The sequence below is a fragment of the Anas platyrhynchos genome, chromosome 25 (genome assembly GCF_047663525.1).
Source record: "Anas platyrhynchos isolate ZD024472 breed Pekin duck chromosome 25, IASCAAS_PekinDuck_T2T, whole genome shotgun sequence".
Taxonomy (NCBI): domain Eukaryota; kingdom Metazoa; phylum Chordata; class Aves; order Anseriformes; family Anatidae; genus Anas; species Anas platyrhynchos.
Genome location: NC_092611.1, coordinates 9795723 through 9856670, shown reverse-complemented (window position 1 = coordinate 9856670; position 60948 = coordinate 9795723). Strand labels below are relative to the sequence as shown.

At 45.8% G+C, this 60948-nt stretch overlaps 2 long non-coding RNA genes across 2 annotated transcripts; both read left to right on the top strand.

Moving 5' to 3' along the window:
• Positions 1-379: 379 nt before the first annotated feature.
• Positions 380-3742, top strand: LOC106020462 (uncharacterized). Its single transcript, XR_001195972.4, has 3 exons — positions 380-524; positions 1091-1321; positions 1872-3742. It is a non-coding gene; the product is annotated as an uncharacterized lncRNA (long non-coding RNA).
• An 8749-nt stretch (positions 3743-12491) lies between these two features.
• On the top strand, positions 12492-30339 carry LOC110354655 (uncharacterized). Its single transcript, XR_002406851.3, has 3 exons — positions 12492-12928; positions 27765-27841; positions 30011-30339. It is a non-coding gene; the product is annotated as an uncharacterized lncRNA (long non-coding RNA).
• The last annotated feature ends 30609 nt before the right edge of the window (positions 30340-60948 follow it).

Below are 60948 nucleotides of genomic sequence, written 5' to 3'. Positions count from 1 at the left end.
TTTTATGCTGGGCTAGTAAAAAAGAGTCTGTGCTGATAAAATACTTTCTCTGCTTGTAAAATTGGAGAGTGTTTTATCTCCGATGCTGAAATTGCGTTGCCCTGGTAGTTGCTTGTGGGCAGGGGGTGGCAGTGGGTGCTGGAGCAGAGGGGGATGCGATGCCTGTGAATGTTAAGGCTCCCAAAATGTTCCTTGGAGAGGGCTTTTCTGGTGTCTGAACCATCCTTGTCCTCTACAAGGGCTGCTTCTTTGGGGACAAAATGCAGCTGAGCCAGTTAATGGAAGGAGAAGTGATTAAGGTGTAATCATCTTCTGACTGATCAAGTATCCCTTCAGCTGGCCAAGACAAAGGTATCACCTGGGAGGCAGACAATAAAGGAGGTGAGATTCTGCGCTGTCTTATCCTGTCTTTGCCCTTTCCTGAGACCTGTCCTACAGAGGCAGGATGCTCAGCTACATGATATCATCACATCTCTTCCACTTGGCTGCATGAAGCTCTGTGAGGTTTTGGTACCAGCTAAGAGGTAACAATCTTCAAGGGTGGTTCCTTTCCACTTGCTAACAGAAAGAAGAAGTGGTACAAAAGAACCTGGATTTCTAGTCCCCAAAGGGCAGATTCAGTCTCAACTTCTTATGCTAAACTCTCCCCAGCCTGAGTTTACTGCGGGTGTAATGAGCGCAGCTTTATCATGGCAGTGATCGTGGGATAATAACAGCTCTAACAACAGCGATTCCATTGTAATACAATTTCTGCTGCAAAAATATTGTTATTACGGAAATTGCTGTGACTGGTTGTAGCTGGGGAAACGTTGAATAATCCTCCACAAAGCAAGGGAGTGGGACGAGATGCTGGGAGCTGCTCCTTGGCATGTGCCCACCCTGCTGCAGGGAGTACAGCCCCACACCTGGTAGATGCTGCAGACACTCGGGGCAGGGTCTTCCCCTTCTCCTCTGCTGAGAATTCACTTTCCTAGAAAACATTTTGGAAAATTCCCCCTCCGCCCTGACCTGAATTCAGGTCAGGTTTTCCCCAAGGAGCCTAGGAAGGGATGTCCTGCTCACCCACTGCATCTTCTGCTCTTGTTTCCAGCTGGGGAAGCTGCTCTGGAAGAAGTCTCGAAGGCTCAGCACCAGAATGAGTTTAAGGAGATAAGGGAAGTCGCTGTGTTAACAGCAAAAGTATTGAAGAGAATGTGTTACAGGGAAATTTGTAATTTGACATGCTGTTATGTAAGGAGTTTTATGCATGCTGTACCCAGATACGCCACTGAAAACAGATGGATTAATGGAGGAATTTATCATTTATACGGAGAAAAATAAGGTGATCAAATCAGAGCGAATTTTCCCTTCCTTAGAGATAGGAGAGCAATTACAGCACAATGCAGTCTGTGGAGAACAGAGAGGGGCTATTGTATGCACACAATGGAGAGCAGAGAGAAAACTGCAGGAGAGGGAAAAAAAGAGAGAGAGGGAGACGGTGACAGAGAAAGCAACAGAATAAACTATTATCTGTGACAAGGACACGATGTAAACGTGCGACATCAAAGTGACAACAGAGGCATCGTGGCGAGGGAATTTCAGCTGCAGTACCTGGTGCTGAGGGAAGGCGTGGGGTGGGCTGGGGGCTGCCAGCAGCCTGCCCTGCATGGGGGCAGAGCGAGCTGGATTTGGTGCTGGTGTGGGGTCTGAGGGCTGTTAAAGGGCATCTGTGATGGTGCTGGGCAGGGCTGGGGGGCTGCTGCAGGGAGGGTGCCATGGGAAACCCCTGGACCACAGCAGTAGCAGGTTCCTGAGCATCCCCAAATCCCCTCAGGATTCTGCCTTTTCAAGTGTGCAGGAATTTCTAACTTCTCACTATTTCCCCCCTCCAGGCAGCCCGTTTTCTTCTATATCCTGGAGATGGATCCCAGCATAATTAAACAACAGAAACTCTCAGGAAATGCATGCATTTTTCCATGGGGAGTAGAAGCTGAAATATGATGTGCTCCAATGCCGCTTTTTATTCTTTAAGTTGTTTCCTGCCACCCATGCACCCCATCAAAGAATCCAGGAAAGCACAATTAATGTAATGAGCTACAGTTTCAAGCCGTGGAAAGCCATTGAAAACAAAGCAAAACCCAGTGAAGATCTGTGTTACTGCTATTTTGGCCAACACTTGAACCCTTGAGCTCTGCACACAGCAGTCCATGCTTCAGGCTAACAGCTGGATGCAAATGCCCCAATCATTTCACTTTCAGTGCTTCCTAATTGTATTTAGACCTATTTTACAGACTTCAGTGACATTCAGAGAGAACAAAGCAGGGTTTGCTGTATGATGGGGAATCGACTGCTGGGCTGGGTTATCTGCTTGGTGCTGCTCGTGGGGTTAACGCCATTCTGGCATTACTTTTTTCTAACCTGATGCAAATTATTTTTAGTAGCCCCAATACAGACTTGTGTAATAAAAGCCTGAGGGTAGTGCAAACATCCCATTGACTCAAAGAAGGCAAAAAGTGGTCCCCAAAGGGAAGCAGGGTGAGGGTGCTGGTGCTGGTGACTTGTGTTGCCCCACAAGGGCTGGCAGGTGGCTGGGCAGCAGGGACCAGCAGATGCATCACCACGAGGATGTGTCCAGCCTCCATCATGACAGGCAGCTTGCTTTAAAACTGTCCCGAGCTAAAATTCCACGTGTATATTGAGGAATAGCTGATGTGAACAGTGAGGGAAATGAATCTGGAGCTCTCTGCAGTCCCTGGACAACGGCTTCCAGGATGGCAACTTTGCAGACGCTGATAATGAAAAGGGGAAAATACAGCATACAGATAAAGCAGACATCTCCCAGAAGGTATTTAGAGAAGCAGTGACATTTAACAGAGGCAGTGGTGCCAGCAGAGCCATTACAAGTTGTTTATCATGCAAGCTCATCCAGTGCTCAGGAGATTTTGGGTCAGCCATTTCATTTCCATGAGAATTTGATTTCAGGGTGGTGAGTTCACCCTACAATGAGATTTGGCTGTGCTGGTTGTATGTTTTGTAATGGCTCTGGAAAAAAAAAAAAAAAAAAAAAAGTGAAAAAGCAATCACTAAAATATCAGCTTCCCGTTCTGAGCTCAGCGGGAGAGGCTGACTGGCTCTTTTGTTAGTGATGAGAAGGGGAGCCATGCAGAAAAGCCCTCAGGAAGGGTGTGAAGGGCTTAATTTTTGCAGACACACGTGGACCTGCTCTGACTGCAGCACATATGTATTTATTTGGCTCATTTTCAGTGTACTGATCTGAAAATCCCCTTCATAGGCAGAAATAAGGACTCCCAGTATGCCCAATACCCTTGTCCTTGCCCCATGCTGGGTGAATTTCCACCTCTGCTCTGCCTTGTTCCTTGTGACACTAAAACCAACCTCCTGGTCATCCAAAATAGGCAGAAACAGGAGCATTTTAATTATGAACCATGGCCTTAAGCTTAATAGCTATGCTTCTCTGTTGAATACCTGGCTGAAGACTTTAGCATTACATGTACCTATCTCTCTAAATAGACATAACCCAAGTGATTTCCTAGGGAGCAGTGACAATCCAGGAAGGAGATGGCTCATTGGGAATTTATCCCACCTGCTTGCCTTCTCTTGTACTGCTGGAGGAGACGGTGCTGAATTCTCTGGCTCACCTCATCCCCTACTCCCCGCTATTCTCTGCAGGGAACCTCGGGGTACACTGCCTTGGGTAGAGCAGTCCCTTTGCCTGATAGGCAGCTAAGGAGGAGAACCTGCTGATGACCTCTATTTCCAACCAGTTCACCAGTAAGATATGATAGAAAGGAGAGAAAGGATTTCTTTCCCCAAGTCCCGGTCTAACCTCAGGCACTGGCAAAGCTGCAGTGATTCTCTTGCCCTGCTGCTTGGCTATTGTGGGAAAAACAACTAATCATCCTAATCTGATTCTGTTCTGGGGAAAAAAAAAAAATCTATTACGATCCCAAGGCAATGCTCAGAAATGAACAATTTAAATACATTACCGAGCTGTTTGTGCTTTATAATGAGCTTTCTAGAAAATATGATATTGTTTTTCTGATAATCCCTTTATTGAAGTGTTATTGATTTGCAGAAAAGAATTCTAGCGTGTATTCTTCTCGGGCCTCTGGAAGAGGATGGATTGTGTCAGCTAGCTCCTCTTAAGAGGTTTAGCTGTGCATGGGGTTGCTGTTCAGAAAGCTTTAATGTCTCATTCGGGATACGAGTGACCTCCGCATCTGCACATGAATAGCACTCTTCCAGCCTCAACCATTTTGTGATCTGCCATTCTGTTCTCTCTAGCCAAAAAGGCAAGGGATGATTATTTAGGATGAAAGACTTCTCCTTTCCAGTAGTGTCACAGAGCTGCCAAAGCCCTCTCCTTCCCCTTCAGCAGCTGGGCACAGCTGCCCGGGGAGGAGCAGCTCCTAGAGCGTCGCAGCAGACGGGGTGAGGAGGAGCACTGGGGCTCCCTGCTGAGCCCTTGAGTGCTGCACCAGGAGCTCGGCATCACTGAGCACATGGGGACACAGCTTCAGTGCTCCAGCCACAGACAGAGAACAGCCTGGTCCTGCTCCACAGGAGCTCAGCAGGTCTCTTCTCATCCCCGTAGGCAAATCGGCAGTGCTGCAGAGACCCTGTATCCCCTCCATGCCGCTGCTGAAACCTCCTGTAATGAACGGCGTGGCAGCAGGTACTGTGAACTTGGCCACGGTGTTTTAGGTAAACAAGGTGTTCATGGCTCACATTACTCTGTGGTAAACCTCTAGGGCTGTTTTTCCGCATGCCTGGAAGGCGGTTGGCAGAGCACAGCGAGCCTTTCTCCGAGTGACCTCTAATTATAAGTCTTGTTATTAATGGATGTTATTATTCAGCCTCTTCCCATTATACTGCTCCTCAATTACATAGGCTCCCTCTTAGCTTCTGTGTCCTTTTCATTTGCTTACTGCCATTTACCAAGTATTTCAGGTGTGAAAAATACATGGAGCCCCAGATGGTTAGGTATCTTCTTTCCTGATTTCAGCTACATGCAATTCCTTTATTTTTCAGACCAAAATTGCAGGCAGGTCTGGAGAACAATGACTGCAGGGAAGGAGTACCAAGAGTCAATTAAAAAGCCTGGAAGGCCATTTTTATTAATAGCATGCCAAGACTGAAACCCTGCTGCAGACAAGTGGGCAGGAGTTCGCACATGGGTTGCAATGATAGAATTTCAGAGAATTCCCTACTAAATCAGAAAAAAAAAAAAGGAATACAGCTTACCCACCTACACACTTATATTATAAGCCAGGTGCCCTTGAAATCAACACCAATTGCATGTTATTTGTTGTTTTATTGACATATTACAATTATGCTTAGCAGTCTTGAGCTCAGAGAGAGACATCCCAATCCTTTCGGGGCAAAAAGCAGAGACAGTCCCAGCTCTGAAACCTATAACCCATGTAGATGAGATAGAGACAGGAGAACTATCCATGTTTTATCAATGCAGAATTGAGGCACAAAGAGACAAAGACGTGAACTGCTGGAAAATTGTAGTGAAATCTCTCCTTGACTGAAGACTGGTGTTTGAATTTATTGAAACGTTTTGAAAATGTATGTGAATTTCATCTATTTTTGTTCATAATGCAGCATAAAATAAAAGCACTTTATTTCATCAATTACAAAATGAATCACTACTTTTTAAATTTTGAGATGGTGTTTCATTTCAAAGTTAATTTTAGTTGTATTAAAAAAAACAAGCTCTGAAAAATGAAACTTTTATTTCCAGATTGAACACATTTTGAGTTAGTTTTCTGACTTTGCTGCTGATGAACAGAGGAATCTAAAAGATTTGCATTTACTGATAGGGAGGCTGTGGCGAAGCAGGGAATCAGGCTTTGGTGCCCTTCAGCATACATGGGCAGCATCTCTTGTCACTCCATGGGCATAGGATGAAGTCCACCAGGATGCAGAAGTTAATTGAAAAGTTGCAGCCACACCAAGAGCATAAGGATGGCTGAGACCTGGGATTCTGGAAATACCGTGTGCAGTGCTCTTGTTAAACAAGCTGTTTCAAGGCAATAAATGAAAGCTGCCTGGTGTGTAAGCGGCTTCACTTTCATGATGCTGAGCACAAGAGATCCTCTAGCCATCTTCTGCTATTACCTAAGCAAATGGACTGGCATCTCTTTCCTGCCCTGTTCTCTTCCCTGCTGCAGGGTAAATGGCAGTGTGTGGTGGATGGAGACCACAGGTAGACTCCAGCAATTTAGAGAACACAGTGCTTTCTGTAACACAGCTCTGGGGGCTAAATGGTTCTAATGACTGTGTGTGAAAGCACAAGGCAAGCCAGCATGGGTCTCAGACATGCTGTTTGTTATAAAATTCTTTTTTATAACTATTAAAGTAATAACTATAATCAATCTACTCATTGCCAAAGAACAAGGATCCCCATAAAACCAATTCTCAGCAAGTAGGTGCAAAATAACTTTTGTCAATAGGGTAAATATTGCTTTAAATTGCTCATAATGATAATGACTAATGACAGGGTATGCACATATTAGGAGAGTGTTTGTATTTACAGCTCTCATAGGAGTGAAGTGTGCATGCCTCTGACCCTTCCCCAGGCAGAGGAAGGAGCTGCAGGCAGTGCTGCAAGTGCTGTGTGGGGGCTGCGGTGAGGTGCTTGTGGGCAGCTTGGTCATCATGCAGGCACAAAGATGATGGAGCTGGCTCCTGCAACACGGCAGGTTGCTAGTTTTAGCTGAGCAGCTATCAGGAGAAAACCCGTTTTTATCTCCTTTGTGTCCTTAGAGACATTTTCAAAGTGAACTCCTTGGGCAGTGCCTAGAAGTTAATATATGCATTAAAATTGCATTTCTGTCTAGCTGCCCCCAGCTCAGGGCACTGGGGTGCAGGACCAAGAGAGCAGATTTATCTACCGGGCCCAATATGCAGACCACCTGCTAATATTTTGCAGGTTATCATGTTGAGGAGACAGGGATGCACAGGCTGGGTTCCCTCTCTCAGGCCCACGTTCCTGCTGCTGGTGCTGTGGTCCTGATGCTCTCCAGGGGCTTTGCTTCCTCACTGGAGCCCGGGATCCTGTTGATGTCAGAACTGATTCGTTTTTTGGGGAAGTTTGCATCCTTTTTCCAAACAGATGGCTGTTACAAGGCCAAAAAAAAAAAAAAATAATAATTCTGTTGCTGTCACCCATGTTATCTTCAATGAGCATGTAATTGGACACTAAGATGCTAATTGGACTCTGCAACAAGTATTTACCGATTATAGTTCGCCTGATTCTCTCCACTGCTTTGTAGTTGTGAGCACAATGCTCGCAATCTCGTGTGTGTTTTAATTGCTTGGTGTTGTTGCCATCTCTAGCTGTCTTTGATCTGAATCCCCTTGTCAAAGACATTATTTATTGATAAGAATGACTCATCCCCCTTTCTATGCATTTAAACTTTCTGTGAGAAATAGGAAACTTATAAAACCAGTTCAGTATTGACCACGTTATAGCAATGCCAAATGTGGATGCTTAAAACACTATTTAAGTTACAGCCTCTTCGGGGAAGAATTTCCTGCTGTGTTGCTGCTGGCAGCCTGCAGGAGATGCATCAGCTGCTGCTCTCCATCTCCAGCCTTGTACCTCTAGTATCTGCTAACCCCCTAAGCGGTAAGGGCTTGTTAGACTCACATGCTCATCACTCAGCCATCCCATCTCACCACAGTGCGTCTTCTTTAGCACAAATATCGACTCTAGCCCTATGTCTTACTGCTGCTTTATTTTGTGGAATTGGGCAAGCCGTTTGACCTCTCTTTCCCACCTCCTGAATGCTGCCAGTGCAATTCAATTGCCAAATCAGAAGCGATCTCTCTGCCTCCTAAATAATTCATTAGCTAATGTTTGCTAAATGCAGCAGACAAATAAATTCTAACTCCTCTTGCACTAGTTTATCACATCGGCTTTCACCAACATAATTAGTTCATGCATGGTTAACGTCACCTTCCCTGAATGAATTTTTGCATTTTACTGATCCACGATCTTACACCTACAGTAGCCCATGAGCTTTCCCTTAATTAATTTCCTGTGTCCACTCTGCAAAAGGTTTGATTGTTCTGATGGGTTCTCTGTTGATCCCATTAGAGTTTAGTTACCTTCCAGAAAGGGGTTAGGGAGAAAGTGGGAGAGAGTCTGGGAGCTGTTTGTTGTGGCCAAAACAGTCCTGACTTGGGAAATTTTACTTAGTTTATTCTCCTTCTACCATTTCCTTTCTCCCTTTCTCCCTTCTCACTAAAGAAAAAAGGGTACTTTCTCTCTCTCTCTCTTTTTTTTTTTTTTTTTTTTTTTTTTTTCTGATGGGAAGAAAAAGGCAAATCTACAGAAGTTCAACCTTTCCTCTCCAGACTGTTGTGTGCAAATCCTCCAGTTGGTGCTGGTGGCAGCAGCTCCTTGGCATGCCTCGCCACTAGTCTCTTGCAACGCATTGAACTGGCACCAAACCCTGTCTGCAGGCAGTGTTCAGCGCCAGCATGTGATGGGACTGAGGCAAAGAACACCGAGGGCTGTTCTGTCACTACTGCTTTCATAAGATGTGTGTCTTATTATGTCTGCTGGCTTCCCTAGGCCTGGACACACCAACTCAAGCAGGTCCCAGATGAATGGGTCCACTCTGAGCAGGCACAGCAATGCTCCCACGATGGCCATCATCAAAGCCATCAGGAGCGGGGGCAGCCCACCCGCACTGCAGCCCCCCAGGACACTGCCTTGCAGCAGCACAGCAGCTGCCCTGACGCCAGGTGATGTGAGCTGAGGCTCTGTGCCCTGTGACTCCATTCTGAGCCTCAGAACAAGGAGCAAGTGACTCCGAAATGATCTCTCTTTGGCGCAGCTTGTGCCAACTTTGTTTTGATTTCTGGGCTCGTCTGGCTGGGTGACATTTACTGATGGACGTGACATTCATGTCAGGCCTGCTTGTGCCCGCGGAGGTGAAAACCACAAGCCATAGGTGAACAGATGCATCTACCCAGTCCTGACAAACTCCAAGTTTACTTATTCCTGGGAGTGAGCCGGCACTTCATTTTCTTCAGCCAGCTGGAACTCCTGCTAGGGCTGTGATTTTCTGCAGAGGCCCTTTCCGTGTCTGAACTAATAGAAGCAGGAGAGAGACAATCAATACTTTGGAAATAGCCTATTTCTTCATGTGCTGTTTGAGCAGCAGTGAGACTTCTGCCCCCCTCCCAGTCTTGATTCAGCATCTGCAGCACGCGCACGCTCTGCATGTGGATGGCAGATGAAGGTATAGGTTACTGTGTGTTTCTCAAAGCCAAGCACATTTGCACTTGGCTCAGGCGAGGCTCACATGCTTAGTGGCACGATGCATCTTATTGGGAATGAGGTCTGGACTGTATTTCAGAATAAATGCAGTAATTACAATTGGCATTTCTGAGTCTCCTGCTGGCAGCAGCCAGCCGTCTCGCTGACAAAACACTGTTATTTGTGGTGCTGGCCGTGTGGGGGATCCAGGGAAGTGATGCTCAACCAGATGCACCTGTTTACACAACATTAAACCAGCTGTTAGCAAGAATTCATACTCTCATTCCTATGCCCTCTACCATGAGGAGGGAGGGATGAGAGAACCCTGTCCTTGCCCATTTGTCCTCCTTTAAAGTCTGTGGTGTGGACCATGGCCTCAGCAGATGGTGCTGGGGTGCTGCTGAAGCCTGGAGGTGGATTTGATGTGGTAGCCTAGAGTAGGACCCAGATGTACCCTGGGTTTTCTAGGTCTGAGAACTGCTGCAAGCTCTCCTGGGGCTCAACCTCCCTGTGCCTCTGGTGGCTAGGAGCCCCTGGATGCAGAGTGCAGTGATACAATATCCACCCCCAGCTTCATCAGCATGGGGATGCATCTTCTGCTTTGAGTCTCCAGGGACAGGAGACAGAGTATGTAAGTGCTTGTCACTCCCTGTGGCAATCTGTCCCCAAGGGCAGCCCCTTTCCTGCTCCCTTGCACAGCCAGTGGCAGCAGGTGTCCAGAAGGCAAGTGCCCTCTAGCCAAGGCAGGGATCAATGGCTAACCTCCAAGGGAAGGGCAGCAGAGGAAGCTCTCCAGCTGGTGAGTCCACAGAGGATATTTGCAGTCACCCTGCATCTCTCTGCTCCGTCTGGCTGGTATTTATGGCGCACTCACAGGTGGGGATGCAGACAGTTTATCCTTTAGCATCCTTGGCTTTATGTAAGCACCTTTGCTCAGAAACCTGTGCAGGTCATCCCTGCTGCTTGGACAATAATCTTAATGCTGTAGGGCCAGGGTAGCCCAAGTGGCATCTTCAGTGGTGGAGAAAAAGCAGCGAGCCAGGCCCAGCAGCTTTCCTTTGGAGATCTCCAGCAGGATCCAGCCTGGTTGTGCTGCACGGAGGGCTCAGAGCATCCAGCATGGCCCCTGCTCAGGGCAGCAGCTCCCCCGGCAGCAATGCTGGCTGGTGGAGGTGCTGGGATGAGATCAACTCTCTGCTGTGTTTACATCTAAAATTAGAAGCGAAATGAGAGAGCATTATGCTTGCAATTTCCGGATGATTAAATTTAAATATAGCCACTCGCCACGGTGTTGTGCGAGGTGCAGCTCAGCACCACGCTGCTGAGCAAGCAGGGGCGTCCTCGTCCTGTGGCGGGGTGAGGCAGGCATCGTGCAACCGAGAAACTGCCTGGCTCTGGGGATTAATGACCCCATGTAGTCTGAAAGCCGATCCGGGAGAAGAGAGAAAAACCATTGTTTTCTCGCCCTTTCTTTTATTAGATTCTAAATAATTATCAGGCGAATCCTGCTCTGCAGCTTGCCGCTGCTCTGCAGCCCTGGTGGCCCGGAGCACCAAAACCCATGACTTGCCTTTCTCAGTTCCCTAGCAACGAGCCAAAGCAGCAAAATGGGCTTGGCCCTATCACAACAAGATGTTAAAGCAATTAATATTCATCACCAGCGGTTCCCTGTGCTGGAAACGCAGCTCTGCCCAGGGAGAGCAGGCAGGGGTAGCCCTGGTTGCAGAGAGAAAAAATTTGTGACAGAATTGTGTTGGGCTGACAGTGAGGGTGCATGTGCCTGCATGAAGGGGAATGGCCAAAAATGAGAGTGCTCACATGCTTGCCTGTGGGACCATGTGGATGCAAGCACTCCCAAAATAAGGGTGTCCTAACACAAGTGAGTGAGCGGTGCTGTCGCCTTTGAGAAAAGAGACATCTTGGAGGGTTAATTCTTGTGGTTCTGCATGCTTCTGCCAAGGACAGCACCTGCTAGCTTGTCTTCCCAGTTCAAACCAAGCTCAGAGAACAGATTTCTTAAGAAACTGCCACTTTCTTAAAATCCTGCTGGAAGTTGCTGGCCCGGCTGGTGCCTGAGCTGCTCTGTGCTGCAGCTCCGAGGGGAGTGGGCATGGGACAGGAGCAGCGCCGACCTTTGGTGCTGGAAACCACAGCAGTAACTGCTCCCCTCTGCAGGCCAGGGCAGGTGGGATGGGGGTGATGCTGCAGGGAACCATCCTGACGTGTGCCTCGACACATCTGTTTCGGCCGTGGCTGTGTTACAGTGGAGGTGGCTGGGTGACCCTGTGCATTAATTCTGGGCTGCTGCAGTGAAAGCTCATTTCTTCCCGTGCTCTGAGATGGGCAGGCAGCTCCAGGGGGAGATGGATAACCTGACTGAGAAATGCATTTTGCTTTCCTACGAAAGCTCAGAGCAAATAATGGTATCTTTATTTTTTATTTTCTTTTTTCATCAGAATTCCAGGAGAAAACTAGGGCATGAGAATGTTATTAAAGAGGAAAATAAATAAATAAACAACCACAAGCCACCTGCTCCAATTTCTTTCTCTCTCATTGCTCTAGCTCTGGTTTTGGCTATATGTCACCCTCGTGGCTGTAGCAAGAGGTATTTCTAATAGTACAATAAGAGCCCTCAGCAGCAGAGCTGCACAAGCCACAGCCTGTTCATAGCCACATGTTTTGGTGGTTTCCTGTTGGGTGACCACTGAAGACCTGAACAGAAGAGTGGGAGATCAGGGACAGGTCCCTGCCTCCCATATTTTATTTGACAGCGTCATTTTCCAGATCCTTTTTCAACCAAACCCACAGAAGGACCCCGAGGCTCACTAATATCCTGAGCTTTTCCACATCACTGGTGGATAATGGGTTCTGTCATCAAGCTGCAGCCAAGCAGGGTCTTTGTAATGGGGCAGAGTGCTGTAAATCCCCGCTGAGCCCCAGCTGGCTGCTCCCACTTCCAGTCCCAGCCCAGGTGCCTGCAGCAGCTGCACTGGCTTCTGCAACACACCCAGACACCCAGGAGTCTCCCATTGCTCATTGGTTTAATTAATACAAATACAGTGTGCTTGATCCTGTACTCTGCAGGCAGTGCTGGATCAGGGGAAGGAATTGTCAGCTGATACTGGTCAAAAAAATGGGCTGATGGTACTTTGGTTTTGGCTGGCTTTTGCTATAATAAATGTCTTTATCCTCATCATGCCAATAGACCAGGATCCAGGTTAACACACACTTAATTGACCCTGGCTCATTACCTGCTTACATGGGGAAATAGCAACAGATTTAGAATATGTAATTAAATACCGAAATTTGGTAGCAAGTTAATTAACATATAACATTGCCTTCCCTAACAAACACTTCTTAAGACAGGGTAGGCAAGGCAACATTAATTGTAACAATTATTTAGGATTTAAACAGATAATAGGTACAGCTGCTAACATTAAAACCCAATTATGCCAAGCACTTTAATGATGTAAGAAAAAAAATGAAGGGTGGTGGGAAGTACAAGGTGGGAGAGTGGCTTTGGTCTCCCTGAGACCTTTATAAGGAACCAGTCTGTAGGGTGGTTGTGATGCTGCCTCACTTTGCTTGTATGGAGGATGGCTGTTGGGTCTTCATGTGGTCTCTGCAAGAGATGGAGATCTACTCAAGGTAGGATTTAAGTGTTTTTCTTGTGTCTGTATTTGTATTATTTCTTTATTGCTGGCCATGTAATGTTCTTTGGTATCTGTAGTGTTCAGGTATGTCAGGTAGCGTACAGCCCTGCTCCAAAACATGGGGACATCTCTCCTGCATGTTGAACCTGTGGGAACGTTGTGTAACTGCAGAGCTCTTGTGTTGTTGAGTCTCTGTGGGGCTTGGTCAGGTATGTTTAGGGTACTTAGGTTGACTCTTAGGGCTTGTGTGATGGTAGGTTGGGATCCTTCAGAGTTCTCCCTAATGCAGTTTGGTCCTGCTGCTAGGATAGGCCCTGTGTTCTGGCTTTGGTTTTGTTTCCTCAAAGACTTGGAAAATATGTCATCTTTTTGATCCACATTTGGAAGGCTTTCAAGGCCCCAGGTTTTGAAGATGCATCATAGTTTTTTATATGATTTTAATGGGAACAAACATACCTGAGAGGTTTTATTTTATGAAGAAGCTGCCATTTGGAAAAACAATAACTTCATGTTTTGAATTCCTCAAGACCGTGCTTGTTTCTAGGTCCTAAAGTCAATATTTGTACCTCACCCTAAAAAAAGCAGGAATACTTTATGTAAAGACAGTAAAAGATCACGTTGCTGCTAAGACTGACATCTCTGCCCCAGTAGCTGGCCTCTACCTGTCCCCTTCCCTTTGGCTTCCATTATAGTGGTTGGAAATCCATCTGCTTTTGCTCCTCTAGTCATGGTAGAGCAGGGCTCTCCTGGCAATTTTTCCCCAGCAGAGCTCCAGTGCTTTTAACTTTCAGGAGAGTCACTACCCCAGGTCTGGATATACAGGGGATGCTCTAAATCTATGCCTAAATCTACTTATGCTCTTGAAAAGCACAATGGCAAAGAAAATAACACAGCACAAGATTTTAATGTGTTATTAAGGGCTGGTATAAATTACAGAGTATCATTGAGACAAAACATTAAATAATAGATATAATACAGTGGCAGCTTTAGGAAGACAAATTGTCACAGAAGCTATAAATAAAAGGAGTTTGTGGAATGCTGGCACTGTCCCAAGGAGCGGCTCTGCTGCTCAGCCATGGAACAGCAATATTTATGTCCCTCAGTCTGTGGATTGGGAGCACTTCTGCTGGAGGAAGCCTGCTCCCTGCCACACAGGCTGGTGGCATTGAAAGAGAGGAAGGAGCAGGCAGCAGCTCCCAGACTGGTGCTTGGTTGTGCCCTGGTGGTGGCTCTATCCCCTTGGGAGTGGGGTCAAAGGGGACTAGAAGGTAAGGAAACAGCTTGCAGGCTGTCTCTGTCCTGGCTGATAGCAGTTTGCTGTTCCTTGTTGTTTAAAAAAAAATAAATAGCTGGGGTCTGTGTGCAGTCCTCACAGCTTGTACTGAAGGTGTTACATGGCAGCTAACAAAGCAGCACGCCATCGATTCCCAGCCCTACCTAAACCTGTGGCTGCTGCTCCGTTCATCGTGTACCTTGTACAACCAGAGGCGAAAGCAGGGCTGTGCAGGGGTATCTCAAGCAGTTGATTCTTGTCAGTGCATTAGGATGCTTGTGTTTGTGCTACCTGCTTGCTGCCCGTCTTGTTCAGGCATCAGGGAGCTGCGTAAGCTCCACATTCCTTTTCCCTGTATAAATAAATGCTGCTTTCTCCAGGCACCAGTGGTCCTGTGCTAAGGATCACGTTGGACAGGGTGTGCAGGTATTTCTGCACCAGAGTCACAGCTTGGCAAATGCTTTGCCTGTGTGACTTGAAGTGGTTTCTGTGTTGTGCCTTATTTTGAGCTAGTTAAGCAGTCACAGCTGAGGTATTTGGCTGTGAAGTGGGTGTACGAACAGCCCGTGTCTTGCACATATGCACAGGAGCCATGTGGCTGTGGCAGCCCTGAGTTCAGGAGGCTTCTCAGAGGTGCTGCTGTACTCCTGTGCCTTGTTCTCATCATAAATTCCTGGTGGCGCTTGATCTTAAATGTGAACAGACCCTGAACACACAGACTGGCTTGCAGACCCAAACACCGTGTCCCATTTCCGTGTTGATGGGACAGAAGACAACATTGCTGAGTGTTTACCAGAGTTGATGCTGCTTTGGAGCAACATTGCTTCTGTGTAGACGGCTGCTTCTACAGCATTGGCAGCCCTTTGTGTTTTTTTTTTTTTGTTTTTTTTTTTTTTTTTTCTGAAAGTGCTATGAAAGTGGATCTGTTAGATATTAGGAGAACTTTGTGAGACCCTCCTGCTGGTCTGGACAGCCTTTCCCTGCATCACCCTTGACTTGACAAGGGTTTCTCTGTTTCTTGGAAGCATGTAGGGAAGGTAACTGGTCCAATGCAGAAAACTGAACTGCACTGCTGCAGGCTTACCTGTCTCACTGCTCCTTGGTGAGGCAGGTACCAGGAGCAAAAAGTTGAGGCACTCTGCCCCAAAGAACAAGAGCAGACTGGACAAGCAGAAGAGAACATGTTGACTAGCCTGGATCCCAGGCTGACTTCTGAGCGTTGTCCTCTGTGTCCAATAGAGTTCCTCACATTGAGGTTGCACACTGGCTGTTTTCTTGTTTAAAAAAAAAAAAAAAAGAATGGCAGCCCATCAGGAACCTCTGGCTGTTTTTCGTATCATAATGAAGCTTGGACTCTGCCCATGCAAGACAATGAAGTGCAATATTTCAGGCTGTAAAATCCATCTGTTTGAGCACACAGAGTCTTTCCATGGCATGGAATTGCTTGTGCTTTCCATTTATATTTAAATTCATGCCTGTGGAGATCCTTCCTTTGCCAAAGCAGCAGAGCCTCTAGCTGCTGGAATGAGGAAATAGCTGCATGCAAGCACTTTTCAGAGCTGAGATCAGTGGTACAGATGATGGATGCATCAAGCTTCTTCTGCACCTGGAGGAATGCAGGTAGTTTAGTCACTGCTGTCACTTTTAAGGCTTGCACCAAACCTTGCAAAATCCTTCTAAGACTGCAGGAAATTCAGGGGCAAACCACTGGTATAAAGTGGTCATGGCAAGGTGCTCATGGAAGTTGCTGTGAGTTGACCTGGGAATGACATGTGCTTTTTCTGTTCTTGTTGTATTAATGCCTGGGAGGTTACCATGAGGCACTAAAAGCTGATTTATTCACAGCCACTGTATATAGGCAGCCTTGGTTTGACACCTTCAACTTGTTAGCATTGCATACAACAGATACAGGGCATTGAGCCACAGCAGCTGTAGGACTCAGCCAGGAAGGGCCTAGTGATGTATTCAGTAAAAAATAGAGGATAAATGGGATGGACTTGCTGGGAATTGGGTATACAGGGTCTTGGACCACAGCTCATATGAAGGTTCATGCTTTAGCTTATTCATTGGTGATATCCCCCTTCCACGCCACACTGATTTTCCATTGAGCAGTGGTTTGTTGTGTCTGTGTTTACCTCTAAGGCAAACACACCGAAAAATTGTCCTTAATGCTTCTTAATCTGAAGTCTTCTGCATTAAGTATTGCCAACATCTTAGGGAAACTAGTGTCTACAGCTCCCAGTGGTGCAGGCTGGTATTTGACTTGCCATAGGTGGAAGGTTAAATTGAGATCTCATACTTTTGTCAAAAACCACCAAGGCCTTTCAATCATGCAGGAAAGAGATTCATCAACAGGCAGACAAGTAGGAAAAGAAAATGTGTGGATGTTTTCACATGTGCAGAAGCAATCAGCAAGAAAAGATTGTAACAGCTGTAATGTACTTAAAGGAGCAAACTCAGAGGGAACAAACTGAAAATCCCTGTGTGGCCACCAGATTGGCCTGACAGTGTGAAAAACAAAACCACACTTTTCAGCAGCGTTTTATGAGTAGAGGCTGCAAGAGAAAGCAGGAAAGCATTGATGCTGGTTCAAGCTGCTTTCACATTTGCAGAACTCTGCTGTTCAGTGACATTTCTTGTGGGTTCTACATGGGTGCAGGAATGGAGAGAGGCATGAGGGTGGCCTTGAAGTAAAACCTTTCTTTGGCTTGGTGGGAAAGGGAGGCTCAGCCTGCCAGTGTGGGTTGCGTGGCTTTTTTTTTTATCCCTGGTATGGTGCATCTGAACCCTTTGCTCCACTTCTTCAGCCGATGCTGTGGTGGCTCTTCCCTCTCCACTGGTGTTGCCATAGGATGTTAAATCTGCCCTGAGAACCCCACCAGTGACCAGGGGATTGGAGCCTGCAGGGTGGCTGGGTGTGAGTTCAGGAGGGCTGGGGTCTGGAGGGTGAGAAACCAATTCAGCTGCTTTAATGCAGCAGAACACACAACTCTCACTGAACCAGGAAGGTAGCATCACACGGAGACTTCTCTCCTTAGCAATTACTTGGTTCTGATGATCTGTTAGGGCTACAAAGCTAAGGCCTGAATACATCACTTCTCAGTCCTTGCCAGTAATTATCTCTCATAAGCACTGAAGTGGTGGAGGAGCACTTAGTGCAGAACAAGGAGAAGAGCTTTCACTTGCTCTTTTGATCTTCTGGTCAGAGATGGACTGGCTGCCAGGCAGGAGGGGCTGGAGGCAGCTTACAGCGTTGATGCTAGGGGTAGGCCTTAAGAGGAGCAGCTTTTGTGTGCAAATCTATCAAGATTAGAATAATAAAAACATTTTTTTTGTTCTATGTCAGAGTAAAAGGAGTGTGATTTCTCTCCAGTGTTCAAATGGAGGTATAGCTCAAGCTATGATAAGCAGCCAGAGGAGTGAGGAGACCCTTCAGTTACAGCTTGGTTGGGGGTGCTTGAAGCAGGGGATGAGACTGCTTCAAGCAACAAAACTGAAGCCTTGTCTTGTCCCCTTCTGCCCCATATGACACTCACAAGCCCTGTGCAAGAAGCAGCTAATGTGGGTGATCTGGTTTATGCTTCAGTGAAGCTGATAGCTAAGCTCCTTTGGGCACCTGGGGCCACGCTGTCTTGAGGTCTCAGCCTCCTACCCTGCTGCCTGGGTGCAGCATGATGTTGTGCCAGGCTGGGGTGGGACTCTTCAAGCAGAGGTTCCTCAGGCTCTTGCCAAGGCAGGAAATTGTCTCTTCAGCTTCTCTCAAGCTGAAGAAACTGCAGGAAAAATAAAACCAGAAGATGGTATTTCTAAACCTTTTATTTTGCTAGGATAGCACAAGACAGATGTGTCTGGGTGCATTCTGGTTGCTGTTACTGTTTTCCATTCTCAATGGTTTGCAGTGAGGGTGTTTCAGAGAAACCCATCCAGCTCCTGCTCCCAGCACAGCACTTCCTGGGAAGGGGAAAGTCTCTTCTCTGCTGGGGGAAAAGCATAGAGAAATAGGGAATTTCAGTGGCCAGGACTCCTTAAAAATAGTTCGACTTCCCTCTCATACCTCCAACTGTTTACATCCCTGGAGTATGAGGACACTTGTAGTGGGAGGTCTGGTTTCTCCTGTTAGATCTCACAACAGTACCTCATTTTTGACAAGGAACTGCCGCTGCCTGTATGGCACCCAACATAACATAGGCTGTCTTGAAACTACTGCAATATTGAAATGAAATAACATCATTGGTAAAGGAAAGTTTACTCATGTCAATTAAATTTAGTTCTATTTACTTTAATGAGTTTAACCTAATGGTGAATGTCATGTGTTTCCATTTGTGGGTAAAGTATCCTATAGGGAAGAGGAGATTTGCTTGTTGTGAGCCAGAGTGCCAAATGATTCATGGCACCTGATAAGCACAGAAATTATGCAACTGGCTTATGAGACTAATCAGGTGCTTCACAAGAGCTGCTGGCAAACGTTGATGTGGGTTTGGATACTTATTCATAAGTCAGCACTGATAACTGTCATGAAACAGATGCAATCAGTAAAGGAGAAGAAATTTAATTGCTGCTTAATTTAGTGTTTGAGGCTTAAAGTAGCATTTGCGGAAGAGTGTGGAGGAGAATATTGCCCTGTGGATTGCAGCAGCAGCACTGAATTGGTGCCAGTGTTAGCCGTCAGATGTAAAATAGGAATGCACGTACCTCAGATGGCTGGGGCTGCTCTCAATGCATAAATGGCAAAGCAGTCCTTGAGAAATTAGGGGAGAGGTGCCAATGTCAGGGGGTGAGGAACCCAGATGAGAAGCAGGTCTGAGATAGCAATTGCTCTGATTTCTCACTGTAGTATTTCATGGTCAAAAACAAAAATCCTTCTGGCAAAGCTGCTAATGCTCACAAAATGAAGTGACTTCAGTAAGGACCTCCCAGGCTCAATGAGAGATAGCTGGGCACAAACACTGATGTGTAGTTAAAGCTTCGTATCTTCAAAAGGTTCCTTGCAGAAGCTTCTCCATTACTGGCTGTATGGTTGCAGAACTCTGCTACAGAGTCACCCGAGTGTGAAATAAACAGCGAAGTGTTGGCAAAACAGCACAACACACGAGCTTTGGGGATGTCATATTCACCCTGATGCACGTGCTGACAGCCTCCTGTCACTGCCTGCTGACAAGTTCTCTCTTACGGCTCCATGTACTGAAGCTCCTTGGATCAGACCAAATGGGATCTACAAAGAGCTTTCTCAAGAGAAAATCCTTGTTACAAGCCCCACGTTCTCCTCTCATGTTGCCTCTTTCAGTCATCGGTGGCAAGTCAGCTTTGTGCAGGAGCTGAGAGCTGTGATCAAAGGGGTCTGGTGAGCTGGGGGAGGCACCTCATGCTTGGGTGGCAGATCAGAGGGCTGTGCCACCTGGCACCCAGCTCCCTTTGCATCTTCTGTTTACTTCAGGGAAAATAGATGAGGAATGTGAAGGCTCAGAAGGCAAAATAAGTGGAACAAAACCTCAGATGAAGTTAAAGTTTGTGATCATGGAGAGGAGTCAGGTGTTTTCCCCTCTATCTGCAAGCGGTTCAGGCAGGAATCGTCCTGACTCATCCTGCTCACAGGGCAGCAGCAATAGTTCATGACTGGCTGGGTGGAGGAAGGATGTATTTGAATGTTTGGTTAAGGAAGGCATTGAGGAAGGGATATTTTGATTTATTGCTGATTGAGCAAGAGATGAAAATCAGGCCTTTCCTGTAACAGATGCTTCCAAACCTCTGGCCGTGAGGCTACTAATTCATGTTTCTTGATGATTCTTCTGCAAATATTCTGCATTTATCTTTACTGTTAGTATTTCTCTTGTCTAAAGACAGATGATCTGTCTGCATAGAGAACCTCTCTAAATTTTTCCTATTAAATATATACAATATATTGCTACTGAAATACTTGCAGACAAATTTCATGCGTTTTTGGTCAGTGGTTTTGTTTCTAAAGAAGTTACTTTCAATATTCAATTACCGAAATGCTTAACTTTCCATCTTTAAATGACTCTCAAAATTGTGCAACTTTTTTTAAGAAGTAACTAAAAGAGCTTAAAATCACTTGGATGTGTCCTTTAGAAAGGTATGTTCCTTTTGATCATTAACTTCTGATTCTTTGAGTAACTTTAAAATTGATCCTTTCTTTCCAGATCAAGATAGATTTTATTTCAAAATTCTTAAAGCCTGGAATGATTGCTTTTGGCCAGTTCTCACATAGAGCACAGATGACTTGCAAATGCCTGCAGAGGCCATGGAGGAAGGCAGACAGAGGAGACAGGCAGGAGGAAAATGGGGGTGAATCATGGGGAGGCACAGGGCTGTATCCAGCCTTTTGATTTCCTTCTCAGAACTGACTGCTGAATCATTTCAGGCCTGATCTGACGTTCTGTAGCAGCCGAGCATTGCGGTTTTATGTAAGCAGCATCTTGAAAAAAATGCAGTGCTTGTGTTCCTAGGATGTGGGAGCACTAGGACGTGATGTACCTGGGCTGTAAGACCCTCTATGGGTTCAGTGCTGCTGGGAGCTGGCTGGGGGTTGCAGGTCTGCCTGTCCTAGGGGTGCAGAAGTAGGGGACAGTGTCTTCAGTGGCTTTTTTTGCAGTGATGCCCACTTTTACTTAGCAGGAAGCAAGCTCTGTTGTCCAGAGGATTGCTCCCCCTTGGTGCTTGGTCTGGGCCCCCCTTGCTGCCTTTAACTGTGTCCTTGTAGGGCTGCTCAAAATGAAGCCACTTGCTGGGATGGATTCAGAGCTTGTGCTGATGCACATGGGTTTATTTTTAAAGCCATGGATGTTTGTAATTATCTTGAGTGTGAACACATGCTTTCTCCTTGTGAAAGGAAAGCACTAGCCCTTAATGAGATTTATTCTTTCAAGCCTGAAATAAATTAAACATGGCAGCATGAGGTTTTTCTGCAGCAATGCAGTGAAGCTGTAAATATTTCTAAAATGATCTAATTCTCTTATACTTTTCTCCAGGCAGTAGCGCTTAAAAGCATTTCCCTTTAAAGGCTCCTTCTCCACCCAAATTCCTTTTCCGTGTTGTTACCTGTGTATTCTGGTCATCTCTTGGTAAAAATCTGAGTTGTTTGCCCTGCCCCAGAAATTTAATGAAGCAAGATAAAGGGGAAACCTGAGGCCAGAGCCAAGAGAGGAGCTGCATGATGGCTTTGGGGGTGACAGTTGATTCCAGCCTGAAACTGCTCTTGTGCACATGGTCTCAGGCAGCATGTTCTGGAGACTGAACAGTGTTGTTTTTTTTTTTTTTTTTTTGCCTGCATTTTCAGGATTTCAGGCTGTGGAGGACCTCGTGCTGCTGCTCCAGCTCTCATCAAGCTCGAGCTGGCATGACTCTGCTCAGGGGGGTGGTGGAAGGGCTTGGGCAGGGGGCTGAGGGTTGGCCATGGCTAGTGTCCCACCTCCAGGGACTCCTGTGCCAGCCTGGGTGAATCAGGCATCAAACTGGTCTGGTTTCTGGTCAGTAAACTGGTTAAATGCTCTCCTGCCCCTGCTTCAGACTGCTCTGGCTGTAAGCTCCTTGGGGAAGGGCCTGGTACCACAAACCAGTGACATGCTGGGAAGGTGACAGGGAAGATAAATGCAGGCCTGTGAGGCATTGAGAGCTGGGCTCGGATTTTCCCTCCAAGTCAGGAAGGCACCCAGCTGTTTGCACATCTGGGGGCCGTGTATGTGGTTAGATGGGATGTTCCTTCTTGTACATGAAATAGCTGGGAGATAATTGGATCTGCTCTAGTGCGCTCTGCCTTCCTGCTAAAAAAAAAAAAAATAAAAATCTTGTGCTGTAGTGTCCTCAGGCCTAGGCTCTAGTTAATAAAAGCTTGAGTTTTCTGAGAAGTAGCCATAACTCAGGGCTTGAGTGCTCACCATGGCTCTGAGGGGCAGAGATGCTCCCTGTGAGCAGCAGAAACAGCTGAGGTCCAAAGCAGTGTCAGAAAACTTCTTGTTGTGAGAGGAAAAAAAAAAAAAAAGATACCACACTTTGAGGAACCTCACCGGCCTTTTTTAAAAACAAGTAACTAATTACAGGATGTTGGAACCATTTGCATAGTAGTGTTGGTTTTGATTTTTTCCTTGTTCTACTACTTACTTTGAGGTCAAAGGAAAAAATAATCACACCCTTTTTTCTTGATATTTTGTACCAAAGTAACACTGTTAAGTGGGGTCATGGTTTCTCTCACTTTCGAACCAATTTGCTTCAACAAATTTCAAGAGACATTTAGGGTCAATATTTCCTTCATGGTGTTTGCTGTGTAGCAAAGCAAGACCAAATAGTGGTGGCAGGCTGGGGTCAGACTTCTGTGGCTGCATCTGTGCCTGGACAGTTGTGGGCTCTGCCCTTCCTTGGCCAGCCAGAGCCCACCTGTCCTGCTGCATTGGGTGGATGGCTCCAGCATCTTTTTTTTTTTTTTTTTTTTGCATTTTATCTGCCTTTTGCTGGAAGACCTTTTTTTTTTTTTTTTTTTTTTTTTAATTTAAGACTTGCTTTCTTCCTTCTAGGCACCCCAAACTCCCTGTGAGCCTTTTCAATTAGGCTTGTCCCTGCTTGCTCACAGCCCCTTTCTCCTGGCTGACCCCTTGTCTGCCCAGCTCAGGGCTCACCTCATATCCAAATTTGCTTCTTCCTCTAGGCCAGGTGAAATCCTCTGAGGCTGTCACTCAAAGGGATTTGTGGCTTTTTGGAGACAGCCCTGCTGACTGGAGGCCAGGTCTACCTGGGTCCCTCCAAATCGGGGTTGAGCTGTGGTAAGGGTAAGGCTTGCTGGAAACTGCACTGTGCTGACAAAGAATCTTTACGATTTGTTGGGGGCTTTTTTTGCAAACAGTTGTTAATAATCTGGCAGTCAATTTCCATTTAAATGGAGGCATTAACCTCGGGAGCCCCACAGAGGCTGGCTGGAGTGGGAAGTTAAATACCAGCCTTACCGTGCACTGTTTTAACCTGCTGTGTAGCTGGAGGTAAATAAATTCTGATACCTCTTAATGAGTCATTTTCCTCTGTGATGCTGTTGTCCTGCTCCCCTCTCAAGCACGAGAGAAGGGCTTAGTGTGCCCTCGGTGCCCTTATTTCCTTGTACTTTCTTCACCCTGGGCCTCAAAATTTCAGCCAGAAGTGCTGCAGGCTGCAATGCTGCAGTGGTGGCATGCCGGGGTAGGAGAGTTGCTGTGCCAAAAACTTGCAAAACACAGCAAGCACCCCAGGATACTCAGTGCTCAAGCCCAACCAAGTGAGGCAAGCACAGATACGGAGCAAAAGGTATCAAAGGAAGGGAATTGCAGGAGCTGCCTCATTTTTGTCGTCTTTCCTTTTCCACTCGAGATTCTCTTGCTCTGTAGGCTGGGGACATGCTGGTGGTCTGGCTGACCCCAGTAATCCCTCCCAGCCATATATCGTGGGGCTCTGAGATCCTGCCAGCCCAGCACCCCTCTGCCATGAGGAGCTTGTCCCACAGAGGCATCAGATGTGGCTCTGTGGGGCTGCAGCATCTGCAAGGGGCAGGCTGTGCTCGGTGTGTGCTGACAGCTCCCTAATGGCAAATCCCACAACACCAAGTAACGCAGACCAGTGTCTCCACTTGGGCTCATCTGTGCTCAAGGGAGCTTGCCAGTCTCCTTTGAATCCTTTGACAGATGTTTTCTAAAAATAAGGCTGTAACTGGAGCCAGCTGCTTGCCCTTTCCATTGGTTTTCTCATTCCAATCAAATTTGTTTTCCTTTGGCACAAGTTTTCATCCCAAAACCACTGGCTTCCCTGCCATGGAGGCCATGTAAGGAATTAGCAGACCACTGAGAAGATGACTCCAATCTACGTGGTTGCTTCCAACTGCAGAATTAGCTAGGGGGTGTTCGGGGTTTCAGTGAGGGAAGGGCAAGTTTTTTCCTTTTGTCTTGCAGTAGTTGTTGCCTGCTTTGGCCATAGGGGAGCAGTGTCTTCAGGGGGAAACAGCCTTCAGGCTGCCAAGGTAGCAGTGTAAAGCCCTCTTCTCATCCCTGCAGCCCTATGCAAGCTGCCTGGGGGGAACGAAGCTGCTCCAGCTGCTTGTGAATTCTTGGCATGGCTGTGTTGTCTGCAGAGGTTTGAGACAGCCCTTTCCAAAATCTGTGCTCTTAACCCAAAATCTTGTAGCCAGGGTCCTGAGGCGGTGCCAGACCCTTGGTGCCTGTAATGGATGGCATCTCAACATGGGCTTGAGGGCTGGCAGGCAGGACAATGCATGCTCTGCTGGGACAGCCCAGGGAGGAGCATGCCCCAGGGTTTGCAGAGAAGTTCCTGTTCTGAGATGTCAGTGATGTATTTGGGAACTCTCAGGACGTTCTTGCTGCAGGGAGCTGAGCTGCCCATTGTTTTCTTTTGATGTGAAGAGAAGTGACTAGGTTAAATATAGTCAGGGGAGCCATTGCTGTAATTACGACATTACTTGAGTCAGTAAGACGCAATGATCTGCTTACCTGGGAAGTTATGATGGCTGTTATTTTTACTGCAGGAGCACTCAGAGGCCCTGATGCATGAGGAGTTATGCAAAGCCAAAAGACAGCCAGCCTCCAGGAACCAATGGTCTCTCCTCAGAAATGCTGTTGGTACCTCTGCCTGCTGCAGGGTGGCTCTTGCATGATCCTGCTCCAGGCTGGAGAGCAGGAATGGGGGACTGGTGAAGCTCTAAGTGTTGGGTGTTACACCCTGGCCTCCTCAGCTTGCACCTTGTGTCCTGAGCTGTGGAGTGCAAGCATGTGTGTAGGACCCCAAATGCTGTGAAACATCAGGTCCCAGGTTATTTCCATGTGGTCTTCAGGGGGCTGCTAAAGTTGGATCCTCTTGTTCTGAACTGTCTCGCGCTTCTGTCTGCACCTGGCAATGCTTTGCTGCTCCATTAGCGCAAATGATCAGCTAGGTATTGGCACTTTGCCCCTGTGGACTGTAATTCCGATTTTTATTGGGTTTATAGATTGCTAATTAGTCACTCATTGTTACAGAGATTAAAATTTTTCTTTCAGCACCTGTCCTTGTTGACTCAGCTTATTTGAAGTCAGTGTGCATCAGCTTAGCAGATGGGCTGCCTTTTGATATCAGCAGCACTCCCTTGTCACCCATCCTGCAAATCTTCAGCCAGGGATGGTCGGGGCAGCCTGCAGGGTGTGTGGGCACCCTTGTGGGGTGCTCTTTGCCATGGCACTGTCACACAGGTGTCACAAAGCATAGGGAAGTAAGGAGGACGGGAACTGGGATTTCAGTCTCTTCTGGGAAGAATTCATTTTAGAAACAAGTTTGTGAGCCTTCAAGAGCAAGTCTGTTTTCAGCATATGGGAAATGGTCTGAGACTAGGTTGTGTTTAAAGAGCAGGTTGCAAAGAGGGGAAGGTACAGAAGCTTTCTTACCCTTGGGTGATGCTGGTAAAAGGCATTTCACAAAGACGTTCTGGGGTTGAAAGCTGACTTACGGACAAAACCAAAACTTCAGTAGAATTTTTTTTCTGGAACACTTAAAACTGTTATCTGAGAATCTCAATCTTGGAGAGTGCCATTACAGCTAAATGTCAGCTTTTCCCTTCCTAGGCTTTGAAAGTGCTTTTCTGCCTGTGCTTGCCATGTAGGCTGTGCAAGCCTCCTAATCTCCATCTTGTCAGCAGTCCTTCCCTGCCCAGGAGGGTGAGAAGGACTTGCTTTATGGTCCTCGTGAGTCAGAAACAACTTCATCCTGTCACCTCTGGTCACTTCTGTTCATCCCTGCAAACTAGTGGATGAGTGGATGCCTAATAGAAACCTTCCCTTGCATCAGGAAAGTTCTCTCATCTAAATAGGAAAGGGTCTTCTGGGCTACAATTAAGTGTGAAGGAAGGTAGGCAGAGGGAAATCTCCAGGCGAGTAGAGGCAGCGTTGTGTGCTGACATCTACTGTATTGATCTTTTTAAGTGGGGCACTGTCAATTCTTAATTTTCAAACAAATATTCAGAGGTTCAGTTTAAGCTTTGGGAACTCAGCATGCAGCATTGTCTGTGGCATTGTAAACTCTGTCAGGTAGAAAGATTTTGGCAGGAAACCTTTTAAAACACCAAAACTCCTGAACTGAAATTCTCAGAGGTAGGATTTTTTTAAACTTTCCCAGAACAAAAAGAAGCTTTGAGGTTGGAGCTGAGGACAAAACAAGCAGGAATGTGTGAAGAGTTAATGGTCTTGACAGTGCTCCAGTCTCTCCCAGCTGCAAGTCTCAGTGCTCTTCTGCCTTTTAAGCCTTTACAGCCACTGTGGGTGGGGACAAATTAAAGCCACTTGGATATGAGGCCAGCAGCATTAGGAGCTGTTGTACCACATGCTTACCTCAGGAGATTCCTTGCTGGCTCTCATGCTGTTGTCCTGCCCATTTCAGAGAAAATCAAGGCAATGCAAACTCAAGTGGGACATGATGAGACCTTTCTTAAAACTCTGGGGGGTCTCAGGGACATAGCTGGGGGCTTCTTCCATGGGATTGAGCTCTACTGATGGGTTTAACCACTTGTTTCCAAATGCTGGGGTAGCAGGTAAGTTGAAGCAGGTCATATCCACAAATAATTGGTCTCACTCCAGTTTCAAAACAAATCTGTCAGTCCCAGGGACCTTTTTTTGTGCTCCTTGTGGTTGCCTCATCATTACAAATGCCCACTCAGTGGCTGGCTCAAAACCAATATTACATGAACAAATAGATTATTTTCTGCTAACAATCCCTGAAACAAACTACTTGCTACTATCAGCCCCAAGCCTACATGATGCAATTAAATGGGACTGTGGCAGTTGGTCTTGTATAGAAGTCCCATTCATCCTCTGGGAACAGGAAGATCTAATTTTATTAGATTCATTATCCTTTCTTCAGGAATTAATAGCTCCTGAGACTGTTGGCCTAATGTGCCCGATTTTATGTTGTAATTCAACAGCGTCATGAAAACTGCTGGCTTTATCCAACCAATCCACTAGCCCTTCTCACCTGGTAGTGAGGATGCTGTGTGTGCATCCAGAGCTGCCCTGTAGCTTCTCTGGTGTGCTGCTGTAGACCAGATTCAACGCAGACCTGTCCTGTGGGGTAGCAAATTTAACTTTTTTTTTTCAGTGCCCTGTGAGACAGCATGCTTTGCAGCTAAAGAAAGCAGGGCAGATGAAAAAGCTGTCGTGCTTTGCATGGAGGACACAAAAGGAGCAGTTTCCTTATGAATTTCCAGGCTATTGAATGATGTAGAGGAAATGTCTGTAGCTGCTATATGATACGATGTTTGCTGGCTGCTGATAAAACAGGAGGTCATTTCACCATTTGTGGGAGTTTTTTTCTGGGCTGAAACTGCACTGACTGAAGCTTCTGGAGCTTTCTTTCCCCTTACTGAAGATGTATGGGAGGGCACTTGATATCTAACTGCATATTTTAGGTATCTTAGGGGTGTATTCACATTGTTTTCTACCATGTTTAATTGCTTTTGAAATAGGGGGGAGGGATCTGTTATTGACTGAGGAATCCCAGTTCTAAATAAAGAACTAAATTTGTAACTCTTGCAGTGTTTGTAATTGCCTTCCAGACAAAGCAAGGTCAGGGGTGAGAACACCTTTGCTGGGGAGAAGAAAGGACATACAGATAAATATCTCTTCCTCTTAAGTGAGTATATACCAGCTGAGCACTAGGTAACGTGATCTGGGACGGGAGGACTGCCTTGGGGCTTGGTTTCTTCCAGGGGAAGGGTCTCTGCCTCTGCAGTAGCAGCACTGAAGCTTGCTTGTGGCTGGGATGAGTTTTTGGTCCAAGACTGCCAAAGGTAACTGATGCTCATCTGTGGTGAGCTGCTCTTGCTGACCTCCACTTCCCATGCATTTCACAGCCACTTTATTAAAAATAAGCCCTCAGCTAGTGATATGGATTGAAACTGAAAGATGTTTTTCAGGGATGACCGCATCCCTGCCTGGCCATTAGGAAAGAGCTGTCCCCAAGTGCACATCTTGTTGTGGGAGGAGGAGGAACCTTCTCCGTGAGGGGTTGCTAGCACCTGTGGGGAGCAGGCCTCAGTGCTGAGAGGGGACATCAAGGGCTTCTGTGTTACTCAGGGTTGGTTTTCAGCAAGTTCTCTTGCTATTTTAGAGCTGAGAGACAATGTTGGTGAACGAAGATCCTGTTGTGCTAAGGATGAAGAGGCAGCTCTGTCCCCACCAAAAGTGGCACTCATGCTATAGGATGATGAGTGCAGGCCAGAGGTGTCAGGTCACAGCCAGCCTTCAGCTAAGTGTCCACAGCAGCACATCTGTTCTGTGTTCACGGGCTTTGCCAAATAGTCTTCATTTCCCTGTGTTGTTTCCAGTGCTTCTACAAAGGAGTTAGTGTGAGGGAAGATCTTGCCTGGGCCCTGGATTTGTGGTGGTCTCTGCTTGGTACAGCTTCCTCAGCCATGGTACGAGCTGGGAGCCTGATAGATCTGCTGGCTGGTATAAGACAAGGTCTTGCGATGGTTGCCTGAGACGGGAGAGGGAAGGAGCATCCTCCCCAACCAGGGAGCTGTGCCTGATGAGTCACTGGCCAGGGGAGCAAGGCTTTAAGGCAGAGTAATGCAATGAAGTGATTAAAAAGAAACAGTAGAAATAACCATCAGTGAAGATGAATAAACTTTAATGTCTGAAAGGACTGTTATATCATCTAGGTTGCTCTGTGTCATGTGGGCTATATAGCATGAGATTTGAGCCCTGTCCTGAGCTCAGTGCAGGTCTGTCTCCAGATCTCAGCAGCAGAAGAACGCACAGCTTCTTTGGGCAGCCTTCTCCATGGGCTGAGTGCCCTGGTGAAAATGAGTCCCTTTTTCTCTTCTGAGTTTGTCTAATTCCACTGTCCAGCCACTGCTTTGTCTTCTGAGAGAAGAGCAACATGTACACTGCCTGAAACGGGTCCTTGCCATGCTGTTGTAGGGAGATGGCTTTGCATTGTTGCTCTAAAGTGCTTCCCCAAATTTAACTGTGCAACTTGAGGGGATGCTGTGCAGGTAACAAGCAGCTGTGTTGGACAGCACATTACTGCAATATCGCCTTCCTGCACCCGTGCTAATGCCCAAGTAGTGGTCCTCGTGGCCCTGCAGCATTCAGCAGCCGGCTCAGGGGGGATTTGCTGAGCTGCAGCGGGGGGTTCCGGGCTGATGTGCCCCGGGGTGGGGGCTGCAGCCGCCGGGTGGCACTGCTGCCCTGCTCAGCCGCTGGTGGAGCTGCGGTGATCCGGGAGGTAAAAAGGGATGATGGAGCCTGACATGGCGCTCCTGCTGGCTTCTTGCTGCTCTTGTGCTGGTCTCCTCCAGCCTTAGGGAAAGAGGCGTGTGTAATTGCGGGTGTCCTATAGCAAGGAACAATACAGGACACCTTCATCTCCATATGACAAGGAGGCTGTGCCACTTTCCCAACCTCTCTGATAGAAAGGAGATTGGCCGCCCTGCAATATACAAAGAACTATTGCTGCTGTTCCTGTGCCTGCACCATGTACCTGGTTTGACATCTTGTAGTCAAGCTGAATGGTTATTTCTGCTTCCAGCCCTTGCAGTCTTGAGTGTACTGAGATGGCCTCAGACCCTGCGATCTTTTTTGCTTTGTGCTGGGTGGTCAGGGGAGATATCTGCAAGGACTGGGCTTAGCTTTTTGCTCCCTTTTGGAATCTGAGCTTTTAAATGTGAAATGGTGAAGTGAGAAACACTAGGTGGAAGATCTGCAAGGAGAACGAGAAATGATGCCTTTATGGATGGTGCTCAGAAAGTTTTCAGGTTCTCCTTCTCCTGGATTCAGTTTTGCATCTCCTCCACAGCACAGATGCAGCCGGAGGAACTTAGGCCCTGGGAGACAGAAGAGTGCTGACAAGAGGCCAGAGACAGTTCACAAGAAGAGAGAAATGGATAGAAAAACTTTGTGTGAGATCAGCAAATGAAAAGTCAACCACTTGACCTTCTCTGAACTTATTTTAAATCTATCAGGCATGGAGAAAATTGAGACCATAACTCAGGATGCTCCTGTTGGTCGCATTGCCATTTCCATTACTCTGGGCTGTTTGTCTTAATTGAGATGGAGCCTATCCTATGACTAATTGTCAGGTCACACTGGCTCTAAATTAAAGAGTATATTTTTACTTTTTAACAACTTGGAAGTCCAGTTACTGGCACGTTTCCTCCAGAAGTCTGTCCTTTCCCAGGCAAGCTAACTATAGTGTCCAAGTTCAGACTAACCTACATTTTTTATTATAAGGCTGATCATGTTCCCATAGTGCCTACACATGAAATGGCACAAGTGGGTGCCTGCATGTTTTTCTTTGGCCTTGGGAGTTCACAATATGGATGAAGGCAAGAAAACTGCTTCCTGCTCAAACAAGCTCACATAGGTTCATCAGGAGTAGGCCATGCCAGTCCAACCAGTTTGCTTCCCTGTGGATGAACTGGAGGATGCTTTGGGAGAAAACGTGGAGTGATACAGCAGAGAAAACTGCCTGAAGGCCAGAAGGGGAAGGAGTGACAGGGCAGCAGGGGAATGCGGGGTGCGGGGAGGGAGGGGGACACGGGACGGGCTGCAGCAGCTCCCATGCCCCATGAGGCAGCCAGGTGGTGGTACAGAGGTCAGAAGCAGACTGGGAGAGGCATGGGCTTATCCTTCTGTGCTGGCCAGTACTTCTGGTGTCTGCACGGCTACACTCACCTGACTAATGGGGGAGAGCTACAGGAATGCTCAGAGGGCTGGAAAGTATGATGGGAGATCAAGTAAAATGTGGTTTAGTCTAGAGAGGAGAAGACAGAGTAGATGTGATACCTTTTCACACACCTGAAGGCTACATCAAAGGAGGAATGAGATTCTCCACGCTTATGGTGGTCAGTGCCAAGCCCTCTCTGTGGGGCACTAGTACAGCCTCAGTGCTCTGATGGCTTTCATGATGGTTGTAGGAACTAGATGCATTTTAAACTTAGCATACTCTGTCCAGCTGAAGGAACTGTGAATTTCCTTAGAAACTTGGCTCTAAATGTAGCTTCAGTTCAGCCTGTGTCACCATGGATCTGCTGGGTGTTCGTGCCTAGGACATGGCTGCGAGGCTTGGAGCACAGAGCATGTCTCAGTCCCAGTGACATTACTTATTAGTTGTCTCATTAATCAAGTAAGCCTGCCATCCCAGGGCTGCAGGGAGTTCTTGTCACACAGGATGCTGTCAGGGCTTTGTCATCTCCAGGCACCTATGAAACACAACTCCCTCGGCCTCTCTTGCTCCAGCACCAACTGATGAGTGGCCTCTGGGTCCCATCTGAGCTGGAGGAGCCATGGAGCACAACTGGAGCCTGCTGGGGCTCCCATGTCCTTCTCCTGTGTGGTGATGTCCACCAGAGGTTGTTGCTCACCAGGTGAGGCCCTGGAGTGGGAAACCCACTGAGAGAGGTCCAAGAAATTGTTGGGGTTGCAGCCATATGGAAGACATGAACACCTCCATGGTGGAATGAAAGCAATGAAAGAGCAGAGCTCCATCATCAGGAGCAGGCAGGGCAGCAAAGTGGGAATGCAGCATGTGTGTGAGTAACATGTACTGCTAGCCCTACAGTAAGCAGCTTCTAAAGGGGGAAAAAGATTGGAAGACATTAGATTGTGTTCATAAACTAAGTCTGGGCCTCAAGATGTCTTTAAAAAGACCAGTGAGTACAAGTCTAGTCAGATGAAGGGCAGTGGACAGGGAAAAGCTGCTTAGAATGGTAAGGGACCGGTTAATCAAGTGATATGGATTATTCAGTTCAGTAAACAAACATAATGGCCTCTCGTTTCTGTGGTGGCATCCTCATGCCTCTGTGGATTTGTCCTCCACGCTGCTTTCTGGGGTGTTGGAGAAAACAGCAGGGCTGAGCAGTGGGAAGCTGTTAGCATAGAGGGGGCTTGAGCGGGGCCTGAGCCAAGCTGCAGGATAAAAGAAAACGTGCTTCCTTCCCATGTTTTATAATGTATGTGTGTGCTGGGGTAGGCCTCCAATAAAGCAGTACTCCAGATCCTCTTCATCTGCAACTGAAAGCCTGCAGGCATCTGGTTTGCTGAGGGGTGTTCAGTTAGTGCTGGGCAGAAGCTGGAGCTCTGTGATCTCTGAGCCTCTCACAAGTAGGCGAAGGAATTCTCCTGCAGAAAGGTTGCCAGAGAGCCTGCACTGGGTAGCTGGAAATATTTTCCAGCCCTCTGATTGCTGTGTTACTGTCCACTGTACTATGAACTGGGTTGGAGAAGCACTCCCTTTGGAGCAGTGGGCATGACAGGGTCCTGCAAGTGACCACACTGCTCGGGGTGTTCCAGGAGCTGTCAGTGTGCTTCCAACACCAAGATCCTGCTAGGCAGAGCTCTGGGATCTGTGCCTGCACTTCTTTCAGATTTCAGCCCACTCTTGACCCACTCAAACAGCAGCAAGTTCCTTGCTGCCTCTTTGTAGGACAACTTAAATGCATTTCTTTTTCAGTGCTGGTCTCCCTGTGAATCTCTTTGATGCAGAACTGGCTATTATAAGTCACAGAAAGCTCTACCCCACTGCTATATCTGCCCACAGCAAGCCCTGCAGCCTCCCATGGGAGCTGGCTGCCTGTGCCTTGACCCCTGACTGCTGCCACAGCCGGCTGTGGTTAGCCCAGCAGCAGCCAAATTCTCTCACCCTTGAAATTCTCCCTTTGAAACTCCACCCCAAAGCTGGGGGGGATTCAGTTTTTTCTCCTTGACCTTATCCTAAGCCCTTGGCACTGAGGTGCGCTGGACTGCACCTCCAGTTACAGTACAAGGTTTCTCACCCTGAGAATGTAGCAGCCCAAGTAAGGGGCTGGGATGTTTTGTTAAAGGGTGCCTTGGAAGTGACTGGGGGGGCGGGTGGAGACAATTACACCTCATCAAGACCTTGCAAAGGCATGTTGACAAAATTGTCTATTTTCTGTTTGAGCAGCCAATTTGCAGGAGCAATCACTGCCACAGCAGGGAGTAAATTAGGTGAGCAATTGTGCCCTTGTGTTCTTAACATATTATCCGTATGGTTCTCACCTCTCTTCCCTGACATTCTTTATCTCTACTACCAGCAACCCATCCATACTCCAGCAAGCTTGGCTGATGTATCATAGAGCCATTACAATGACTCCCAAATACAAGTACTTTGGGCAGGCTTGACGGAGGCCGTGCTGGTGAACTTGGTGCCTTGGCAGTAAAATTAACAAATGGTGCTGTCAAATCTGGGGTCTTGCCTTGATGAGGGAAACAATGCTGCAGTGCTATCTCCGCTAATAAAATTGCTCCTGCTGAGCTGTGCTGCAATAGCAGTGTTCTGATAAGTGGCTGCGTGTGTTTAGCTTGATGCATCATTATTGATACTTGTTAGCATGATGAAAGCTCAAACACCATCATTGCTCAACCACTCCACATTGTGAAGGGGCAACCTCGAAGCCTCTCTGCAGAACTGATGGATGTGAGGCTGCCTGTGGCTGATGGTGATGAGTTCTGAGCTGTATGCGGGGGAGAATAAGGCAATGGTTACCAGTGCTATCACCTTAATTGGGAGTTCAAGTTCATGGTGTGGCTGCTTGACCATCAATGCTGTTTGCATGTTGGTGTGGAGTGGGACTGGTAGCTGCTGGTTAAGGGATGGTAGGGGTTTAGCTTTCACACAGCTCATGCCCCTGGGCTCTCACTTAGACTCCCAGTGCAGTTTAAATGCGGATTTTGGTTAGCTATCTGCTCTCTTCAGGGAGCTTCATCTGAAACCTGCAAAAATGCATGTTACAGAATAGGTAGCTGTTGAAAATTCTCTTGCCAGCCCCATCTCATTACTGCTTGGATGCTGCTGATGGGAGGAGAGCTGTGTCATTCCTGTGTCGGCTATAAATGAGCAGGAATCAGTTTTTGTTAAATTCCGGTTGCATGGGAGCTCTGATAGCACGTTGTGGTGTTATTACTGCTGCTCAATTGTCCAATGCATTTGCTTCCAAAATGTCTCCGGGATGAGCTGATCCCTGCTGCTTTGAGACTTTGCAGACCTGTTTATTATCTGGTAAAGCCTGGTGTTATGTTTGGCATCAGCCTTGCTATCCTTAGCTTTCCATTGGGAGCAGAAGGGAAGAAATGTGCAACTGAAGATAAAAAAAAGAAAAAGGAAAACTTCCTGGCAGATTAGATGCTGAGGATCTGCTGGAGCTGGGCATTTCCATGGGGACTTACTACACTCCAGAGCAGCAGCTGCTGCTTCCAAACTGGCCAAGCTGAGAGTCATGTTATTAGCCTTCAGAATTCAGGGAAGTAGCTCAGAAATGGAAGATTAAGTCTAGAACAGTGTTTTCCTCTTGCCAGTGTTCAGGCAAGCTGCTGGCTACAATGAACAATGATACAACAGCTGCTGCATGAGGCAGAGAAGTCCTCTGCTTCTTCTTTCACCTGCTCCATTAGGTTTCATTAGGTAGTCTCCCTCCGGGATGTAGCTTGATGCAAGAGCTGCTGCTGTGCCCAGATAAGTCACTGGCCGCAGTTAGGAACTCTTGTGGGTGCAGCACAGGCAAACAAAGGAATTTCATGTGGTGAAAGTTTGTGATTTGCCTCTGAGGTACATTTCCTAAAGATGCTGGTGATGATCTTGAGGTCTCTTCCAACCTAGAAATTCTGTGATTCTAGGCTCCTGGACACCTGGTCTCATTTCCCATGCACCATCATCTATGAATGGGATTTGGCCTTTTATTCCAGAGGAAAACACAGGCCTCCCCAGGCAGGCCTGAGCCTACAGGAGCTAGCATTATCCGAGCACATTCGTTATGGTTAAAGGGCCTTGTCTCATAATTCTCTCTATAAATTACACATTGATTTAAAATTATTATTACAAGATGGCTAGCTAATGATTCTTCCCCTTTGATTATTTATAGGGCATTTACTCTGTGTTAGCGGTGGCTGCTGGGATGGGTTCCAGGCTTGGCAGGGTTGGTGAACCATTGCTTGGTCCCTTTCCATTCAGGGGGTGTCGCAGCACTGTGGTGGGAGCTGAGGAGGGCAGAAGCTGTGCCAAGTGCTCCTGCTTTGCTGCTGAGCACTAGTCTGCAGGCCAGCAGTGCACCTGCAGGACACTGGGCTGCAAGGAATTAGGTAGGATCCGGTCCCTCTTGGGGAGGCTGAGGTGTTCGCTTCTCTCAGAGGAGGCACCAGGAGTGCAAAATGCTTGCTGAGGCAGGAGGGATCCCACTGCACAGGGGCAGAAACACCAATGGGTCCAGCCAGGGAAGGAAGAAAGAAACTTGATCAGTGTCCCTCGCTTGCAGGGATCAGGGTATGGTTCCCCTAAAGCTGCACCTTGTGGTCACAGCAGCTTCCTGAAGGTCCTGTGTCCTGCCACCAGCCTCCCGTGGGATCTCATGCATATTATTTTATTTCATACCACCTTTCTTTCCAATTTATAAAAAAGGGATAAAAATCTGCCCTACTTTGCAGAGGTGTTGCAAGGAGCCTAATTAATAAAGATGAGGGAAGCAGTGGTTGGGAGCAGCAGGGAGGGCTGTGTTTGCCTTGCCTGGAGAACATCTGTCATTTCCAGTGCTGGGAAAGGCAGCAGTCAAATAAAAGCGAGCTCCTAATGCATACCTAGGTACTTAAGGAGCTATCTACCTATTCACACAAAACAAATTAACACCTGCTGTGTGAAGAGTGGGGACATTCATTCTGACAAACAGATTTTTTCATAAAGAATATTGCTTAATAGATGGGTACAGTCATTTTCACAATTAGGCAATTAACTCTGCCATTAAAAGTGAGCGAGTTCATTGAGCCAAAATGAAGAGCACCAAAAAAAAATCTTCAAGCTTGATGTCACAAGCAGCCCAAGGCAAGTTACAGGCTTTCCATCCCTAATGCTGATCACTGGAGCTTGTGATGTGACAAAACTCATGACTCTTTCCAACTTCTGGGCACGATGTTGGTGTTGGTACTGCTGCAGATTTAGCTGCTGAGATGTCTGCTGTTTCCTTGCACTTCACTCTCAGTGGCAAACACTTGAGGTAGGGTGGAGAAAAAAGCACAGCTAGATACTGGATAATGCCTGTTTAGGCAACTTTCAATGTCAAATGTACTTCGTTTATCAGGGTGATGTGGGCAACCTGTGTTTGCTGTGCTCTAAATAGAGCTGTAACGGAGTCAAGGGGTTTGTGTCTGAAATGATCCTCCAAAAAGGCCGTGACTCCATCTCAAAGACATGAAATAACTGGAACTAAATTCTTCCAGCCTGGACCTTACTCCCTGATGTCAGGGTGCTGTTCCCAGGTGCTTTCCCTGCTTCTCCTTCACCTCTTTCTGGCTGGAGTGAGGCTGCTCACAGGCAGGCTGCATGGTGTGCAAGATAAATGGGATGCATTTTGATGGTGTCAGTGTAGGTATCAACCTCACCCCTCAGGATTGGTGGCACAGAGCTTGCTCTTCAACCCACTCTACCTCCTTCTAATGCATTATCCATCTCTCCAGTGTGTCCTTCTGCTCTGGGATCTGATTCTATCCACACTTTCTGGACATGCTCTTTTTTCTCCTATTCCTGCTTGCCTGATGAGGTGATGCATCTCCCTCTCCAGCAACTTCCCAGAGCAAAGGAGAAGACTTCGGGGAGCTCACTTAAACTGAAAGCAAGACCAGATTTGGCCAGACCCTCCCCTGGCGCTGATCTTTTCTAATTTTAGCTGCTGGAATGACAAACTCTATCAGAACAAGCTTTCTAAAGAGTTGTGATGATTTACACTGGCTGTGGATCTTGCTCTGTGAAGATATCCTGAGTACATATCGATTAACATAATCAGCCTGCAAGCTCCTCAGCACCAACTCTTTTTGTCATGTTTTATTAATATTCACCTGAAGGAAGACAGGCCCTTGAAAAAGAACAAAACTAGGATAGGAATAGCTTGCTGCAGAAGTTTTGTGCGAACCACTTTGCCCTTCATTGTTCCCCAGATTTGTGATCTCAGCCTCACAAAACTCCCCCATTTTTTTTTCCCCATCACTGAAACCATCCAGGAGACAAGTGCAGTGCTTCAAAACAAGAGCATGGTCCGTTGAAAGTGAATGTGAGGGAGCAAAACCCTCTGCAAGGAAAAAAAAAAAAAGGTCAAGAAATTACCAACAGAAAAGTCTGTCAAGGTGGCAGGTTCCTCATGTTTGATTTCTATGAATATGTCTTGTCTGATTAGCTTTACATCTTCCATCTATTATAGAAGTGTATTGTGTTGGAAACCATTCTCCAAACTGAGAAAATGCCTTATTACTTCTCAGGCCCTTTGTGAGAGCCAGGGAGTGGGAATGTTTTGTGTCTGGGGTGAACCATGCCCCTGTTCGCTTCCTGATGCTTGCCAGATTGTTCTCTGATTTGGACATGCTTCAATGGACACTTTTTAATCATCTTTCTTGCTGTCCATAGGTCTTTTCATACATACTCTTTTTTTTTTTTTTTCCTTTTCAAGCGTTAAAGATAGCTAAGCATTAAAGATAGTTTTGAAGATAAGTCCCTTTGTCTCCTGGTTTTTGAAACATTTATATCAATTTTAGGTTTATTTCCCTAGGCAGCTCAGTTTGCACCTGAAGTCAACTGGACAGATGAATAAGGCCAGAGAGGGAGACTGACAGATCACCAAAGAGAAAGATGGGCTAGAAAGCAGCTGAGACTCCCAGAAGACTTCAGTTTTAGCTCTTCCACCCCTTCATATGTAGCATGAGCGAGCTGGAGCAGGTGCTGGAGGCTGCTGCTGGCTTCCCACAGAGCAGTCAATGTGTTGTCAATACTGGCAGGTAGAGCTGATGCTATTTATACTACTGATTGGCTTTTTTCTCCAACTAGGTTTATGTTAATTCAGCTCAAGTATATTCCTTTTACATCTGTGTGATGGGGGATATTCTGGTGGTGTGAATAATATGAAATTGCTTTTTTACTTTGTAACATAAGTAGAGAAGCAAGAAAAAAACAGGAATAGATCACGAAATGGTAATCAGGATGTGCTAAATGCCATTATGTTGTTATGCTTGGACTTTTCTTGTCCATGTACAGTTGTTCTCCCAGAGGAGTAAATATTTAGAATTTTTTCATACTGGATTTTGCATCTACACTTTCCAGTCTGGAAGTGTAGGGCTCTGAGCTGAATACAGCTGGGGCTGCTGGACAGGCTGCAATGCTTGGGCGAGCCTTTCTTTTTCTGTTACATGACTTTCTGTTACATGACTTTCATGGCTCCTTTGTATAATGGTCATACTGGGTTAAAAGCATTTTTCTGATATGGATCACTTCACAGGTGGAGATGTTATAGGTTACAGTGGCAAAACATGCTTTTAGATCAGTGTCTCTTCATTAGCAGTGTTTCTCTGCTTATGCCATCCAATATTAATTGGGGTGGGTTTGCCTTGGAATGTCTGAGTCTCCATCTCAACATTTGGGCCCTTCAAGAATTTTCCAAAGATGTTCTTCTCTGAAAGACAGGGGAGATGATGGGCACATCAGGTAAAACCATCCTTTTCCAGCAGTATTGTTGCAATTTTGAGGTGAGAGGAGGTAAGCTGTCACATCGTACCAGCATTGTCTTGGATATGACACATTAACAAAGCCATTGCAGGCTCTGTGTATGTGTTTTTGTAACTAACTGTGATGAGCATGTTAATTAGATGTAAATTGTGTCTAAATATTTAAACTAAAATTGAAACAAGCCACTTCCCCTGTTCCATACTAAACATCCAGCTTAACCATGACACAACAAGCATCTCCAGGGGTCTTGAGGGGGGTGATGTGTCAGAAGAGATGTGAAAGGGTGTAGGGAACATTGCTTTCAACGTGACCTTTAAAGATTAAAAGCATTTGTTCAGCACATCATTTGAATGTACAAAGCAGATTTGACAGCTCTGTTATTGAATTTTAACCAACTGTTGCTCCATATTGAAATCTTAGGGCTTTATTATGTGGTGCCTTGTGTGCACATTTATTTGGAGCTTGTTGCATGGAGAGGAAGATAGGAGGTGCGGAGGAGGAGATGGGAGGGTAACTGGAGTTAACTGGTCAAGGCCACTGTGCTGGTCCTGCTCAGGGGAGGGTACTGGCAGGAGCCCACCCAAGTCAAGTCACAGCCATCTTAGGACCTTGCTTCCTTCCAGGGAGTTTTTTATATTATTTCCAAGGAAGAGAGGTGATTTTTCTTTTGTAACAAAGGTGATAAACGTTTTATGTTGTAATAAAGAGTTGTTCTTTCCATATCTAAATAAAGAAATAGTGTGAGGAGCCTCTTCAGTTCCACATCAGGTGGTTATACAAGGCACTTCCTTTTTATTTTTGTGAGACTGACGAAGAAAGGCACTTACCTCTTATGTAAATTATGTACGAGCTTTGATTTTATCCAACGGAAAACATTCTTTATCACTTCAGTTTCCCAGTGGCTGCAGCAGAAAAGAGCTGTGCCTTGCTCACATCGGGCATGCCTCCTCGTTAACAAATGTATCTAGGATGGATGGGGCTGATTGTGTCCATTTTCCAACATTTGCCTCTGCTGGCAAGAAGTCTGGGGAGAGAGGGAAATCCTCCTATTTCTGATTTTCATGACTTGATTCTATCAGGCCTCCAGCCCTGGTTGCTATAGGCATGGGTCTCTGGGGCCCAGCTATGCTGCCCCAGCTCTTATCTTGCAGTTAGGTATTTGCTCCAGCCATCAGGCTCTCCCACAGCTGTGTCCTCCCAGCTGCTGCTCCATGAAGCCCACCTGCCAGGACTGCTGCTTATCTGCCCTGCATCTGGCTGGGGGCAAACACTGTGTGACTTGCAAATTTCTGCTTGAAACACTGACTTGGTTGTACACCAGCCGTGCTCATATCCTGTGCCCTCAGCTGGTGAAACCTACACCAGCACCTGGGGACCTCACTATGGGGCTCAGACTTCTTGCAGCTGCTGTTTCAGCAGCTCCTCTCCCTGTTTTGTGTGCCCCAGGAGCTCAAATAGCACACCCTGCAGCTGCTTGGTGCATGGCAGGCTCTGGAGGTCCTGTGGAAGGGGGGTGGGAGGAGCTCTGCACCCTCACATCCACGAAAATGCAACAAACAGCTTTGATTTCTTCAGGATGAGTCAAATTTAATTAATTTTGACCTGCAGTTCTTGTGCGAACTCTATCAATTTATCTGCATTTAACTCATGACTCTTGCAGAACTAACAATTTTTTTTTTCTTGGGAGAAGAGAGGAAAAAGCAGCAGTTCATGAAGTCTTGCTTATTTAATTCCACAGCTCAGCAAACTGCCAGCTCTGACTCCTTTCTTCCTTTGCCTCTAGCAGTGAGATCTTTTCCTTTGTTACTTTTTATTGTTTATGCTGGATTGAACAACAACAAAGATGTTGGTGTTAAGGCTGCAGGTGCATGATCAATTTATTGCTCCTTAATGAGTAACCATGTGTCAGATGAGATACGGTGACTGCATGGGTCGTAACCTCAGACAAATGCAAGGAAATGTGTCTGAATCCAGTTGATGAGAAGAAAGGTTTAAGTTAAGCTCAATTACCTTGCCTTTGCCATGGACTAGCAGGGTGCATGTCGACAGGTACTGCAGTTTAGCTGGGATATGCTAATTTGTTTAGCTGGGTGCCTGTTTGACTTGTGGGCTCTTGTATAATGCAGGGTTTATATCTGGGGTAGGATCCAGGCTCTCACTGATGGAAAGAGGAAAAAGCACTGCTTTGGATAAGCTTGTATATTCTGTGTATGTAAGGCACCGAGGCTCCCAATTTAGACATCTGAGTGAAGCATTGATAGGGAAATAATAAAATCCTTTCCAGTGAAACACAGGTATTGCCTTTTGTACTTTCGAAAAGTTTCCAGCTCCAACAGTGGACTTCTAACACATGTGAATATCACTGTTGGAATCTGTTATCACTGGAGAATCATAAGATTGGATTGGTTTTAATAAAAAAAAATAGTATGGTAAAATTGAAGGGTTGGGTTTCTTTGCGTATCTATAAAAATGGGCTGCCAAATAAGGTCAGCCAAATGGACCCAACTCATGCAGCTAGAGTGATGCAACGCTTCATGAACTAGGTCACTCAGTTTTAATTATTCCACAGCAGAGGAAAAAAAAAAATCAAGAGCAGCTCTCACCCCAGCCCAACATATCCAGAAAAGCACAGCTCTGTACAATGACTCCCACTGTCCTGGCTGAGACATGAAAGAGCCATTTGGGAGCTGGTCCTTGGAGGAAATAAGTGATTTCTATACTGGGTTTTCAAGGGACAAACTAGGTGCATGTTTCCCATGTAGCTCACCAGCTAGTAAGCAGTATTCCCAAAAAAAAGCTGTCCCAATTCATGGTAATGGGACTCTTCTATCTCAGTCTGAAATGCCCCCCCTTCTTTCAAAACTCTTCCCTTTGTAGCCAGTAACCTAAAATGATAACAAGTGCTCTTTGTGCATGGTACCTTTTCAATGTGTTGTGGCTGCAAAGGATTAGCAAAGAAGCCAGTGAACACCCTTTGGAACAAAAAGACTGATTCCCCACAGGTTGTGCAGGATGAGCTAACAGCAGTCTGAATCCCAGAATCCATCTTCCTTTCCCATTTTATCTTCCTTTCTCACTACATTCTGGTCAGAACCTGAAAAAACAGAATTACTTAGCAGCTTCGAGATTCTCGAGCCTGACTGTGTTCAACATTATTTTTCCTTTAAAAGCTATCTTGTATTTAACTTTCCTACATCAAGTCAAAAAAAAAAAAAAAGAGGGGGAATATTTTAGCGCAGTGTGCAGATCTTATGTGCATCTCTCCTAATCATTTAATCTTTAATTACTTTTAAAACTTTAATTACTATTTAGTTACATCATGATCTCACTGTTGCTTCTGCCCTTTCTCTGATGCACTGACAATTCCTCACCAGCTAAGAGGGTCACAAGCCAAGTTCTCTGATCCTGACACATGTTCACCTTGCTTGTACCCCTTCTGATGGGTGAAAGTGGAGATCACACTGGGTAAGAAGGCATGCAGGAGAGCAGCTTTTCACTGATAGCTGCTAATTCTGCAGCCAGGGTCCCAGTGTGCCTCTTAAGATGCATGTTGCTTGAGTTCGTCTTGGAATGGGATATTTTCTTGGCTGGCTCAATCTCCTTGTACATTTTATCACCTGAAAGAGGAAAAAAATGCAGGTCCAATTGTAAAAACTTCAGCTTCTCCAAACTCATTCCTTTAGAAAGATTTGGCTAAAGAACTTAAAGTGTGGGTGTGAACTGAGGCTGAGTTTGAGATAGTGTTTTTATGTCATTAACTGGTGAGAGAGATCAGTGAGTTATTTGTGTGGGCTATGCAGTGCACGCTCCCATAGAGGATTTTGGGATTGCCCATTCCTGCAGGAAAGACCAGATGACCTTAGTCCGCAGACTCACAGCAAAATTTAGGTTTCATTGCTCACTAGTTGGGTAGGCCATGCTGTACCTCATACCAGCCACTGCTCCTAGGTGGTGAGAACTTTTCTTTGTGCCCTTTTTCCTGTAGGCCTGAGCAGTCCCTAAGATATTAACATGTGCCTTACGATTTTTCAGATGAGGTCAGCATGCTGCACACAGATAAACAGGCTGCACAGGAGGTGCCTGGTGCTGAGCCCTGCAGGACACTTGTCCTCTGCTCTTAATTGCACAAGAGGTGATAGAGGCAGGGAAGGAAGGAGGTAGCAGGACAGGGTAAGTATGAAAGGGGATGCTTGCAGGTATAACTGAGACAGGGTGAGGTGCTAGGCTCCATTTATTTCCCTGGGGCAGATGGTTTTTCCTGTAGTACATACCATAGTGCTAGCTTATTACTCTTTCTCAGTACTAATGGAAATAACTTCATCCTAAAGATGATGATAATGAGCAGGAAGAAGCTTTTGCCATCTGGCTGTAACACTGAAGTTCTTCCTTGTGGCAAGAGTCTTCACAAATTATATGGAAAGTCCTTTTATCCTTCATCCACTTTCACATCTCTATCCAGCCATTTCTCCATACTGTGTGGAGTAGCCTCTTTACACTGTGCAAAGCTCCAAGATTTCAAGCAGTTTATTCCTTCTATCCTATCTGATTGCCCCCAGCCCTTTTAAGACTCTACTGTACTCCTTCAAAGCACGCAGATCTGCCTCAAGCCAGAGCTGTCCCAGCTCAGAACATCTCAAATAAGTCACATGAAAATGGCAGCACAACAGGGCAAGGTTTTCATGAAGCTCCATTTAAAGCCTCTCATACAACAACTTACAATGTAATAAATGAGATGGCAGTTTTGTTAAGAAGATCTGGAGCTCTGGAATGAACACAGCCAGGAAGTTTCTTCCATGTAATAATTTTCTCCATTGCTGTCTAGTCAGGACTCCTGCATGCTGCAATTCACCATCTCTCTCCAATTTCTTACTACAAGCAACCTGATCGTGGTGGCTTTCAGTATTCCACAACAATTAGAGCTCCATTTTGTGAGCTAGCAGATACCAACTGGAAAGCAGGCAAAGTTTCTGTGATTACCATCTGCTCGCCTTGTCTCTTACTTCATGCTACTGCATCAGCTTTGCTCTTTTTGAATTCTGGCACTATTCGGTGGCCGGGGATTGATTGTTTGTTTATTTTTGCCTTCACATTTAGTATTGATTAAATATTTATGTTAAGAGATTCTGCACTTAAAAAAAAAAAATAATAATCCTGTCTTCCTCGTGACTCTTCACAAAGGCTACAGAGGGGATAATGTATATAAATAGCTCGTGGGCCTGGCAGGCTTCCCCACAAGGCGGATGGTGGTCAGCCACGGGTGCAGGCTTTGGGCTCTATCAGTTAAGCTATTTGTATGGAGGATGGGCTTGTGCCAAGGTGTCTGGAAGTAAGGATGGGATGCATATGGTGCTGGCCACGCAAATCATACCCTGAGCTGCACTGTTTACTGAAGAAAATGTAGGTTTTTGATGCTATTATTTATGCAATTAGCCAGACAAGAAACCCAAACAAAAGCTCTGCTCCTAGCAAAGTGGCTGTGGCTCCAGCCGAGATGCTTGCAAGTGTCAGATAGAAGACATTGTGTTTTGGCTGGCCTGCTGCCATCTCTGGGGCTGCCTGTCTCTGTAGGGAGGTCCCTGCAGCCACCAGTTCTGCTGTTAAGCATTTTTCAGTGTTGTGTGCTTTGTGCCTTAGTAGTAAATTACCCTCAGGAGTTTCACAGCTTAAAAAAAAAAAAAAAAAGTAAAAGAAGGGGACACAGCTCCTCAGAGGAACAGTGAGGTCCTTTACTTCTGAAGCATGCTTCTGCTTGGGAAGGGACAGTTTATAGGCCTCTCCCAGCAGCTGTGCAAGGCTCAGCCTCTGGGGCTGCTGCTCTCATCCCAACAGGAAGATTTATCTGTCACCAAGCAGGTGCCTGGGATGAGGGCAAACAGTGTGGACAGAAGCTGGGGGAGCTCTTTGCATGGTCAGACTCTCAGCAGCATCTGCCCTGCCACAGCAGCTGAAAGGGGCTGCTCTGGGCTGGCAAATTCAGTCTGGCTGCAGCTCTCACTTACCTACCTGCATCTGCTGCAGGTAAAACCTTGGTCCCTCTTTCTGTGGCTTGGGGGTCATTTTCTTTGCTGTCTCTTTTTCCCCTTCATGTCTCTGCAGTTTGATTTTATTTGAAATAGAAACATCTGTGGCTGGTCTCTCTCCAGAGAACCAAGCCTGTTTATTATCTTTCTGGACTGGATTGAGCAATTGCTGCTTGTGCAAGGCATGTAGCTCCTCGGCTGAGTCCCGACTCCACAGGCATCAGATTTCTCAGTGACTTCAATGGCACAAATATTTTCTGAGTGTTTGGGTACCTTGCCTAATTTGCACTTCTCTAGCAGAGAGAAGCAAGAAATGTAGGAGAAGAAACTCTGCCAAGGGGTTGTGCAGAGCATCGGTGTTAGGTGCCTGCTCAGTCCTGATGTCTGCAGGAGCTCCTGGTTCAGTGTTGTTTGTAGCAGAAGAGCTTAAGCTGTGAAAAGAACTATCTAATGGGTAGGGGTACAAACCCCACCTTACTCCGTGTATGCATTTTGCAGAAATATAGCTTTTGGCCTGCTATTTATTGATTTTGGCCTTAAGAGAGGAAAGAAAGGGAAGAAATAGAAATTGTCTGTGTACTTTTAGGAGTTCATTGTTTTACCGCCTTGTTAGGAAAAGTTTATACCTAGAAGGAGATTGTGATGCTTCTTCCTTGACAGCTTTTCCCTCCCCTCCACATCTCCTCCACCCTTCCCCCTGCTTCATATCAAAACCTCCCGGGGAGCTCAAGCCAAGCAAATATTGTTTCCAGAGGATTAGATTAGTTATGTCATTCCTGCTTGTCATGGGTCGATTCTTTTGGAAAGGTCAGCCCAGGAGTTGTTTGTGGAAGCCAGAGATAACGGAAAGCATCATGCTGTGAGTTTGCACAGGCTCCTGTGTGGTGGTGACAGGGCCAAACAGCCCCACATCACTGTGAACCCTAGAAAAATCAAAGGAGACATGTTCCTAATATCACTGTGCCTCCGATGCTTCCTTCATGGATGGTGAACGGCCACTCTGAAGCCAGTCTAAGTGCTGTCTCTGCCTTGGAAAACTGGGAATGACATGAATTTTGTATGAATACTTGTGCTAATGGGAATGAGTTTAAATGTTCCCAGACAATGAATTTACATACAGTCCTTTAAATGTTTTTATGGTGGTGAAAGTAGTGTCCTTTGCTTCAGGACATCCTGGTTCTGTGTGGGATGCTGCTGCCAATAAACACTCATAAATCAGGAAGGCTAATAAGGCAAAGCTTAAACTTTAAGAGGAGATGTGTAGTAGAAATTAGGAATCTTAGGTTTTTTTTTTTTTTTTTATACTGACTCTGCACAAAGGACAGCACAACAAATAGCTGAACAAATAAAGCTGATGTCCATCTTGGGCCACTTTGACTTTGAAAACCCTGGGTGGCACCTCTATGAAAGAGGGAAAAATTGTCAGCTCAGCTAAATAGGAGAGAATCATGCTCATGAGAGTTAATTCTGGAAGTCTCAAGATGTCTAGTGCTAAGGAAATGATGCTTGATTCTTGAATAAAAATCCTTTCGTTCCAAAATCGCGGATACCCTTCTGAGTGGAGCAGTGTGCCTTGGTAGTCTGGCATAAGGCTGTGTGAGAGCAGTCACCCATGCGCGTTTCCAGAGGCACACAAGCTCTCCTGGGGCTGATTTACAAACACGGTGAGCATCTGGGTCTCCACTGGACTCCGCAGGAGCCTTGAAGGGAGACTGAATGAATATTCAAACGCTGTAAAGCGTTTTTCGCTTTCTTTAAGTACTGCAAGTGACAAAATCTCCGTGGTGTGACAAGGGACGGGCAATTGTTCCTACTTGGTAATTAGAAGCACTGGGTAATTAGGGTGTAAATAAGGGGTCTCGTGCTGACAGTCACCGATCTGACTTCAAGCACGATTTTTAGCAGCGCCTCCTCCCCGCATTGTTAACAGCTTTTGCATGCAAATGCCCCCAGCCGCACTTGAATTGAGCATCGTTTTGCGCTGGCTTCAAGTCAAAGAATTTCATTTCAATATCCAAGGTTGTAACGGCTTTGCAGATCGGCTAATGGAGAATTAGAAAGAAATGCAAATGTTTTACTAGAAGAACCCCCTGTGAGGACGGGGAGGCGTTTGCCATGCTTCCCCCTGGGGGAGGTACGCTTGGGAGGAAGCTGGATGGATGCACCACCTCTGAGCCCACCCAGGCAGCTGCTCCCTGACCCAGCCTTTGCCTTATCGATGCTCCGAGGAGAGCCACGTGTGAGCTCTGAATGCTGCTCCCAGGAGGGGAGGAACAGCACACCCTGGCAAATAACGTCGATGGGGTCAGTGCAGAGGAGGGGAGCACCCGCAGCTGGGGACGATTAGCACAGACTTGGCCTAAGGTAACAGAGAGGCTGCGCTGGGGCTGTGGGTCTGCAGCATGGTGCACCCTGGTCAAAGCTGGTTCAAAATCTGGTTGAGTCTCTGCTTTAGTACTGTCTCTCTTGCTTTTTGGAATTAAACATTTCAGTGTGTTTTCCTACATGCCTCTGTATCAGTCGCCTTTTAGCCATGAGTTACACTCTGGTACTTCTTTTTGCCACAAGTCTTCAGTCATCGCATTTCTGTTCTTACCCTCAGATTGTAGCAGTTCAATTCTCCTAGCAGGCCATTTAGACTGAAGTTTGAAGTCTTTCAAGGTAAAGTGTGAGTTATCTATGAGGAGCATGGGGAGAAGAGTGGAAATGCATCAGACTGGGAGAGCAGAAGCCAGGCCTTCAACTTTGCATTACGAGGCGAAGCAGATGCTCAGCCCTTCAGCTACGTGTGTTTCTTCAGAGTGGGGATTTTAGAGAACATCGGTTTTTCTTTCAGTCATCAAAGCTATGAATATAAATTTCCGAATAATCTTGAATCTTCCTCCTGTTTTTTTTTTTTTAAATTGATTGATTTACTGGAGGCTGCTGCCCTAAAGGCCGGTGAGGCAGCAGGGAGACTTACAGATGATATTTTATAAGCTCTGATGGGGCTTTTAAGAATGCTTAATTAACTTTTTATCAAGGCATTCAAATCTTCTTGAGATTTGAGCTGTTGAGAATTGAGTTCTTTATTTATACTCGGGACCTATGAAAATGGAGGTTATACTCTTCCAAACTTATTGCACTCCCAATTGCCCTGCCAGATCTCAGGGAGACCACTGGCCCTAGGACTTTGCCTTTTGTAGACAAAGATCTGGGGCTCTCTTTACTTGATGCCATTTTATGATGAAATGCTGAGGAAAACTGTGAAAAATGAAATTGGTTGTGTGGCTGGGATGAAGAACAAACACGTGGCTATGACTGAGTCAAATATAAACAGCTTTGGGAAACAGGAAACACTTTCAAGACCATGAAAAGAATGATATTTGTGGAGAAATTGGATAGTTTATACATAGACTGGGGCTATGTGCCCTACTATCTCCAGAGGAACAGCACAAGCATCTCCAAACAGTTTGTTTTTATACAAAAGCCACCCAGAGATGTGAATGATGGTTTGTGGCTTTGGCTTTTCTGATGGAATGTGTCTGTTCTCAAAGCAAGATGGTTTCAAAGCATTCTCGGGAGATAAAGGCCTTTGGGCTTTGAAGCTGATACTGCAATTAGGACCATATTTATATAAAAGTAAACACTGGGGATGAGAACTTAGAGCTTCCTCCTTTCCTACTGTTGATGTATAGGGCTGTGGTGCAGCAACATCATTTTGCTTTTTAGTTCTGAACTTGGTGATGGAGAGAGTTCTTGTTAGAGGCAAACACTTTGGGTTTGTACAGATCCTAATTGTTCACTAGCATTGTGGCTGCTAAAGTGGTTGCTTCTGTGGCTTGAGGCATCACTCCTGGCAATTCCACAATGCTCCTAGGATGCTTGGGAGTGGACTTCCTGAGTTCAAGCTCAGGGCACTTCTAAAAATTTAGAAGCTGTATGACAGTAGCAGCTACAAATGTACCCTAAAGAAACAGAACAAGGGACAGGCTCTTGCCAAAAACCTTTGAACCTTTTGTAAGTGGGAGGAAAGGGTAAAAATGAGTGAGGTTCTCAGGAGGAGAGTTGAGGTTCTGATTTCATGAGCCTTAATCTCGTGTTCCAGCCACAGCTGCTGTGCACTGTCCTTTGGACTCTGAGATTCAGGACAACACAAAGATGATCTGATCCTCAGTTTCTAAAATCAAGCAATCTGCACTTGCCCAGACACCCTGGATATACCTAGCTGGTGTTCTGTTTGAACTCATCCAAGGAACACTTTCTGCTTCTCTTGAAGTACTTAAAACGTATTGCCTCTTGTGACTATCAGAAAATAGTGCACCATGCTAATAAGCTCTTTCTGCAAGCACCATTTATTTGCCTTCACTTCAAGTGGTTATGTATTTCTCAGGTCGTAGCTCAGCTCTCTGTCACATCAGAAAGTGAGAGGTAAGCATTTCAAGTAGCTTGATTCTTTTTGGCAGGGGAGGAAAAGGAAAGTAGTCCCTAGATTTTCACAGAAAATGTGTGGAAGTGACACTCTAGTGCTGGGGTGGCTGCACCGGTTGGACCCCAGAGCAAAGGATCAAGGGTGGGAGAAGCATGGACCCCTGTAGTGCAGGCTGCAGTGTTTTCTGAGCATGCTGCTTTCCTGTGAGCAGGACTGGGTGTCAGCTCACCCCTAGAACTTGGCAGGCACATTTTACTACCTCTTGCAGCCCTGAGGATGTTGTAAAATATTCCCCTACCTTTTGTCTGTATCTTCCTTCTCTGCTGAGGAGGGAAGCTCTAAACACTGGGTAGGAACTAATAGTTTATTCTCTTGCACTTTGAAGAGGAAACAGAAGCAGAGCATCAATCAGCTGCTGTCAGCATGACCTAGGGGTAGACTGCTTAGTGCTTCGACTTAGGCTGTGGTGCAAGTGTATACTTTTCATAATTTCATGATTTCAAAAAATACAAAATCACCTCTTGTTATATCTCAGTTGTCACAGGACACCCAATTCCCTCAGTGCCTGTGTATGTCCCAGCCTCTGGAACGTAGGCGTTTCGCATGATGCCTTTTCTCTGTGTCACCAAGATGCTGAGCTGTGCTGACTCTGAGCTCCAGAAGTAAATTTTTTCAAGGATTAAAAATCATACAGGATTATTAGTTCAATACAAACTTCCCACAGTTGTGTGAACACACAAAGGAGAACCAGGCAGCTTGGGCTAGGTCTGCCCAGTGCCTGTGTGAGAACCTGCAGGGAGCTGCAGCTGGACCACTTTTCTAGAGCTTGGTATGAGTGTGTTTGGGGGGAAAAAATTGTTTCCTGTTGATGTGACCCTCAAAAGATGTGAGGGAATTGAAGGCTGGAGTACAGGCTGGAATGACAGCTTCCTTTCATGTCTGCTCTCATGAAAGAGACACAGGAAAAGTTGAATTAAATGATGTATAATTCCCTAGGGGAGTAGAATTTTATTAGAGGAAGTGACTGCCAAAAAAAAATCTTAAAATAATTAATACCAGCACTTCCAGTTTTTAAGTGGTATGAAAGATGGAAAAGGAGGAGAATTTATAATCCAGAGTGCAGGAGCCAAATTCAGGGGGCTGTGTGTTTTATTCAAGGTATTGAACAAGCTGATTCTGAGAAGTGCATATTTTACTGTTTCAATTAGCACAGATTACTTTTTTACTTTCTAGGCCACCAGGCAGTAATTATTTCTGTGATGAGAAAGCTTTGCAGGTTTTCTAATTTGCACTGTACATACTGAATGAAATACAATAATAAACTATAATGAAATGGAGGCAGATCTTTTAAGAGCTCAGTCTCTCAGAATGGATGGATGGTTCAAGAATACGTTGTTGAAAATTAACAGCATGCTAATGTTGTAAACGTATCATCAGGCAAATTAATAAAGTGTTTATAAGCAAATAGGAAGAGAGCATTTCTAAATTCCTTTCATTAGGGGGTGTGGTTGGAGAATCAGTGAGCAGTGTGTGATACAGCCCTTGTTAGAATGCCTTTTGGAAAGGAACCAGCACGAGTTGGAGGATTAATGAATCTGCGTTTCAGGCACTTGTGCCTGAACTCAACCTACCTAATTGCAGACATTTAAATAAGGCATTTAAAGTGGGGTGTAGCAGCTTCAGGTCTCCTTAATAGGATCATACTTATCTTTGGCAAGGGTGGGAATGTCCTGGGCCTAAGTGTTGGCTCTGTGCTTTCTCCTCCATCAGAAGATTTGGCTGTGGTGTTGGAAAGGGAAGCTTTGTGACACCAGACTTGCACCTGCTGGCACGGGCACCTCGGTGAGGCTGCTGGGCTGTGATCGGCTGAGCCTTGTCCTGCTCAATCTTCCAGGCAGGGCAGTGCTTGCAGCACAGATGGTAGATGCTTTTAAGGATTAATGACTTTAAATCCATTTCCTCTGTCTTTTGGGGCAGCCTGAAGATTTTTTTCTGTCTGCCTAGTTAAAAGTGAGAAGAAAAACTGTCTGCCACGTGTGTTGTATGCTATGTGCTTAACGAGAACAGAAAATAAAATCTTAATTATTAGGATCTTGCCTATGCTACCACAGTTGTATAGAAACTCTAAGACAAGCCGCCTGCTGTGCTAGATGTCATGTATATCGTGTGTATCCAGCATATGTTTACTTGCGTATTTTTTTGTACATATGCAATGTTAGGCACAGAAAGAAGTGTAGAAGATCAGATACCAGATAACTGGCTGCGAGTGATCTCTGGTGATCCCTCATATAACCTCCTGGAATCAGTTGTTGCCAGGACTGGGAGATCTGAAGCATCTTAATAGCAGATCTTGACTCCAGAGCTGCTCTTCCAAGCTGTAAAAGCAGGAAGGGTGCAAGTCATGAGGTTTGGTTGGTTGGCTGGTTTTGTGGGTTTTGTTTTGCTAATGGTGGTACTAGAGAAAGCAGCTAATGGGCTTGGGCAACCTGCCCTACTTGAGCAGGGCTTGGAGCAAATGACCTCCAAGAGGTCCTTTACAACTTAAGTGATTCTGAGCTCAGGAAACTAGCTGAAGAAATGAAAGCTTTCTGCTTGCTTGAGAAAGAAGAGATCCAGTTCTTCAAATGTACCTGTCCATTCTGCAAAGGTTAACTTTGCAACAGAGAGGTAATTCTCAAGATTTGTTTCCACCTTATGCAGTCTGTGACCAAGCGTACAATAACTGTTGGGTCACCTCCTGCTAAACAAGCCTAAGTGTTAGAGGATGGGGATGCCACTACCTCAAAACAAGTATTTTTCCCTAGTTCCAGGGGACTGGGATAAGCAGCGGAACCCTCCTGGCTGCGCTGACACTTGGAGCAGGAAAGCCCTTGCTTGTGCATTCGGCTTTGCCTGGTGCTGGGAAGGGGATAAGAAGGAGCTGAGTGGGGATCCTGCCTGGATGAGTTGGTGCGAAGTGACCCCTGTCCTGATGGCATGCTGTGATCTGGCCTGCTTTCGTGCTGCCTGGCAGGTATAAATATACCAACTGGGCTGGCAATGAAAAAACAGTTTCAGTCAGTGACATTTTCCTAAAAGAGCAATTAGAATAAAAACCTCTTTAGTATTGTTCTACACCCATCTAAGTTGCCTTTGAAAAGAGGCTGGAAGTGTAAAGCTGCTACACTTTGCTACAGAGAAAGCAAACTAATTTAAAGCAGGATGATGAAAGAAAACAATTCTGCTCTAATTTTTTTTTTTTTTTGCATCCCCTTGGAAGCTTTTATCTTTGGAGCAATTTCTATTTCCCTTTCCAGTTGCATAATCAGGATTCAGTTGGGTTTAACAAGCTCATGCTGTGGTATTGTCAGTGAACTCATAATACTATGTGTTGCAGGGTGCTATTTTCTAGACTAATTGATAATAATTTCATACACGTAAAGGATGTCAGACAGTAGTGCCCATCAAACAGCAGCAGACTTTCCACTTAAGCCTCTTATGGTTGCCTTCAACAGGAAGAGCATCCATCTCCTGCCCATGTGAGAAAGGGGCTGCTGCTTTGTATATCCACCGCTGCAAAGGACCTCAAGTCCTTCAAAAAGAAGAAAATTGGAGGATATGAAGTATTATTTATTTTGGTATTATTACAGTCAATGAGGGCGGTAAATGATTTAAACAAAACTGCCAGATGAAAGTGATCTCTCCCAAGTTATCACTTCAGGACTGAATGCCTTGTGGGAAGACCTGCTCTTGCCCAATGCAATTTGTCAGGCTCTGTAAAGAAGTAGCAAGGAATTATTTGCCCTGTGTTAGATGGGAGGTCAGTTTAAATGATCTGATAGTCCCTTCTGGCCTCAAAATCGCTGACTTGTGTTCATAAAGCCTAGAACAGCAGCAGAGATGTACACAAAACCAGCTGCAACTTAAAAACTGCATTTGGGGATGTTTCCAGCAATTATTCTATTTTTTTTCCCCTATATGTATGACCTTACTCTTGGGGTGGAGTTTGACTTGCTTTCCATTGGTGTGGCTGTGGCAGAAATGGGTTGTGTACCTTGGTCCTGATGCAAGGAAGGTGAACCTGATTTTTTTTCAGCTCACTAAGGGGTGTTGACAGCGCAGCCTTCCTGATGCACTGAGATGTCTTTTGCTACCACTGAGATCCATAACTCACTGACTTGATTATAAGGAAAACAACAGATGATTGGGAATGATGCTGAATGCAAATTGAGACTTTGGTTGAGAAGAGAGGTGTTATCTCAAAAAAAAAAAAGAAAAAAAAAAAAGACAAAAAAACAAACACCACAAACCAGAACCAAAAACAGGCCTGCGAATAGTACCACACATTACGGCTGAAATGCGGCTGCTCTGTCCCTGCCCTATTTTCTATGCTCAGGCAGAACTGAGGTTTGTTTTTGCTCTAATACCAATCCATAAAACTGTGATTAGAATGTCTGGCTAAAATGCTGCTATTCAGCAGATGTGCCCATTGTAAAATTAGATATTTTTTGTTTATTCTTGCCTGTTGTTTCCTTTCAAGCATATCTGCTGCCCATTGCTACAAAGCAAACATGCACATGGCACAGCGGGCACGCTGTAAGCACCTGGGAAGAATGGATCAGCTCTTTCTGGTGGTGCAGAACAGAGCCAGAACAAGTTTATCTGCTCTTCTGGTACCTTGTGCGGAGTTGCCATTCTTCTCCAAGTAAACATAGCAGAGCGTGAGTAATAAGTCTCTGATTCTACAAGGCAATTGTGCGCATCCTTATCAGCCCCGCTGCAGTGGCTGTTCTGGCTCAGAGCATCATGACTTGGGCCTCGTGAAAAATCTGCAAGGAAGGCATCTCTTCTCTGGCTGCCTGGCTCAGCCATGTGACTGCACCCTTCTGTACAAACAGGAAGAAATAAGCAGTCTGACACAGTGTTAACTCTGTGTCGTGCTGGGTTGTAAAGCGATGTGGTTTGGTTCCACTTGCTTCATGAGCTGTGGTGATTTGCCCTGCCTGGTATTTCTGGTGGGGTTTTAATCCCTAAGCAAAGTAATGGAAAACAAATTGTTTTCATCATGTATGGACAGATGTGCTGGCAGTGATCTGGCCCATGATGACATTCTTTTCTAGCGGTAATTTCTTTTATTTGTGGAACAGCTGAATTTGCAAATAGTTCCGATCACCCTAAACTTCGCTTGCTTGGCAGAAGCACAGCTCCTTAAAAGCAAAGGCATTCCCAGTGATAGATGCCATGCAGGCCTGGACCGTGCATCAGGCTGTGAAGTGCTGCTGCAGTGGAAAACCTAAAAATCACTTGTCAATATTAAGCTCAACCATCAAGGCTGCACTTGCGAGCTGAGCTAATGAAGCTGTCCATGAAATGATAGCAGCAGGGAGCAGATAATTTATCCTCATCATTGCTCTGCAGCTGGCAGCATGTCAAATAAGCTCTTCCAGCCTTTGCCTGGGAATGTGTCTGCTCACGGGTGGAAGGGTTCATCCAGCCCTGGGGGACGGAGCGTGAACTGTGGTTTTGTTGGGCACGGGGTCACGAGCAGGCTTGCAGGTAGCAGCACTGCAGGGGCAGTGTGACATGGGGAGCTATGGGCTGGGCATGCTAGGCTGAGCCATAATATTTAGCCTAAAAGACAAATCTTTTTGTGCTTTTCCAGACTCTGGAGCAGGTTCTTTGCCAAATGAGCCCTATTGGTGCCAGCGGGCATCAGGCTCCGGGTTGGTCCTTGGCTGTTTTCTCAGTCCTGGTGCAGAGGACAAAGCCTCCAGGTGTGGGATGGCAGCAGGCGCTCCTCCTTGCTTTTCTTGGTGGGCAGAGTCTTTGAATTTTAGCTCTCTGGAAGTCAGCTGCCCTGTAATTAAGGCTTTCAGCTATTTTTGTTTTGCTTTCCCTTTTTGAGGCCATGTTTACCCAGAGAAAAATAAGTGAGAATCCTCCCAAGATCAATTTTAAAATGGTATCCTTTGAAAATACTGGGTTAGAGATGACTGTGGTCCTGCCCTCTTCCCAAGGCCCTGCCTTGGTTACCGTTAAGGGCAGCACTATAAATAAAGAGAAATCATGATGAATCTCCAAGTCAGGGTGCTATCATATTGTTTAGACTCTGGAAAAAAAAGCCCAGCCCTATGGCTGACCCTGTGACCTGGATTTGCAGGATGGCAGTGAGACAGGGGCATCGGGAAGGGGACAGGGGTGGCCGCTTCTTGTCCCCTCTGCAAGCTGCATCTCCAGGAGTGTTCCTTGCCTGGGAATTCCAAAGTGCTGCATCAAGTATGCGAAGAGCTAAACCGTGTAGTACCTAGAGGTAGCCATATCCTGCAGCTCTGAGTTAAATCTACAGATGCACGTTCTATGCCATGAGTAATAATTTATTACTGTAAATTACCAAAATAGATGATTAATTGGCTTGCATTAGCACCGCTTTCTCTAGTGAAATTAGCACTTCAGCCATGGAGTAAAAACATATTTCATCTCTTCTTCCAAAAATGAAAACAGTAGCACCTTCTTATCTGTTAATCAAGCCCTTCATTAATCAGGATAACACGCCATAATTGTGATTACAGTTAGAAATCAATTAATGCTCACCTTAAAATAAAGTGTAGAGAGGGAAGCAATTAACATAATAGAGCCAGCGCATCCGAAAGAGACAAATATTATTGACAATACCAAAAGTGCATTTTCCATTTCTATGGGTCCCTAAAACTGCACAGAGGCTGCTGAGGAGGGAGGCTGTTGACTTGCCAAGTTTTGTAGTCACAAGTCCTCTGTGGCAGTGTTTTTGGGAGCTCCTGCTCTGTGAATGGTGCTCTTGCCTGCCGAAGGCTGCAGCCAGCACCCAGTATCTGCTCATGCGCCCTTAAAGCCCGTAGAATCTCTTCGAGCTCTGTCTTGCTTTGTTATCAAATGGACTTATTTGTTGTCCTTTCATTTCCCTGTTTCAAAACATTCTGGCACTGCTTCCAGAGCAAACATTTCCGTAACTCAGGGACATAAACATTCCTCAGCGGCAGAAAGATTAGCTGCTGCAGCCGCTGGAGTGAAATGTTAAATGTGCTTGTTTCTCCCCTGATCCCTGGAACTAATTCTGTTTTTTGGCATCCTGCTTCTCTGGTCGGTGCTTTTGCCTGTCGATTCCTGCAGCCTGATTAATGTTCTGACTGCCCAGGCTCCAAATCCAGCTGAATCTCTCAGTGCAATGTAAACATCTGCAGCAAGAGGGAGAGGGGCTGGTGCTGAGCCATCGGCAGCACCAGTTGGGTGACTTAGGCCAGGCTCGAGTAGATGTTTATGCATGTTGTAAAACCCATAAATCTGTGAGATGTCGTGGTCTCGCTAGAGGGTCCTAGGTCACCACAGACACCCATCCTCACGTCCTCAGAAGAGAGGAACTCGGTGTAGTTGGCAGCAAGAGGTTGTGAGCCCCCTTCTGCTACTGGAGGTAACTTGCTGGTCTGAAATGGGCTGGCAGAGATAGTAACCAAAATCACCTCTTTTGGACATCTGATGGACCGCTAGTAATGAGGAGATAGGACATGATAGCCCATTATTTGAGCAAGGAATGCTCATCCTCTCTGCTTGTTTTCAGCATCTTGCTTTCTTGTCACTGATCTTGCAACAGGCACCACAGCCTGCACCTGACCACAAAACACAGACCTCAGGACAAGGGTAGCTGGTAATGAGGCTGATGCAGGTTGAAGACAGAGTTTGGGACAGTTTTTGTAAGGTTCAAGTCAGCCTCCATACGCAAATCCAGTCTGATTTTCAAACCAAGATCTGATGAGCAAACTCGTGTATTATCCTCTCTAGTATCTCCCCTTTTCAAATATCACTTGCTTCAGTCTGTACTGCTGTTGTGTGGATGATTTCCCCCAAGAAAGCTACCCCGTTAGCCTCTGGGAAGTGGCTAATGAGCAGCAACTGCCAGACCAGCAGAGCTGGCACCTTCATGCCCTGCCAGGGAGCCAGATGGAGGTGGGCAGCGAGCCGGCCCTGTAAGGAAAGGGGCGGCTGAAAGACTTGGAGGAGGCAAGGGCTGGGAAAGGCTATCACAGCTATTTCTGATCCTTAAAGAGACAGGTTAGCTCTTCTGGTGTACACAAGGAAAAAATCTGTCTGAAAAGAAAAGTGTGCTGCTCTGACTGCCATTACAGCCTTCTTCACTGACTGTGCCAAGGGAAAGAGAAGGCGAACTGCTCCTGAGCCCCCACCTTCCAAACAAACAGCTCCAGGCCCTGGGTTTTGTTCTTCCCAAAAGGGAAGGAACACGCTCCTTGGATGTGGCAGAGGCAGATAAAAGTGTGGTATCAAATGTGATTAATAGGGGCAGATAAAAGGTTGCTTTGAAAAATAGCAGTGCTGACTCACTGTAAAAATCAGTGATGCATTGTTACCTCATTCTAGAATAATAATAAAAAGTAATATTCCAAGGTTTAAAATTGTGAGTCAAATAATATGCTCTCAGGCTGTACTCTCTCACTCTTAGTCATGGTAAAAACAAAACTTAACAACCTCTGTGCTGAAGAACCAACCACCCAAACATTGGGAGCTCCATTTCAGCTGGCGACAGCTGATAAATGGTGCCAGGGCAGCGATGCGATGGAAGGGAGCGCTGCCAGCTAGAACTGCAGCAGTGGGATGGCATGAGGAAAAGCAATGTGTTTGCAGAAGGAAGCAAGACTGAGATAATTTTGCATGATGGGAGAAAAATATGATATCAGAGAAAAAGGTGTGTTTCCAGAGCTCTTTATACGTGTGACATCCCCTTTTCTATTCTGCTGGTTGTCATCTTACAGCTGTTGGGTCTCCCTTGGCAGTCCTTGTGTTGCTTTCTCTATCACCAGAGGAGACTCCATCCTATTCTCAGCTGGTTGGGGGAAGAGGAGCAGAGCATGGAATACTAAGTGCATTTTTTTTCTCAATTAAAACCCACCCAAAAGCAAAGCAGATTTTATTTATACATAAAAGAGCTTTTAGTGTGTAAAGCTGTGGGGGTGGTAAAAGCTATGCTTTAAGAAGGCAATTAACATTTGACAAAATAGAATGTATGTGCAGTTTTCATGGCAACGTTGGGAATTTGCAGGGCTTGTCTGAGAGCATCACCTTCTCTGGAGACTTGTCCTACTTGCACAGACAGGGAAGCCCAGTTTTCAAAGCTATTTTTGAACAAGAAGGCTGGATAGTGTGGGGACCGAGTCCCCAAAATCTCTGCTTCCAGGGCTCAGCAGTCTAGAGGCACAGAGTCTGTGTGAATCTTGCACAGACCCTTTCCTGATGTGTTTGTATTAGATTTTAGTACAGGTTGCCCATACGTCCCTCAGGAAGGGTTGGTGTAGACTAGATGGACTTAGGAGGTCCTTCCAAGTGCTGTGATTGCTATCTCCATAGAGACTCCCACGTGATGGCTTGACAAGGAGACCTGACACCATGTCTATAGCATCACCTAAAAAAAAACACACAAGAAAATGGAGAGCATAAACAAGGAAAATGGGAGCTGGCATGTGTAAGAATAAAGTAGAATCAGTAGAGTGAAAAGTATAAGGAGAATGACAAAAAGAAGTGAAGAAAGAATGAAAGTACGAAGGCCAATAAACTCAACAGGACCAGGGAACTGCTCAATAAGCTAGAGGAAAAAAAAATGCTATGATTTTGGTGATCTGTCTTTTCCCCTTGCAAAAAATTGAATCCAAGAACACAGATGTAAGACCAAAAGTACCCTAGGTATGCAACTGAAAGCATTTTGGCAGTTGAGATATCCAATATTCATATCCCATTCAGATATCATCCCATATCAGCTTGAGGGAGTTGAGCATAATCCTAGTCATTGTAGGAGTGAGGCAGCTGGGGGAGTTGCAGCCTTGGGTGGCAAGTACACTGTGCCAACCCTCATGTTTTTATTCTTCTAGTTCTCTTGTTCCTTTTCTCCCACATGAGGTAGTTTTACTTCTTTGACAATTGTTAATGGAGCCCTGACTTTGATGAAATGCTGAATGAATAGAAACTGCTAAAAATAGAAGTTGAAATGTACCAAATAGATCATGGTGAGGTCAGGACTATTCAGAAACTATTTCTAGGAGTTACTGGGCTACTCCTGCTCCTCAGTTCATCACGTAGAGTTGGGCAGTCCCATGTTGTTGTGACAAACGCATTCCTTCTGACACAAATACAGTAAACGAAGCGAAAACTGACTAAAATAGACTAGGAGTGGCAAAATGTTGTACTGTAAATGAATTGAGGAAGTAACTTTTCTCTCAGAGCAGTGAGAGATAACACAGAAGGGTATTGAGCTAACCTTTTCCCCCTGGTATTTAAGTCTAGCTCACCCTCTGACCACAAGGACTGCAAATCAATTAGATCTGACAAGTCCAACTTTATGCACATCAGCAGGGCAAATGGTAATGTCTCAACATTAAGGAAAACTCCTCACCTAGAACAATTTTCTGACCTTGGATGAAGTAAAACTCTCTCTGCAGAACCCTGTACCTGCAGAACTGCTTGTGTGTGCAATACCAGCTGGTTATGTAGCACAAGCAAAACGGGGGGGAAAATATTTATTAGTGTGCATCAGAGTTGCAAAACATTCAGTCTTGCTAGAAGCTTTTTTTTTTTTTTTTTTTTTTTTTTTGATAGCTGCTGGATTGCTTTGGCTGAGACGTGGCCACTTATATACTATTTGGAGAAATAAACTCAATTTACAATACTGCTCATCTCCATCCTTCCTATAAGAAGAAATGTAGATTTTCTCTGATAAATCCAAATTTAGATCTTTTTCCTCCCTGGGAAAATGATATTTGGTCAAGATGTCATATGTTGATGTGCCAAGGCATTTGAAGAATAAATAACAATTTGGTGTCTCTCTCTCTCTCTTTGGAAAACATTAACCATAGTGCTAAGGAAACTCAACCCAATATTGCTCCTTTTGTGGATTTTTAATACTGGAGCTGTTATTAGTGGAGGAGGAACAGGGCAGCAGGGGACTGAATCATAGAGATGAGAGCTGAAAGAGTGGTTAGGATCATTTATTTATATTTCTGAGGATGGGTTAGCAGTAAACTTTTTTCTCAGCATCTTAGGCAATAGCTGTTCTTCCTAAGAGCTCATTTGAGGAAACAGATCAATTTTATTTTACGAATATCATTCTTCTGTACAGGGTGAGGTCTAGGTTGTGTAATTCCCACTTTTACCTCCCCAGAAACCTTCCTGAAGTTCTTGAATAAGCATTAACATGGGTCTTTAAGCATAACCAGAGACCATCATTTACCTCGGAACACGCTGTGTCAAAGGAACTCATCGGCATGTACCGGTGCTGTCCTTTCCAAGTGTTGTCCCAGGTTTATTTCTATCCCCTCATGCTTCATCTTCTCCCCTATGTCCAGCCTAACCCATTTCTCTTTCTTTTGGTGTCTAGATTTTGCACATTTATCAGGTTTGTTGCTGTTTGCTGGTTGCAGTGAAAGGTTGAATTTCCCTAACAGGAAGCAGCCTCGCAGGCGAGCTCGCTGTGTTTTATTTGCCAGACTTCTGGACTGGATTCACCCCATCTTGCAGCTCTGGAGAGATCAAACCCAGTCTTTTTTTTTTTTTTTTTTTTTTTTATTAGGAGTCAGAAGTCACAGAAGGGTGCTCAAAGCCAGCACAGTCCTGCACAAAGCTGATGCTCCTGCGGGACACCCCTGAGCAGCTGCATCTCTTCCAGCCGTATGTGCCTGTGCTGTGCTAGAGCCACTCACTGAGGGCAGGGCGATGGCTTCAGCTCTCTGGTTCTGACAAATTGCTGCTCATTGGTATCACTCCAATGAAATAAGGAAAGCCTCAAAGAACCCCAAACTTCT